Source organism: Lepisma saccharinum, unplaced genomic scaffold (genome assembly GCF_977018435.1).
Source record: "Lepisma saccharinum unplaced genomic scaffold, izLepSacc3.1 HAP1_SCAFFOLD_485, whole genome shotgun sequence".
Taxonomy (NCBI): Eukaryota; Metazoa; Arthropoda; class Insecta; order Zygentoma; family Lepismatidae; genus Lepisma; species Lepisma saccharinum.
The window spans coordinates 129,104-201,192 of record NW_028143173.1 but is presented as its reverse complement, the minus strand read 5'-3'; the positions used below and the strand labels follow the sequence as shown (position 1 = coordinate 201,192).

General features: G+C 34.4%; 6 pseudogenes; 4 read left to right on the top strand and 2 right to left on the bottom strand.

The window, feature by feature from the left end:
* Positions 1 to 23,129: 23,129 nt before the first annotated feature.
* LOC145982955 (NADH-ubiquinone oxidoreductase chain 4 pseudogene) lies at positions 23,130 to 25,788 on the top strand (annotated as a pseudogene).
* A 2,924-nt stretch (positions 25,789 to 28,712) lies between these two features.
* Positions 28,713 to 29,381, bottom strand: LOC145982954 (cytochrome c oxidase subunit 2 pseudogene; annotated as a pseudogene).
* A 4,987-nt stretch (positions 29,382 to 34,368) lies between these two features.
* LOC145982950 (NADH-ubiquinone oxidoreductase chain 1 pseudogene) lies at positions 34,369 to 36,083 on the top strand (annotated as a pseudogene).
* Positions 36,084 to 38,248: 2,165 nt separating this feature from the next.
* On the top strand, positions 38,249 to 39,589 carry LOC145982953 (NADH-ubiquinone oxidoreductase chain 4 pseudogene; annotated as a pseudogene).
* Positions 39,590 to 39,878: 289 nt separating this feature from the next.
* On the top strand, positions 39,879 to 41,075 carry LOC145982952 (NADH-ubiquinone oxidoreductase chain 5 pseudogene; annotated as a pseudogene).
* A 2,926-nt stretch (positions 41,076 to 44,001) lies between these two features.
* LOC145982951 (cytochrome c oxidase subunit 2 pseudogene) lies at positions 44,002 to 44,670 on the bottom strand (annotated as a pseudogene).
* Positions 44,671 to 72,089: the final 27,419 nt, after the last annotated feature.

The window sequence follows — 72,089 nt, the reverse complement described above, 5'->3', positions numbered from 1 at the left end:
TACAAATACATTACTTTGCGACTTGAAGTTGGTGAGTATAAGCAAAAATATGATCAAACTAAATGCAAACTATGTAATATAGAAGTTTAAAAAATTACTAGATAGTTGTAAGGTTTGTGAAAATGGGGGTTCTAATTTAAGTATCAAAAGAGAAGGTAGCATACAAAAATTATACATAGAAGTTAGGTTTATAGATACATATGCTTTTCTTGGTACAAAATTAGATAAAGGTATTAAAAATCAATTAGGTGTAAACTCGGCATTTTGCGCAACATGCAAGAAACATAGACCATTAAAAGGCACAATACCTCGTGTTGTGCGCAATAGTATTATCGCATATGATGATTGTTAGTTTTGCAATAAAGAGATATTTACTGTATGTAACTATACACGATTTGAATTGTGTAATAAAGTATATGAAGATCTAACACTAGAAGATAAAGTTTATCTACTAACAAAAGGGGAATATCCATATGAGTGGGTTCACACATACGATAAATTTAAATATACAACATTACCACCACAGGAATGCTTTGTTTCCAAATTAACCGGCGAAAAGATAAGTAATAAAAAATACCAATATTTAAAGCAAATGTGGAACCATTTTGACTTCAAAAATTTTGGTGAATTCCACGATTTATATCTTAGATTAGATACTCTCTTATTACATGATGTGTTTACAAATTTTAGAAAGATGTGCTATGAAAATTATAAGCTAGATCCAGCATATTACATAAGCGCGCCACACTTAGCAGAGGCTGCTGCTTTAAAAACAACTGGACAAGAACTTTAATTATACACAGATCAGGAAATGTATGATCTAATGGCAGAGGGTATTAGAGGTGGCATTAGTATGGTAAGCAACCCCCACGCAGTTTCAAATAATTGATACTTCTATGATAAAAAGGAGGATAAAGTTGTTAAACTATCTAAAAAGCAAGCTGAAGAGAAAGGGATATACAACTCTAAAAAACATGTTAGTTTTATAATGTATCTTGATGCAAATAATTTATATGGATGGGCTATGTCTAGAAAATTACCCGTTAAAAATCATAAGTGGATGACCGCAGAAGAAATAGACTATGTTAGGAATAATATTTTGAATATTAACGATGAAAGTGATACAGGATATTCATTAGTAGTTGATCTTAAAATACCTAAACACTTGCATGGCACATTTAATGATTACGCACCTGGACCAGAACATTTTTCACCAAAATTTGATGATTTGTCAGAGTTTCAAAAATATATGACTGAAAAAAATCTTGGATCCACACCATCAGACAAAAATAAAAAGCTTATGTGCACTTTGTAAGATAAAACACATTACATAGTTGATTATAGAATACTTAAAGAATATATTAGTCTTGGTGTTGAGTTAGTTAACATACATAGCGGAATTAAATATACACAAGTAGCGTGGTTAAAACCATATATTGAGAAAAATACAAAACTTACACAATTGGCTAAAAATGATTCTGAAAAGGAATTTTTCAAATTAATGAATAACAGCGTGTATGGTAAACAGATGGAGAATGTTAAAGTTAGAACCAATGTTGATATTGTAAAAACACCTAACAGATATCTCAAATTAGTAAACTATAAAATATATCAAAATAGAGCTATTATTAATGAAAACATAGTGCTAGTTAATGGGAGAAATATGAGAGTAAAGTTAAAAAAACCCATATTTGGTGGATTCTGCATACTGGAGCTGTCAAAATTATTAATGTATAGGTTTTACTATAGGTATTTAAAAAAGAAATATGATGATAACATAAAAATGTTACAAACTGATACAGATTCCTTTATAATATATATAGAAACTGAAGACTTTTATGAAGAAATGAAACAAAATATAGAATGGTTTGACACAAGTGGTTATCCAGACAATTTTCCAATAGACATACCTAAAGCCAATAACAAAATTAATGGGATATTTAAAGATGAGTTTAATGGTATACCAATTAGAGAGTTTATTGGATTGAGATCAAAGATGTATTCCTTTAAAAATGATATTACAGATAAAAAAGTGTGTAAGGGAATTAAAAAGTCTAGCATAGAAAAAATTAAGTTTGAATTGTATAAAAAATGTTTGTTTAACACGATACAGACGCAAGAAGAAATACATCGCATACACTCAAATAAGCTTCAGATGTACACAGTTAAAGAAACAAAGGTAGGGTTATCTCCATACGACGATAAAAAGTATTTGCTAAATAGATTTACAAGGTTAAGCTATGGTCATAAAAATATAATTCAAAATCAATATTCAGATCAGGTAAACCAACAGTAGCGTTATACCATTCCTTTAATTTGTTTTTGATATATTGTAGTAATCTGAATAGCATATAATATTTTTCTTATAAATATATCATGTTGTTACGATCAGACACCATAATGATTGACATTGTTGAATCAGTGTTGAAGAAACACAATATTCCTTACAAGCTCACTGAAAAATGCGACAAGTGGATTAATGAAGAAACAAATACAAATCATGTGTGTAGCGAAATTGCAGTTGACACCCTACCATTAACAGTTATTATTGCAGAAGCCGAAAAGTATTCAATTCAATATGATGGTCATGGTGGTTGTGATACATTCTATTTCGATACAGATACTCATTACTATTCTATAGGAACAACAAACTATGAAGTAAAAAGAAAGAATTACAAAAATCCATATATTAATCCAGTAAATTGTATTTTTTAATCGATAGTGATTCTAATTAAATAATTTTACATAAATAATACCGTCAGCTACTATACCCGAAACTATATTACAATATGAAGAAGATGGGAAAATAAAACAGTTAATAGTTCCACCAGGTGATTACAATGTGAAAACTCTTGACAAATATATCAATTCGCAATCTCCGATTAGCTCAAATAATATTAAAATTAAAAAACATGAGAGAGATGATATATTTGTAATTAGATCGCCATTTAGACTATTTCTAAAACAAGATAATTCAATTGGAGATATACTTGGATTTAATAATGTATTAGAGTTGTAATTATTTTTCATTACCTCTTAACCCCGGCAAATTACCGGGGTTTGTAAAATGGGTAGTTTCACAATTATTATAATTTAGCAGTGGTATTTTTCATTACCCCGTCTGGTAAACGGGTATTATAAAATGAGTTGTTTCACAATTTTGACATTTTCAGTAATTTCGAGTCTATTATCTTATAAAATTATAATTTTTACAATTTGATATTTTCAGCAATTTTGAGCCTATTTTTGGGCGTATTTTTTATGAAAATATTCATTTTATAAAATGAGTAGTTTCACAATTTTGACATTTTCAGTAATTTCGAGTCTATTATCTTATAAAATTATAATTTTTACAATTTGATATTTTCAGCAGTTTTGAGCCTATTTTTGGGCGTATTTTTTATGAAAATATTCATTTTATAAAAATCTGCGCTGATACCGGCGTTTTACTATACTACTCAAGGGGTAAGCCTCGTTTAGATTTGATTTTGTTTTGATTTCATTTTATTTATTTTTCTTTCCTTTTGTGCCACTTATGGCTAATTTGAGAGATAGGGATGAGTGATGATATGATGAAATTGATGAATGGACGCTCACACACATCCATGGCCACGCCGGGATTCGCACCCGGGACCGCTAAATCTCGTATAGAAATATTATTATACTCTTTTCTTTTTATTTATTCTAAAATTATTTGTTACTTTAATTACCACTCGTAATTGCTTCTCGCATTAAAGAAATAGTATTCCACATGATTGTCACTGTTTATTTCCTTATAATGCTCGCCTCCATGGCACTGTCGTACGCAGGATTTTGTTTTTTCGGGAGGAGCTGGAATTGTAAAGATGGATAACGTATAGGTGCTTTCTAGAGGGATGATATACACAAAACGATATTTCGTATATTTAGAACTATTTACACTCAAAAATTGCAATCGGAGTCATTTTATAGTGGGGTTGCATTTTCCAATCTGTTCTTTCCAAGTTACTCACTGCTTTTATTTCAAATTTGTTGGAATTTCTCAAAATTTCGGAGGGAGCTGTAACCCCATCAGCTTTCCCTCTGCGTACACCAGTGATCCATGGTGAAGTGGTATAGACAACGCGTTACGACGCCAGGGTGCTCAGGATCGAATCCCTGTGTTCTTTGTAAGTATAGTTTAATCAATTTCATCTTATTATCACGCATTCTCATTTTCGCGATTAGCCAAATATAGCAAATAAGAAAAGTAAAATAAATTAAATCTATCAATCAATTATTTGTTTTTAACTCTTTCATTTATATAATTCTCTTTAATATACGACATATTATTGTAATGACCGACTTATGATGCGTTGAGACTCTGGTAATTTAAGAGAACTGTTTTAACTTAGCGTAGTTCTACCAGATGCATAACTCGGGTACATTCATTTAGAATATTTATGATACAAAATATAATACATAATGGTATGTAGAACCATGATTACAATTGTCTAATACATCGTAGATAGTAGGAGACCGCGAGTAAGTGTGTTGCACGGCCGAGCTCACATGAGCAAGTCAGTCTATTTGCATGCTCGCATGCGCCGCAGACGGCCCGCAACAGAATGTTTCCATTCCCGAACATACTCCCCCCGCTTGAATGAACATATTCAACTCATCTCCGTCTTTACACATGGGGAGGAGCACAATTTTACTAGCACTTCTTCTAAAAAGTCCATCTTTAGTTTTCAGTCACTACACGCACTAGTCCATCGTTCCCAGGATGCACCGCTTCCACCTTAGCTAGTTTCCACTGTAGTGGGGGTACGTCGTCCTCCTTCAATAGTACAACTGTCCCTGGAGATAAGTTCTTGGTGGAGGAGGTCCACTTCTGGCGTTGTTGAAGATAATGTAGGTATTCTTTATTCCACTGCTTCCAAATGGATCTTCTCATCTTCTGTATCCACTGGTATCTGCTGAGTCTATTGTCAGGTATGAGGGTAAGGTCAGGTTCTGGGAAGGTGGTTATGGGTCTGCCAATGAGAAAATGCCCTGGAGTTAATATCTGGTAATCTGATTCGTCGGGTAAAATGCAAAAGTGGTCTTGATTTTAATATCGCTTCAATCTGGCAAAGTAAAGTACTTAACAGGTTAGTATGGTGCTTCCCATCACTATTCGTAGATGATGTTTTAGCGATTTAATCGCTGCTTCCCAGAGTCCACCGAAATTTGGCTCTCTTGGCGGTATGGATTTCCATTCAAAGTGCTCATTTGCAGCGTAGTCTTGAATGACATCTTGAAACTGTGTAGATTCAAACATATTGTATAGTTCCTGCAGTTCTTTGTGTGCACCTCAAAGCGTAATGGCGTTGTCACTGTAAATGGCTGCACATTTTCCTCTTCGGGATATAAATCTTTTCAATGCAGCTAAACATGCTTCGGTTGTTAAATCTGTAACAATTCAACGTGTACAGCCTTCGTTGAGAAACACACGAAAAGTGCAATGAAACATTTTCTCGTCGATTTGTCTCTTGGCGCTCCAGTCTTTATCTTTATAGGTCCCGCGTAGTCTACGCCACTGTACATGAATGGATAAGCTGCTCGAATTCTGTGCTCCGGTAAATGTCCCATCAGTTGTTTACTAGCTACTGATTTAAGTCTATGGCATTTAATACAATAGTGTAGGAAGTGCTTAATTATTTGTCTTCCACGGACTATCCAATATTTTTGTCTGATAGAGGAAAGTAGTAACTGTGTTCCAGCATGAAGTATTCTGTGATGTTCGTATTAAATTAACAGCCGTGTAAGATGGGCCTTAGGATGCAAGATTATATGATGTTTAGCCTCAAAAGCTAGATCGCTGTTTGTAAACGTCCGCCCACGCGAATAATGGAATCGGCGTCGAGAAATAGATACAGATCTTTTATTCCACTGTTTGGCGAAACTTCTCTCTTGTGTGTCAAGTCTTCTATTTCCTGCGCATAGAATAAGGCTTGCGTTACTTTAATGCAAGTATCCGTGGTTCGTTGCAAATCCTTGGCATACAGTTTCGAAGTACAAACATTATTAATTATCAATGAAAATATGACAAAGTGCAATAACTCTTATAATTCTCAAAAAGTTAGAGAATCTCGTAAGAATTTCATCTGATTTTTGGGTAGCTATCAATCGGGTTATTTTCACCTTCCTTCGTTCTGGTATTTCTATAGGTGGGTTCATTCCAAAACGAATCTCGTTGATGGCTGAATTCAGATCTGGATTTGATTGGCTTAAAAATACTTCTCCTTGTAACCAAAGTGAGATTGCCTTTAGTTTCAGGGGTTCGACACCTCTCGATAACATACCAGCATGATTATTCTTTGACTTTACGTGCCGCCAATCACACACCTGTATGTATTCTTGGATTTGAGCCACTCTATTTGCCACAAGGGGTTTCCAAGTCTCTGGGTCCTCTGCAATCCATGCTAAAACAATCTGCGAGTCTGTATATAAATATACCTCGTTTATTTGGAGATTCAATAAAGGTATTACTTTGTTAACTAATTTTACCAATATTAGTGCTGCGCACAGCTCAAGACCAGGTAAAGTTATTTTCTTAATCGGTGCAACGTTTCCCTTGCAGCACAATAACAGTGAATTAACTTCTCCTCCTGTAGTTACAGTTCTGACGTAAATGCACGAGCCGTACATTCTCTCTGACGCGTCTGAAAACCCGTGAATTTGAATATTTATTATCTTCCCTTTAGGTAAAATACATCGTGGAACCTTAATGTCTGAAATGTAGCATATTTGTGTTTATAAATACTTCCATTGGTTTAATATATCTGAAGGTTACTCGTCGTCCCAGGATACATTTAATTTCCATAGTTTCTGTAGAAATTGTTTAAACAGTGCAATAACAGGCCTAATTATTCCGAGCGGATCGAAGAGTTGCGCGATTTGCCTGGCAACCCTGCGTTTGCTTACAACTTCGTGAATGCTCAAATCGTAGCCGGACAAATTGTTTTCTTTCTTTGCACGTATCGTCGAAATGCTTTGTTTATCCTAAGGTATGCTAGAGCCAGCAGCCCTACTGTTTCTTTGTTGATAACTGGATGATTGTTTACACAACAAGCGTTTCTCTGCTTGATCCCTCGTAGGGGAAGTTGTAATGCATTTCTTCCTCCCGTCGGCTGGATTTCTGCGTGGATGGGAAATTGTAAGATGTTGTTACTTCGCCGGTGCGAGTGCAGCCAACTCAGCATTGCGTTCTGGCGCTAGCGCTGAATCTCCGGCCGTTAATATGCAAAAAGTGTCAGCGGTGGTATACCAATTGTCACCTAGAGTTTTTGTACTGTCGTCGTTAAACAGAATCGTGTCTTTAACTTCCCGTAGCTCTAAAGGTATAGTTTCTATTACTCTTGCAGAATTGGATATCCATTTTCGTAGCTTAAATCCTCCTGCCGATAATAATGCTGACAGTTTTTTACGTAGATTAATGGCTTGATTCTCGGCCTCTTGCCCGGATAGCAAGTCAGTCATATAAAAATCTCTCTGCAGTATTTCAGCAGCTTATGTATAGTTTTGCATTTCATCTGTTGCTAGTTGCTGTAGGCATTTAGTCGCTATATATGAACTACATGTCAAGCCATAGGTTACAGTGTTTAATGTTTAATTCGTAGATCATCAGTGGTTCGTCGTGAAATTTTCTCCATAATATGCACTGCAATTTTCTATCAGAAGGGTGCATATGAACCATCCTATACATCTTCTCGACATCAGATTTTAGAGCGATTATATGAGTTCTAAAACGAAGCAGTAACCCGAACAGATCCTCTTGTAGAACCGGTCCTGCATTTTGTAGACAATTGAATGATCGGCCACTGGTTGTTTTGACTGAAGCATCACATACTACTAGTAGTTGGGTCGTGGAGCTTCCAGTGTTCACAACCGGGTGATGGGGGGGATGAAATATCGGATGTCTTCCGTTGCTGGCGTTTCTCTCATTTCTTGCACGGCTTGCATGTGGTGTAATCTCTCGTACTCGTTCATAAATTCGACATATTGTTTCTTCCATTCCAGTTCTCTCTGTAGTCGGCGTTATAACTGTAAAAATCTGGAGTGTGCATGTTCCAAAGATTCCCCTAATGCTGATCTTTCTTCCGTCAAAGGTAAGCGTACTGTGTAAGTGCCATCTTGATTCCTTTCTGTAGTTTGGCGGAATTGTGCTTCCATTTTCTTATCTTTAGGCGACATGATTTCTTACGACAAATTTTCAACCGACCAGAAACGATGAAAGAGGGTTTCCAACGGCTCACCCTGTATAAAGAATGGTCTGCCCGGATGTGACGTTGTACCTGGAGTGTTGCACACTACAATCCAGCCAAACTGTGTGTTTTGTAACGTAGGATAAGGTCCAAGTTTCAACATCTTCTCTGGCAGTAGGATATCGAAAAATATACTTGCACAAATTAAAATGTTAATCTTTGCAGGAACATTGAAGTTTTCATCCGGCAGGTCAATATCTGTAGGTATCTCCCATGTCGAAGTATACATTTTTTTTCTGCAGGCAAAAGTTCAGTAATATTTTTCAACGCAATACATTGTGCTTCTACGGTAAATTCATTGAATTTTGATTTTAATTCCACATTCACAGGATAAGGTGAATTTACAGTGTTGGAACTTATTCCCTGTATCAACGTATTTTACCTCTGTCTTCGTAACCCAAGAAGTTGTACCGTAAAAAGAAAAAAGTCCCCTGTGCTTAGCACCACGCCATGAAGGCGTATAAGGGGTATGGGGGTAACGACGTTGTACCGTATCCATACTAATGAGGCTCACTTGAGACCCAGGGTCCAATAAGATGCGGCAAGGCAAGTATTTTCCATCTTTGTCCTTTGCCAGCACACAGGCAGTAGCCAGCAAAACATTTTGGTTCTTATTCTTTACTAAATACGATGAACTGGCTCACTCTTCGACATCAGAGTTGGAAGCACTGCTTGCTTTGTTCGCAGCTGATCGTCCTGGAGGGAGGGAAGGTACACTTCGCAACATCTTATTTGACCGCCCTGAAAAATTTCAAAGTCCGGAATTCGTAAATTTGGCAGCATAGCGCTTCAGAGCCAACTAAGAGTAGCCAACTTTGCAACATTTCTTCTTCCTGAATGAAAACGCTCGTGATTTTTTTTTTCATTCTTTCACATTCCATAAAATAAAGATACCCTAAAGCAGTAATAAAATATATGAGTAGACAAAAAATGTTAAGTAGAAATACGAATGTTGAAAATATTTCAAGATTCTTCGTTCTGAATTTGAAAATAGGAAAATGTATGTGCATTGTGAAACATTGAACAGGTTCTCATTCACCTGAAAAGAATTGCGGTCACATTTGAATGCAAGAAGGCAAATTTATGATGATTTTATGCGAAATGTTTAGTAAAGATACCTTGCACAACACCAAACGATTCTGCAAAGTGTGTCTTTTCCTTGGTTCTTGGCGAAAAATGGTTCGAAACTCCGGCACAATGTTGCTTCAACTGAGATGAACGTGTTTTACTGAGCTCTCTGTTAGCAATCTCCTGGAGTAGTTGGTTAGTTGACATCACTTTCGTTTTTTTACTGTTTTCGTCAAGATCTAAACATCGTAGGTTCAAATCCCACCCTTTCCATATTATTTTTTCCTTTTTATTTACCGAGTACGAAGTGTTCTAATAACGTAATATAATATTATATGATATTACTGTAAATATTTATGCGATGCATGCTCAGTGGCGGCGATTGGGTTTCAAAACTGATGGTGCAAGGTGGGGGGATGGCAAGGACAGTTTCTTTCCGTTGGTAGATAATGTTTAGCATAGTGCTGGGTCATCTGCCCCTCCACACTCCATAATCGTCGCCACTGTGCATGCCTCAAGTACTGCTTCTACTAATGTTTTTAATCTATCAGTGATTGGCAGGATTTTAGGAAATACTTTTCCTTTCATTCAGCTGTTATAAGTTAACACATATTAAGAACTTACATGTCAACTTTCTGCATCTGGAAATGCTGGACATAAATCACATAAATATCAACAGAAATGTCCAAGAAACGTAGATAAGCATTCTTGTCCAAAGCCGTTTACTTCCCGAAAAAGATTTTGCAAAGAAGCAGGTTTGAACCCATGACCTTCCATTCCATAAGCAAACGATCCCCCTACACCACACGGTTCACGTTATTTTATGCACTCGGTTCGGATCTCACTTTAAACTGTAGGTCCAGTCCCGATTAGCCTTACTATGCATAAAGTTGACTTAAAACACCAAATCAACCAATTTATCTCCTTTCAGAGTGGGCCTTCTATGATACTGTAGTCGGCCAGCATCCGAAAATACAGTTCTGCTTCGCGTATACCAGAGAGTAATTGCATTTAATATTGTGACTAATTTTACTTTAAAACTACAGATTAAAGCGATAATAGTGTCAAGAAAAAGAACCTCAAAGTAGATCTTCACACAAAGTATTTTAATCCATTGCCAAACATTTCAGTTAAGAATAATATTATGCTTTTCCATTGACTGTATTTTCGATTCATGGTGAGTTTGCTAAAAGGACCATGTCAAGAAATCTAAATATGTAAGTTTTACTAGTAAATGCATTTAAAATGCACGAAACAACAGGGGAGGAGAAAAATAAACATCAAAAATAAGTAAAAATTCAACAAAAACTGTTACAAATACTGACAAATAAACTAAAAGCAAAAAAAGGCCGAAAAATGAAAACAAATGTAAAATAGAAAGTGTTTTCCGGCTCTAACTGAAGGGAAACGGACGTGATATCAGGTTTAGCATTGTTTTTAAGGGTCAGAAAAGGAGATGATTTTTCATCAACTTCTGGAGGTATCTTACTTAAAATTTTCTTGCTGAGGGATCGTATCGTCCCATATCTCCACTTCATAATAAAGAAAAACATGAAGTTCATACGTATTTCGAAAATGTTTTCCATAGTTTGAAGTTCGTTAGTATTATCTTTCAAAGTTTCCATTGTTTAAATTTCACACAATTTTATATTTCATACGTTCCTCTCTCTTTTCATACATTCTTTGGAAAAAAGCTGAAGTTTCTTGTCAAGCGGGGTCTGGTTCAAATTACTCCTTTTCGCTCTCCTGTTACTACTTTAAACAAACAACAAAATACTTCGTAACTAAACGATTGCTTGTTCAAAACACGGAATTTTTACACAATTTACAAAGTATGACAAAACGCCAATAGACATGTTAATCACTTTTCCCTTTCAGCGTTTCTCGATTTTATCTGAATTCGTTTCCTCATGAAAATTGCCATGAGGAAATTATAGATACGACATTATCATTATGTGTGAATTGGTTTCTTCAAACTGATAGCTAATCATAACATGACCTACCTGGAGGAAAGGTAGCGTGCTTGATTCTTACGAGGCAGGTCGTAGGTTCGATTCACCACCTAGGCAGGATTTTTTTTCAGGAGTATATCGTTGGGTGTAAAGTTTATCCACCGTGCTAAGAAGTTAACATTGGTCTATGTATTTCACGAGGTGAAAGGAAATAGTAAGAGAAAGTTATTTCGATGATAGGAGGAAGTCACGTGCCACGTGGAATGCGCAGAATCAAGTTACATAGAGTTAAGTCTGTAATGGTGGTTTCGAATATTGCAAAGTTAGTGCGGAAAGTTTGCTATACGGATACTCGTACTTTCTGTTCAAATAAGACAAACATTTTAGATACAAAGCAGTGAGGAATTAACGATCATTATGAGGTTTTGAATTTTTTGATTGTCACTGACTATATAAATACTTATTAGTAGTTTCTTATCGAATCGGTCTTCGTCGCAATAACAATTTATTTATGTTAATTAGCGATTTACTATTAGTTTTAGACGCATGGTAAGATGGTGGTGAGGGGATTGACAACAGTCATTACGAAGGAACGGACATAAAATTACCAATCTTAGCAATTTGAACTCATTAAACGCTCTCCTTCGTTACAGTACTGCACTACATCACTACTTAACATAACTGTGTGTCTTTTTTTTAGTATATCGAAATCAAATAATCAATATTTTAGGTGTCAGTGAAGAACAAACAATACATAACTTAAATAACATTACATTTTGCATCCTGAATACATATATGGGATTTGTGAATTAATCATGATGTGTGTGTTAACACAACATATGAACAATAACTAAAAAGAAAAGTTTTAACTTTAAATCCTGGAAATCTCCAAGTTCTAAGGGGAAATATGCGCAGAAGGGACGTCCCTCAAGTGTGCATCGGATTCATTTTTTAAATATTCTAATATCAACGGTATCTGTTCGGCAAACAAAAAATGAAAAAAAGAAAGAGGAGAGGGTGGGATTTGAACCCGCGACCTTTCACGCTTGATGAAAGACAAGGATAGCAGTGCCTAACCAACTGCTCTACGTTAACTTTATGATTTAATACCATTAAAAACATGTTAACGTTGATGAAGACTCCCACCTTCCTGTGTTTCAAGCACATTTTCTCGACAAGTCGTGTAAAATATATGTTTTTGAGAACTGTTCGATATTATGCAAGGTATTGTAAATAAAATGTCGCATAAACTCCTCACAAATTTGCTTCTTTCTGCACAAACTTGATGGCAATTTCCTCCAGGTGGAGAAAAACTCTGTTCAGTGTTTCAAACCCCCCAAATTTCAAGTCGAGCAAGCAGAATCGTAAATATCCTTCAAGGTTCTTTTTCCAATGTATTATTTCTATTTGATTGTGTATTATAATAGCGGTTTATAGTTTCTAAGTTCATGGAAAGTGCTAAATTGAAAACCTATCACCGCAGCGTTTTTCGTCTAGTGGAAGGACCTACTCAAAGTTGGCTACTCTCACCTGGAGCGGAAGTGCAATGTTGCTAAGTTTACGATTTCGGGACTTAGAATTCTTTCGGGGCGGTCAAATAAGATGTTGCGAAGTGTACACTGCGCTCGCCACCCCTCTTTTCGTGCAAACTCGTGTGATGACGCAACTTACAGTACCAGCCTGCTTTACAATTTAACACTGAGTGATTAGCAAAACGTAAACAATTACTGCATATGTGGTTCTCATACAGGAATTTATATTTCTGTTTATTTGTCAATTTTAAAAATGACTGCATCTGAATAAAGGATGAAAAGGAGTGGCAGTAGATGCAGCTTTTTGTCGACGCACTAAAATACGTGTTAGATGCTTGTGGCGGTCTTGACCTGACGTTACTAACAGCTGGTGACCTTGAAAACGGCTTCGTCGATGTCGAAGGTTCATTTGCTTCGAATTTCTGTAGAGAGTTGCACTTAACTTCTAAAAATATAAGCAATTCTTCTATGGTACTGAATTGTATTGCTAGATTGTTTCTCAAAATTTCTTCTCGTACTCTTATCCAATTTGGCTGAAAGATACTGAACCAGAAAAATATCAATTAAGTCCGCGTCACCCTGAATGTTTCTTAATGCTTCTAGAGAACATCTAATCGTAGTCGTGACCTTTCTTAATTCTGTTATACTTTCCTTAGTGACGGAAGATACATTCAAAATTTCATTTACGTAAGCAGCGGCTATTAACTTTGAATTATTGTATTTGCACTGAATCCAATCCTTGTAATTAGCACATGTGAGTTGCAAATTCTCGATCGTTTGTAATACATCACCCTTTAACGAAAGCCGTAAATACTGCAATCTTTGTATGTCTGACAAGGTTCATTTCTTTCTATGAGGGCTACAAAAATATCTTGAAACGATTGAAACTGAGTGTAGTTTCCGTCAAACGTTGGTAAAGTTACATCTGTGAGCTTGATTGGAGATTTTGTTTCAGGCTTACATGTGTTATTCTTTCTCGTCGAGTCTTTGTGTATTATTGAAAGCATTTTAGCTTCTAACGTGAAGTAACGTTGCCCAAGTGACGCTCTCATCTCGTCGTGAGATTGCTCATCTTGTCCATTACATCCTCGAGTTTTGACTAAACACTGCCGAGTTGCTTATGCCTGGCTACAATTTCGTTTACATGACCACTTGCTTCGTCATAATTGGACACGTAGTTTTGAAGCAGAGTTAATTGTCCTTGTATTACACTGCGTTGCCTCACGAGCTTCTCAAGCGCTTCAATTTCTTCCGGCATTTTCTCAGGCAAGGTTAGGAATATGAACAAACAAGCATGAAAAAGTAAAATAAAAGGATTTAGTCACGTACATGGAATCTGCAGCCGTCGATCATTGTTCTGCTCTTGGCAACCCTGCGTCGACAGGATTGCGACTGGATCGTGAAGCCCGTCGATTATCCTAACTCGCTCTAATTTCCCCTCGCGCGGCGTGGCTGAATTGGCGGGAAAACGGCTTTGTTCTGTAACTTCACTCTACTCACACTGTCCTGTAACACTTCACTTCACTTTCACCAGTCCCGTCCTTTACCGATAACCGTAATTCATCCGGTTTTGCGGAGGACCAAATGTTGCGGTAATGACCGACTTATGATGCGTTGAGACTCTGGTAATTTAAGAGAATTGTTTTAAATTAGGCGTAGTTCTACCAGATGAATAACTCGGTACATCGATTTAGAATATTTATGATACTAAATATAATACATAATGGTATGTAGAACTGTAATTACAATTGTCTAATACATCGTAGATAGTAGAAGACCGTGCGTAACTGTGTTGCACAGCCGAGTTCACATGAGCAAGTCAGTCTATTCGCTTGCGCGCATGCGCCGCAGGCGGCCCGCAGCAGAATGCTTTCATTCCAGAACAATTATAATACGATTTATAAAATTATGAAATGGTAAATGAGAACACTGCAACTTACTTGTAACGAATCGATAAGAAAGAAAGTTTCAAACATGGATTTTCATAATACATTTGCACTTTTACTTTGCCCCCTTTTAAAAGTAGCGCGTTTTCAATTATGTTACTAATCATTAAAAGGATGCCTCAATACCATCCCGGAGGATAGCAATTCATATTTTCCCTCTCCTCAAAGTAAAAAAAAAAAAAAACCTTTGCGCTCTGAATCTCTCATATAAATGCTACGGGCAGTCTGTTTCAGCCGAGCTCAGTGCCTCTAAGGTGACGTCACGCGTTCGTGAAAGATCGGCAATCTTCGGATGGTTCTACCTACATTCCTTGAATCAACTGAAGTCGTTTGACCTTGAGCGGCGGCTATTAGCGTCACAAGCACTCGACACGGCGCGAACAATTACTACTTTCCGGATGGCTCTCGTTATTTCATTAATTAAAAAACACACGATACTTTGCCCAAGGATTAATTCGGAGCACTGTTCCCCTGCCAATTGCAATGTTATCATTTTTCTCTACTCGGCCGTTCCCTTGTAATTGTTGTTGAGTTGGAATTTTAAGTCCGCTTTATGCACAGTAAGGCTAATCGGGACTGGACCTACAGTTTAAAGTGGGATCCGAACCACTATGTGCCTCCACCTGGAATCGAATTCGGGACCCCTTTTAAAGTGGGATCCGAACCACTATATACGTACGTACCTCCACCGGATATCGAACCCGGGACTCCTTGATTACAGTTCCCTCGTAATAGAACAGTAAACAAATACAAATTGTACACTCACAGCACATTTCTGGATCCTCGTCGCTGTTATCGTGGCAGTTCTTAACAGAATCGCAGGCCCTATCATTTGGGATGCACTGCCCACTGTTGCATTGGAATTCTTCAGAGTTGCAGTAGTGGAGAACTACGAATACAAGTACAGCAGTAAGAAGTAAAATTTAACATGTAACTATTTACCTTTAAAAACAGAAACTGTAACCCAGTTAGTAGTTACTTTTTCGAGTAAAGCTAAATATAACTACTCACTTTTTTAATGTCAGAAAGTGTAACTCAGTTATGTTTTCGATTAAATCTAAATACAATTATTTACTTTTTAAAATCAGTAACTGGAACACGGTTACTTTTAGAGTAAAGCTAAACCGATTTACTTTTTAAAAATCGGAAACTCTAATTTCGTTCCTTTTTGGAGTAAACCTAAATATAACTATATAACTGCAACCAAGTTACTTTTCCGAGTATAGCTAAATATAAATCTTTATTTTTTTAAAATCAGTAACTGAGTTACTCTTTGGAGTAAACTAATGGCGAAATTAAAAGTTATTATTTTTCAGTACCTTTGAACCAAAATTCTCGCTGTAAAGAATGGATGAGTTGATGATGATGATTAACATTGTGGGGAACATGTTACAATTTTATCTACAGAAACTTTACCGGAACTTGTGACAAGTGTGTTTGTTTAGAACACATGGGACATAAAATCCTTATAATAAACCTGAAGGATAATTGAAGGGCTCGGGTGTAAAACATGGTAAGTGACATTTTGGTTATTTTTAGTTACAAAGTAAAATGTTCCATCCTTCAATTCTCGGGTGAAATTGCCATGTCATATAATTTTCATTGGACTCAGTGAAGCCTTCTGAAAGTGGTAAACGCAACAGGAAAACAATTTATCTACAGTAGCTATAGCTTCTAATAACGATTTTTCTTAATGAACTCAGAAACTACCATGTTTTACAGCCGAGCCATTCAATTAACAAAATGGTGATTTGTTAGGGAGAATACAGAATGTTAATCTTAATTTTGGGCATAGAGATTAACTTTAGATTTTAACATCTCTATAGTTTTAATATTTAAAAATATATGAGGTAAACTATAACGTAATTTATATTAATTTTTTGATAGTCATCGGTGAAAAAATATTGAAATTCATGCATAACATAATTTTACGACATATAGCTTATCCCTTTTAAAAGTTCCTACGCCATTAAACTACTCTCAAGGCATCATGGGAAGAGGTGTGGAAGGAGTGGAAAGAATCAATACATATAGGTTGGTCGATCAAGATAGTTGTTGATGGGAGATGACTTCACGTTGGTAAGTTGATTTTTTTTAAATAATAAATCGAAGTGCAGCAGCCAAGTTCATTGTCATGCAACAAGTTACCACATTTGCTGGCATGTAAGATGCACTTTTCCCTTTTAAAAATAGGTCTTAAAAAACATGGTGTCGACACTTAGGATAAAGGAAGAGGCCTAGTATTTAACAAGTTTGTGAATGGGTCAAAGCTTCATGGGATGCTGTGAAAAATATGGTTAAGTAGTGTGACATGAGTAATGCACTGGATGATACGGATGACAATTTGTTGTGTGAGTACTCATATTCTGATTTATAGGTGTAAGATGTAAAATTATGGTCGGGAAAGGATAAAAGAGGTTCTGAAAATATTTTCAAAAAGGTGAAAGAAAGGTGTTGATATAATGCCTTTGTTCAATGCTCTCTTTTTCTGCGCCTTCTGTATATAATGCGCGCGGACCGCAGAGAGAACGGTGGTTCTGCCGAATAGGTTTTGTTGAAGTTTGAGTTTTCTCTCGCGGGTTTTGCTACATTATCTTGGGAACTATTGGGGCTGCAATGATTATATTATACCATTTTACAACTCTAGTTCTGCTCTACAAAATGAGACTATAGGATTTTATGTACCTGATCAAGAAGAGTGAAAATCGTTTATTTGTCTGTCCAATTCTTTAACAAAACATGAAAGAAAAGGAAGGAACAAGGTGCTAAAGCATCAAAGAGGGGTAAAAAAGGTATAAATATGCTAATCTCACAAATCGTTGCAACATAGTGTGTTCATTTCAGTTGATTTCATGTCCTATGATACATATCGCAAACGATCGGTCTGAGAACAGCTATATTTATGCAAAGGTGCTACACCTTAAAATCCCTGATTTAGTAGATGTTTCTAGTGACATCATGTAGCTCTGGAGATGAATGTCTGGGTCTTGAAGTAGAAGATTAAGATTTATTCCTAGTTAGATTAGGTAAGTTAATTGTTGAAAGTAGACCTACATGTTACCTTATATGTGAAATACTGTAATTAATTATAATATTGATCTCTTTCCTCCACAATGTGTACACCAGTCCAGTGCCTCTTATACGCCGGCAAATACGGTATATGTTCTAATCAGCAAAACTAGTAATAGGCCAAATATTTCGCCATGCCAGAACTGTCGGATTACCAAATCGGCTTTGTTTTACTCACCACACATAAGAAATTGTTCGTCGCTGTTGTCGCCACAGTCGTTGGTGGAGTCGCACAGCCATCTCTTTGGTACGCATTTCCCATTGTTGCATGTGAACTGGGACTTTGTGCAACGTAGTCTTCCTTCTGAAAATTCACAGTTAACTTTTTAAACAAAGTACAGGGTTTCTATAAATTGGTTATAGAAAAGTAACCGTTAAATTGTGAAGAAAGAGTATTTGTAACAGAAATGTTTCATACATCAATGAATAAAGCATATCTTCAAGTTTTCTTTACAAATGTTCAATATGTGATCCTTTCATCACACGGCAAATGTCCCAGTGGTATTCGATTTCCTTCCAAACCGTTTGAAGCATGTCTGCATCGATGGTCGCAGCTGCCTGCGTTATCCGGACCTGCAGCTCGTCGACGTTGATGGGAAGAGGGGGAACGAACACACGTTACTTAATGTAACCCAAGATAGAGAAATCCATGCGGTTAAATCAGGCGAACGAGGTGGCCACGGAATCGTCCCACCACGACTAATCCAAGTCGGTACTTCACGATTGAGGTAGGCTCACTTCTTTATGAAAATGAGGAGGAAAATGAAATCAGCACTCATATTTTCACGCAATTTTGGCCTTAGATAATTCTCAAGCATGTCCAGGTATGATATGCCTTTGATAGTCAATGATGACTGGCGCAATACTAGAGAAGATAAGCAAACGCTCACGCCTCCAGTGGCGGCGTCTGAAACTATCAATTGGAAGCAAATGACGTGCGACAATAAACTTGAAGATACGCTGTATTCATTGATGTACAAACCATTTCTGTTACACATACACTTTCTTCACAATTAACGGTTACTTTTGTATAACTAATTTATAGAAACCCTACAGTACTATAAACTAGAGATGAATTAATAGGGGTTATATAGTTCCGTACATGTGGGCTTTAAAATGGTGTTTTAAGTCCACTTTATGCACAGTAAGGCTAATCGGGACTGGATCTAGAGTATAAAGTGGGATCCGAACCACTTGTGCCTCCATCGGGTATCGAACCTGGGACCCTTGATTATAAGGCGGCGACAAGACTGCGCCATCGGGGAGGCAGTACAAACTTAAAACATGTGTATCCACCACATGTCCCTTCAATGTTTGCCAATTCTTGTAAGGACACCCACGTGGACATGTTGTTGGCCACATTCCTCTTTACGCGTCGTCAAGATTCGAGGAAGATGAAGTCCGGGTTTCTTTAAGTTTGTCCTGAACTATAATTCATGTTTCTATATTATAAGAATAGGGGAGAGGGGTAATTTGAGGGAGCTCGACAAAAACCACGAACCTAGCTGTCAGATAGGGTTAAAATTTACACATTTCATAGATTAGAGTGTCTAGTTTTGTCTGCCCCGTTCTATGATTCTGTATCTATTTGTGTAGTTAATTGAAATATAGAATAGTGAACATATGACATGACCTGTATTTCTCACACGTGTGGGTAATGGCAGTCACTTCAATGCTCATGTGAAATACATCGAATACATAAATAAATAAAAAATATCATAATTAACAATTTTGACAATTTAGAATTACTTTTATTGACTGAAAAATATTTGAGTAGCATCTGCATTCATATATCTAGCATTGGATGAGAATCATTATGTGCTTAGATCTTAAAAGTTATTGTAATATATTTTAGCAGGAAATGTGAGAAATGCCGGTCACTGACTGTAATTACCCGCAAAAGTACATCTAAGTCCTGGTGATGTCATTGAATAGAAGTTTACTCTATGGTTAGCGGCACATGCATGGGATGAATCCTGTAGCAATCGTGTTACCTGGTTTCTAATAACTCACTAATTGCTTAATTGTAATGTACGCTTACCACCATTTTATATGCTCGAAAAATAGTAGGAAACTTCCCCTAAACGGAAAATGACTTCTTACCTCTTTCACTGCACACAAAGGAATGGCACTCAACAACGTATCAGTTAGGCGTTTCTAAATGTAGGAGGCAGTTCTTCTCCTAACCAACTGTTTTCCAGAAAACTACTTGACCGCCATTTCCCACTGACCGGCTCCCCTATATCGCATGTAGTGCATCGTTCAGATTAGAATCATACAGATTGGTAGCTAACCACTATCAATGTATGATATGACTCAGTTACATCATAACATGAGGCACACTAGTAGGATTGTTACAACGTCTTATAACTTGTCTCTATACGTGGTTTGCCATGAAACAATAAGAATTTTGAATCTTGTCTTAAACGTTAAAATCAGTTTATCTAGAGTGAGTGTAAAATTGCTTTTTTATTCATTTATATGTCTTTTCTTGGTTGTGTCCTAATTCCGAACAGTCCTAATTCCGAACAGTCCTAATTGCAAACAGTGCCTAAATTGTCCTAATTGCGAACACACGAGGGTGAGAAAATACTTCCATGTCCTAACTGCGAACACATGTAACTGAGAAACCTGATTTCAAAAAGAAATAAGGGTAGTGATCCAGAGAGACAGTTGGTTTGACAGGCAAGAATAGCCAACTTGATTGGCTTATTAGGTATTCTACTTCGAAATGCCCTCCATAATCAATTCACCTTTTCAGTTTAACTTCTATTCGTGTTTTAATTTCTGGAAAACCCCTCAGTCCGAACGAGATGTGGAATTGCTTCAAAAGGAGGCACCGAATTTATAATGAAGTGGAGAGATTAAACCACAAAATGAACAGTGACCTTGGTAGACCACATCCAAGAGAGTAATGGCTCATAATAAAGCTTAAAGACTGAGGCAGAAAAGTCTAATGGCATGATTCTTAGGATGGAAATAAATCTGAAAGGTGTAGATCGGAAGATTTTTTTTTTGTTTTTACAAAAGAGTGTCGAGAAGCACTAACAGGAGTGAGGGGATTGATGGTATACATAACTTTTTAAGTACAGTGTTATATGTTTTGAAATTTTAATTTGAAATTAATAATTATATTATTAAATGATGAAGCTCTTTTCAGTTAGAAAGTGTGCAGTATTTAGTCGTATATAGAAAATAGAAATAGACCACATTTTATTATTAAATTATTTATACTTCGGCCGGACCTTGTGACCGAGTTGTTAGCACATCGCGCTGCGACGACAAGGGTCCCGGGTTCGAATCCCGCTCGGGCTTGGTTGTTTGTGAATGTCCATTCATCAATTTCATCATTTCATCATTTTAAAACTCATCACCATCTTCGCAAATTAGCCAAGAGGCACAAAACGCGAAATAAAATAAACGAAATCAATCAATCAATCAATTTATACTTCGGCAACGACTTTCATCATGTAGAATTTTCTATGTTCCAACAAGGCACTAACCAGTTTCAAAGTGACTTAAAAAATCATTAAAGAGACACAGGAAGCGGGACACAAAGTTGTAGTTCCAAAGGCAGAAATTGTGTTCGCAATTAGAACACTGTCCTTCGAGGTTAATCCTGTTTAGGTAGCAAGTGTTCGCAATTAGGGCTGTTCGCAAATAGGACTGTTCGCAATTAAGACGACACCGTTTTTTTAACCGCAAAGAACATTTTCAACAAACCGTGTTTTCACCCTTCCTATCAACAAAACAAACTATATCCTGAAAACGTGCAAGTTTTTTCATCTTCTTAACATTTTAATGTAGATACACCTATCAAAATATAGATTAGAAAATATTTAACTTTAGTTTTAACTCACCACATACTTCCAGTGATTCGTCACTTTTGTCTCGGCAGTCGTTTACGAAATCACAGGTCCATGATACTGGTATACATCTTCCATTTGCACATCTGAAATCTGCGCACGGTTGCTTAACTACAAAATGCAAAAACAGCATTTGTAAATTCAAAATTATAGAGAGATTCAGCTAATAATACCCGTAGAGATATAACCTTGCATTTTATTTCATTGGTTATATTTGGTTATTCTGTAAGAATATTGATTATGAATTGCTTACTTTTATTATTTAAATAATATAAATATCGTCACATTGATAGGAAAACCTTTGTTAAAGCGATAACGTAACGAATACCCAGAGACTACATTGTTAAAATTTTATCTTCATATACCCAATAGTTTCAGTTGTCAATATAGGCAACTGAAACTCCAGTTAAGACACACCCAAATAAATTAGTCTGTGCACGCCCATGCGTACTAATTATATACTAAGTATGTTTTATGTTTATCTACATCATCAATAAATTGAAATATATGGGAATACAAATAATTAAACTATGTATACGAAATGCCATTATCGTGCTGCAGCCTCAGATCTTCAATAGTAAATGAAGCTTTATAATATCCATACGCTAGAAAAATCATAAAATACACACTAAGTTCTCACTGAATTGCGATCACCTACCTAATACTTTGTTGGTCCACCTTTGATTGGGCGTACGGTCTGGACAGGACGTTGCATGGATTCCAAGAGGTGCTGATATGTCTCCACGGGGATCTAACACCATATATTTCTGATGGCATTCCATAACGAGCTAACTGATGTCGGTGCAGGATGCATTGTTCGAAGAACTCTTTCCCCAACATCCCACAGATGTTCTTGGATTAAGATCAGGGGAATTGAGGGGCTAATTAATATGCTGCAATTCTATGGAATGTTCCTCCAGCCACCGTGTATTGTCGTCATGGAAAATGCTGTCCCCATGTGGATAGAAGTGTGGCATTGTGAGTTGTCCCCAACACCTCCCGATACACAGAGGATGTCACACGGCGGTCCATACAGACCAATGGTCCCAGTGTATGCCAGAAGAAGCAACCGCACACCATACAGCCGCCCCATCGCCTGTGCAGCACTCGCCATGCAGGAAGGGTTCTTAGCCATGTGCTGTTGGCGCCACACACGCCCGTCACAGTAGTGTAGCAAAAACCGTGATTTATCGGACCAACACACCCTTTTCCAAACGTCCACGGTCCAGTAAGCGCACAGTCAGCGTGCTCGTATACCAAAACGAGACGAAGTCGGCGGAGACGCTTCGTGAGGAGTGGACGACGAGTGCGTTGTCTGCTGTGAATGGTGGTTCAAGTTTCTATTGTTTTTGGTTGTTTTTTGTTTTTATTAATAGTGTGATCTGGTATTGGAGTGTGGGGGGCTGGTTATTTTACTGGATTAGATGTGATGTCTTATTCTCTAATTTTGCTTAGTATTTGGATTATTTTTTTAATAATAGTGGCTAGAGGTAGTATTATATCTATTTATTTTTATCCTTGCAGATTTATATTTTTGTTAATTATTTTATTATTATTATTAATATTAACTTTTATGAGAATAAATTTTTTTTTATTTTATTTGTTTTTTGAGGGATCATTAGTACCTACTTTATTTTTAATTTTAGGGTGGGGGTATCAACCAGAGCGAGTACAAGCGGGGGTATATTTACTTTTTTATACATTACTTGCTTCTTTACCTCTTTTGGTTGGTATTTTTATGTTAAATTATAAGATGGGTGGGTTATATATGTATATATTTAGATATATTAATATTAATATAAATTATTTTGTTTGATATATTAGAATGGTGTTTGCTTTTTTAGTAAAAATACCTATATTTTTGGTTCATTTGTGATTACCTAGGGCTCATGTTGAGGCTCCAGTTAGTGGTTCTATAATTTTGGCTGGGATTTTATTAAAGCTTGGTGGATATGGTATTTTGCGAATTATTTCTTGTATTGAGGGATTAGCCATTAAATATAATATTTTTTGATTTGGCATTAGAATTGTTGGAATTTGAATGATTAGTCTTGTTTGTATACGTCAAATTGATTTAAGGGCCTTGGTTGCATATTCATCTGTAGCACATATAGGTCTTGTTTTAATAGGAATTATAACTATGGGAGCATGAGGCATAAATGGTGGTCTTACTTTAATAGTAGCACACGGCCTTTGTTCTTCTGGGATATTTTGTTTAGTAAATATCACTTATGAGCGATTAGGTAGTCGTAGTATATTAATTAATAGGGGAATAATTAATTATATCCCTAGATTATCTTTGTGATGATTTATATTAAGAATTACTAATATGGCGGCCCCCCCTTCTATTAACTTGTTGGGTGAAATTAGTTTATTAAATAGAATTATTGGGTGATCCTATTTTAGTTTTGTGGGTGTTGTATTACTTTCTTTTTTAAGTGCTGGTTATACTTTATATTTATATTCTTATACTCAGCATGGAATATATTATTCTGGTGTATTTTCTTGTTGAAGAAGTAATATTCGTGAATATTTATTATTATTTTGTCATTTATTTCCATTAAATTTTTTAATTATTTTTTGTTCCCCAATATTTCATTGAATTTAAAATATTTAAGTAGTTTAAATAGAATAGTAAGTTGTGGACTTAGTGGTAACTAAAGGTTCTTAAATCAATGGTTTTTAATTTTTTTATTACAAGCATAATATCAATTATTTTATTTATTAGTAGAATAATTCTATTATTATTAGGAATAATATTTTTAATTAAGGATATTACAATTTTTATTGAGTGAAGTATTATTAATTTGAATAGTTCTAGTATTATTATAACAATATTATTCGATTGAATATCTTTAATTTTTATAGGGTTAGTTATATATATTTCTTCTATGGTTATTAATTATAGAGGTTCTTATATGGAGGGGGATCATAATATAAATCGATTTATTATTTTAGTTTTATTATTTGTTGGATCTATAGTGTTTTTAATTATTTCTCCCAATATTATTAGAATTATTTTAGGGTGGGATGGTTTAGGATTAGTTTCTTATTGTCTAGTAATTTATTATCAGAATGTTCGCTCCTATTCCGCTGGGATATTAACTGCTTTATCCAATCGAATTGGTGATGTATTTATTTTATTATCTATTGCTTGAATATTAAATTATGGTAGATGAAATTATATTTGTTATTTATGATTAGTTTCTGATTTTGATATAATATTAATTACTAGATTTATTATTATTGCTGGAATAACAAAGAGTGCACAAATTCCGTTTTCTGCATGGTTGCCGGCAGCTATAGCTGCACCAACCCCCGTTTCTGCATTGGTTCATTCTTCTACTTTGGTTACTGCTGGGGTTTATTTACTAATTCGTTTTGGAGATATACTGATATATACTATTTTTGGCAGGGTACTTTTATTATTGTCTGGACTAACCATATTTATAGCTGGGGTTGGTGCTAATTTTGAATATGATTTAAGGAAAATTATTGCTTTATCTACATTAAGACAACTTGGGTTAATAATACTAACATTATCCATGGGATTAAAGGAGTTATCATTTTTTCACTTGTTGACACACGCTATATTTAAGTCTTTATTGTTTTTATGTGCTGGGGTAGTAATTCATATTATAGGAGATATTCAGGATATTCGTTGTATGGGAGGTTTAATTAATAAAATACCAATAACTATTTCTTGTATAATAATTTCTAGTCTTGCATTATGTGGAATACCATTTTTGGCTGGATTTTATTCTAAGGATTTAATTTTGGAAATATTAAGTATATCTTCTTTTAATTTAGTAATATTTGTTTTATTATGAGTTTCTACGGGTATAACCATAGCTTATAGTTTTCGATTAAACTACTATTTAGCTGGTAAATCTTATAGAGGTATATCATTTCAATCCTTTTCTGATGATGGGGGGTGAGGTATATTTAAAGGGATGCTAGGTTTATTGTTGTTATCTGTTGTAGGTGGCTCTGGGTTAATATGATTAATTTTTCCTTCTGTTTTTGTTGTTATTATTCCTCTTAATTTAAAAATAGGGGCAGTTATTTGTATTTTACTGGGAGGATGAATTGGGCATAATATTACATCTTTTTTGTTCGAAGTTTATCCATTTTTTAATAATAAAATAGTATATTATTTATTAGGAGGGATATGATTTTTACCTTATTTATCCTCTGGTGGGTTAATTGGTAGTTCATTTATTACTGGGGGTATATATATTAAGGCTATTGATTATGGATGAAGTGAACTTATGGGGGGTCAGGGAATATATAAATATGTAAGGAGTGGTTCTTTAAATATTCAATTAATACATTCTAATTATTTTAATATTTATTTTATATTTTCATTTTTAATAGTAATTTTATTAATAATTTATGTGTGTTTATATAGCTTACTTATAATAAAGCATAATATTGAAGTTATTAGGAAGAATAATTAATTCTGTAAACATTTCTTGAACTTATTTAAAGTTCAGCTTTATCATGAAAAGATAATGTAACTTTATACTAAAGAAATAGTGTGAAGAGTATTAATGGAATTTCACCACTAAAGATGGAAGTTAGCAGCCCCCACTTAGTAATATACCCCTTAACTGAGGAAAATAGCCCTAATTTTATTATTAACATTAATATGCCGCCTTTCTTTGGCTTCAGTCAAGTAAGCAAGGGTAATATATACCAATTTATTCAGGTCGAAGCTGATTGCTTTTGCTTCTTGCTTAATAAAGTAAATTGAATAATTCAATACCTTTTGAATGCAACTCAAATGTTATTATTAACTATTACTCCAGCATGCTCATTCTAGTGATCCTTGGGTTCATTCATGATACAAGCCTAAGAGTAAGATTAGTAGGAATAGGAGTCTAACACATAATCAATATATTAATTTTGAATTAGTAATAATAACTGTTATTGGTAATAGTAATACAATTTCTACATCAAAAATTAGAAAAATTACTGCAATTAAAAAAAATTTTATGGAGAACGGAATTCGTGCTGAGGATTTTGGGTCAAATCCACATTCAAATGGTGATCTTTTTTCTCGGTCTGTAATTATTTTTTTTGATAGGAGTGTGGATAATATTATTACAATTGATGTAATTATGATAATTAATAATGAAGTACTTATGATTATATTAATTATTTACTTTATTTTATTATAATCTTTTTAATTGGAAGTTAAGTGTACTTTAAATATACTAAGTAAATTATCTACCTCATCAATAAATTGAAATATAAAGGAATAATCATACTACATCTACGAAATGTCAATATCATGCTGCTGCCTCAAATCCGAAGTGATGTGTTGGTGAAAAATGGCATGAAATATGTCGAGCTAAACACACTCCTAGGAATGTTGATCCAATAATAACATGTAGTCCGTGAAATCCTGTTGCTATAAAAAATGTGGATCCATATACTGCATCAGCAATAGTAAATGGGGACTCATAATATTCATATGCCTGAAGAATAGTAAAATATACCCCTAATATTAGTGTTAATATAAGTGCTTGTGTTGTATGTGAATGGTTTTTTTTTAATAATCTATGATGGGCTCATGTTACTGTTACTCCTGAGGCTAGCAGAATTGCTGTATTTAATAGAGGTACTTGTATTGGGTTAAATGGAGTAATCCCCCTTGGTGGTCACAATATTCCTAGTTCAATTGTTGGAGACAAACTTCTATGGAAAAATGCTCAAAAGAATGATACAAAAAATAGTACTTCTGAAATAATAAATAAAATTATACCTCATCGTAGTCCTATTATAACTTGATTTGTATGTAATCCTTGGTATGTCCCCTCTCGTGAGATATCTCGTCATCATTGAATTATTGTAAGGAGTATTGTTGTTACCCCCATTAATAATAGTATTATATTTTGTTGGTGAAATCATCTAATTATCCCTGTTGTTAGTATTATTGCTCTAAGGGCTCCTGTTGCTGGTCATGGACTTTGATCTACTAAGTGATATGGGTGATTTTGATTTGCTGACATTAGTTATTTTGATTCTCTAGAATAAATAGCGATTAGTAGGGCAAATACGTAAGATTGAATAAATGCTACGGCTGTTTCTATAATAATTAATATAATTTGTGCTAAAATTAGTATTGAAATTCCAATAATTTCTAATATTGTTCCTGCATTTCCAACTATTGATATTATTAAATGGCCAACTATTATGTTGGCTGCTAATCGTACTGATAGAGTTATTGGACGAATTAGGTTTCTAATTATTTCAATACCTACCATAATTGGTATTAATAGTGCTGGTACACCTTCCGGTACTAGGTGTACTAATATATGCTTTGTATTATTAATTCACCCAAATAATATAAATGATAATCATATTGGGAGAGCTAGGGTTAGGGTAAATACTAAGTGGCTTGATCTAGTAAATACATAGGGTAATAACCCTATTGAATTATTAAATAAGATTATTGAAAATATACTAATAAATATTAGAGTTCTTCCTTGGTGACTAATTATTCCTAAAAATGTTTTAAATTCTTCATGTAATTTTACTATTATTATATTATATAATATAGAGGTTCGTGATTGTATTAACCAAAATGGGGCTGGAATTATTAATAACCCTAAGAATGTTCTTATTCAGTTTAGTGATATATTTATAACTGATGATGTTGGGTCGAATGATGAAAATAATCTTGTTATCATTTTCAGTATTTAATTTTTGGATTATTTTCTATTTTAAAATTATTATTATTTAATAATTTATTATAATTATAATAGTTAACAATTAAAAATAAAAAATAAATTAATATAAATATTATAAATAGAATAATTCAGTTTAATGGGTATATTTGTGGAATAAAAAAGTATCTATAAGGATAATTTAGGTTTGACATTCCTATGTTATTATATTAACTAACTCTTTTCATTAGAAGTAGTTGTTATATTACTATTTTGTGGTTTAAGAGACCATTACTTACTTTTCAGTCATCTAATGATTCTTGTATAATTTTTATTAATCAATTAATAAAAGATTTGTGAATTGTAGTTTCAACAATAATCGGTATAAATCTATGATTAGACCCACAAATTTCTGAACACTGTCCAAAAAATAGACCAATTCGACTAATGTTTACCCCTGCCTGGTTAAGTCGTCCTGGAGTGGCGTCTATCTTAATTCCTATGGATGGTATGGCCCATGAATGCAATACATCTGCAGATGTAGTTAATACTCGAATATCTATATTAATTGGTAGTACTGTTCGATTATCTACATCTAATAATCGAAATGAGTTTAAAGATATTTCATTTGTTGGGGATATATATGAATCAAACTCTACCTTTATAAAGTCGGAGTATTCATAACTTCAGTATCACTGATGCCCAATAGTTTTAAGTGTTAAGGAAGGCTGATTAATTTCATCTAATAAATATAATAAACGTAAAGAGGGCAGGGCAATAAAAATTAGGGTAATTGCTGGTATGATTGTTCATATTGTTTCTAATGTTTGTCCTTCTAAAAGTATTCGATTTGTTAATTTGTTATTAAATAATGATGCTATTAAGTATCCTACTAATACTGTAATTATAATTAAAATTAATATTGTGTGGTCATGGAAAAATATTATTTGTTCTATTAATGGGGAGGATCTATCTTGTAGTCCTATTTGATTTCAGGTTGCCACTTTTAAGTAAGGGATACCCCTTATATTTGAAGCTTAAATTCAATGCACTTCTCTGCCACCTTAAAAATTAATTGTTAGTAAGTAGTATTGGAAGTTCTGAATATGTATGTTCAGAAGGAGGTGACATTTGATATCACTCAATTGATGATGCTTGTTGTAGATTAAATAATGTCGGTCGGGCGCTTGTCATACTTTCTCAGGTAATAAAAATTATAATAATTACTGCTGTAAATGATAGGATTGACCCTAATCTTGAAACAATATTTCATATTACATATGCATCTGGATAATCCGAATATCGTCGTGGTATTCCTCTTAATCCTAGAAAATGTTGTGGGAAGAATGTTAGGTTTACTCCAATAAATATTGAGATGAATTGAATTTTTAATCAATCTGGATTTATTATTACTCCTGTAAATAGTGGAAATCAATGTACTAGTCCTGCTATAATAGCAAATACTGCTCCTATAGACAGTACATAGTGGAAATGTGCTACAACATAATATGTATCATGTAGTACAATATCTAGGGATGAATTTGCTAATACTACTCCTGTTAATCCTCCTATTGTAAATAAGAAAATAAATCCAAGTGCTCATAATATTGATGGGGAATAATTAATTTGTGTCCCATGTAATGTTGCAATTCATCTAAATACCTTAATTCCTGTTGGTACAGCAATGATTATTGTAGCTGCAGTAAAATATGCTCGTGTATCAACATCTATTCCTACAGTAAATATATGATGTGCCCATACAATAAATCCTAGAAATCCAATTGCTATTATTGCATAGATTATTCCAAGAACTCCAAATGTTTCTTTTTTACCTCTTTCTTGAGTTACAATATGTGAAATTATTCCAAATCCTGGTAGAATTAGAATATATACTTCTGGGTGTCCAAAAAATCAGAATAGATGTTGATACAAGATTGGATCTCCACCCCCAGATGGATCAAAAAATGAGGTATTTAAATTTCGATCTGTTAATAATATAGTAATTGCTCCTGCTAGAACTGGTAGTGATAATAATAGTAGAACTGCAGTAATTACTACTGATCATACAAATAATGGTACTCGTTCTATAGATATTCCTATGGTTCGTATATTAATTACTGTTGTAATAAAGTTTACTGCCCCTAGAATAGAGGATACCCCCGCTAAGTGTAATGAAAAAATTGATAAATCAACAGAGGCTCCAGCATGTGCAATTCCTGCAGATAGTGGAGGATACACCGTTCAACCAGTTCCTGCACCACTTTCTACAATTCTTCCTGATAATAGTAGAGTTAATGATGGAGGTAGTAATCAAAATCTTATATTATTTAATCGTGGGAAGGCTATGTCTGGGGCTCCAATTATTAAAGGTACTAATCAGTTTCCAAACCCCCCAATTATAATGGGTATTACTATGAAAAAAATTATAATAAATGCGTGTGCAGTTACAATTACATTGTAGATTTGATCATCTCCAATTAAACTTCCTGGCTGGCCTAATTCTATGCGGATTAAGATACTTAATGATGTTCCAACTATTCCTGATCATACTCCGAAAATTAAATATATTGTACCAATATCTTTATGGTTAGTAGAAAATAATCATCGTTGCAAGAATGAGATGACTGAAGCTATATAGGTGATAAACTGTAAATTTATTTATGAGTTTTAAACTCTCTCATTAAATTTTGGCTTTATAGTTAAGGATAATAATTTTGAACTGCAATTTCAGGGTGATACGTTATATGTATTAAGGCCTAAAAGAATACCCTTTATTTATGACTTTGAAGGTCATTAGTTTAAAATTAACTTAAGACCTTATAAAGATCTTATAAAGATATATAAATTGGTTGAATTATAGGTAGCCCACACACTGCGAAAAAAATTGCAATTACCGATAATACTTGTTCTTTTAAATTTAATGGCTTGTTATTAATAATGTTTCATATATTAGTTTTATAATTTATTAAAATTGATGTAAGTGAGGTTCGTAAGTAATAGTATAGGGTTAGTAGTGATATACTAATTAGAATTATAATTATAACTAATTGTTTAAGGTTGGTTGTTTGAATAATAACTAGTCATTTTGGTAAAAACCCTAGTAGGGGTGGTAATCCACCAAGAGATAATATTGATATAAATAAAGATATCTTTTTGATGGGAGGAAGTTTCAATATGAACAGTTGATGGATGTAGTATGTTTTGTTTATTGAAAATAACATAATGGTGGAGGTGGTTATAAGGATATACAGTAGTAAGTATGTTAATCAGGTGTTATCTTCTGATGTTATTCTTAGGATAATTCATGATATGTGATTAATTGATGAAAAGGCTATAATTTTTCGTAATGAGGTTTGATTTAATCCTCCAATTGCTCCAATAATCGCCGATGTACTAATTGTTAAAATTAAAATTATATTTAAATTGTCAATTACATATCTAAGTAATGTTGATGGGGCAATTTTTTGAATAGTTGTTATTACTAGGCAGTTAATTCATGTTATTCCTTCTATAACTTCTGGTATTCAAATGTGAAATGGAGCAGCTCCTATTTTTATTAGTAAAGCTATAATTAGAAGTTGGGTTTGTATATTGAAATTTGCAGCATTAATTATAATTAGTGCTACGGCCAAAATTATTGATGATGCTAATGCTTGGATTAGGAAGTATTTAAGTGATGCTTCTGTATTTCGTTGATTATTTGGTGTGGAAATTAATGGAATAAAAGATATTAAATTAATTTCTAAGCCTATTCAGGCTCCATATCATGAGGTGGAAGAAATAGAAAGGAGGGTTCCTATTGTGAGGGTCAATAGGAATATTATTTTTTTGGGGGTTGTGAGCATTAAAAAGGGAAGGATTAATTATAAACCTTCATATGTGGGGTATGAGCCCTCTAGCTTAATTAGCTTACCTTTTTATTATATTTTGGTGTATGATGCACCATGGGGTTTGATACCATTGGAGAAAGTTTAATTCTTTCAGTTATAAAAATTCATTTTTATTAAAAATGAATTTAATAAGAACATGTTAAGTTTCATGTATACTTTACCCTATCATGGTAATCCTTTTTCAGACATCTTATTTATAAATAAATTATAATAGTGGGCTAATAATTTTATTTATTAGACTTTTATTGTTATGATCAATAAGTAGAACCCATTTATTAAATAATATAAAATACTTCAGAATTGATTTTAATTTTATCTAATTTTTCTTAAGTTTTTGTAGTCTAACTTAAAGTAATTGACTTAATTAACATGTCATTTTAACACTTATTGAGTTTAGAGAAAAAAGAAGTTAATATATCTATATAGAACACAATTTTGAGGGAAAAAAAAATTGTGTTCTATATAGTACGGGAAAGTGAGTAAAAATAAAAAGGGGAGGAAGTTTTCGTGAGATAATTTCTAATTATAATCTAATTTAATATAATACATAATATATAACAATAAAGAACCTCTCTTTATATTTTAAAATTAAAGTTTTATTCTAGCTTAAATCTCCTTAGTTAAATTTTACATATGTATTTATTAAAGAGAGGAAAAACTTCCGTCAATTTTTTATGGGTTGAAACGGCTTATTTTGATTTAGTTCGCAGTGTGTAGGTTTGTTTAATTTTAATGTAAATTAGATTACAGGATTTTGATTTTTAATATTTATTTTGTCCGGCTAAATTCGTGCCAGCTGCCGCGGTTAGACGTGGGGACATAGGTGGAGGGTTGTTGGCTTAATTGTAGTAATAATTGATTTTTGGTTGTTTATATTTTATTTACTAGGTGAAATTTTTAATATAATTTGTTCTTTATTTTTATTAATTCTATAAGGGTGATATATTAAACTAGGATTAGATACCCTATTATTATCATTGTGAATTTGGTTTGAGTAGTATCAGTTATGATCTTGAAACTCAAAGAATTTGGCGGTGCTTTATTCTATTTAGAGGAACCTGTTCCGTAATCGATATTCCGCGTTTTATTTGACCTATTATTGTAAAATATCAGTTTGTATACCGCCGTAGTTTGAATATTTAAATATATATGTTTTTTTTTCTATTGAAATATATTTCAGGTCAAGGTGCAGCTTATTAGTGGGTGGAGATGGGTTACATTATGTTGATTTGGATAATGGATTGTAATTATATTTGAAATTGGATTTAATTGTAATTTTGTTTTAGAATAACATTTTGATTTATTAGCTCTAGGGCATGCACACATCGCCCGTCGCTCTCATTTATATAGATGAGATAAGTCGTAACATAGTAGGTGTACCGGAAGGTGTGCCTAGTTTGAATGGTATCAAAATATTTCTGTTAGTTAGAATATTCATTTACATTGAGTAGTTAGTCGTGCAATTCGATATATTTTGATAGAAATTTTATTACTATTTGAATTTTGTTTATAAATTGGTTATATATGAAAAGGAATTTTATTGTGGTCGGTTATATGCTTAGTATATATAAATTAGTTTGTTATAGATTATTAGTACAGTGTTGGGATTTATTAAATATATGAAATAATTAATTTTTATTATAGGAGATGTTAATAATCGTACCTTTTGTATCAGGGAGGATTAAATTTTAATTGAATATTCTGTTTTCTCGAAAGGTGAGGAGCTAGTAAAATTAATTTTAAGGTAAAAGTGTTATATTTTTCTGTTAAAATTGTTACTTGTAATAAAATGTTATTCGACTTACTTTATATCTAGTTATTAGGGAAATATATTTAATATAGCTTTACATTTTAATATTTTTTATATTAATATATATATTATGATATTAATGCTTAGTTATGATTAGGGGGATGTGCTTCTGGTTAATATGTTGGTTATAACTTTATAATAAATTATTATATTTGTTGGTTTGGAGATTGCTAATTTTTGTAATTTTGTTATAATTTATTTGAAATTTTATTAAAAATTTAGCTTAGTTTTACTTTCTTACTTAATTATATGTTTTAATTGGTTTTATTTTGAAATTATGATTCTATTAGTATACTTATTTAATTAATTAAAGGAATTAGGCAAAATTTATTCTCGCCTGTTTATCAAAAACATCTTTTCATGGTTTTTATATGAAGTATAACCTGCCCAATGACACTTGTTTAATGGCCGCGGTATTTTGACCGTGCGAAGGTAGCATAATCATTAGTCTTTTAATTGAGGGCTAGAATGAATGGTTGGACGAGGAATAGACTGTCTTTAGTTAATTAATGTATAATTTTACTTTAAAGTGAAAAGGCTTTATTTTTTTAAGGGGACGATAAGACCCTATAGATCTTTATATTATTTTAATAATGGTTTGATTAGTAGTATAATTATATATATATTATTTAATAATATTTCGTTGGGGTGATGGGAAGATAATAATTAGCTCTTTTTTATTTAATATTCAATAATTTTTGTTATTTGGATCCATTTTTAGTGATTTAAAGAATAAGTTACCTTAGGGATAACAGCGTAATCTTTCTTGAGAGATCCTATCGACAGGAGGGGTTGCGACCTCGATGTTGGATTAAGATATCATTTGGGTGTAGCATTTCAAATTTGATGGTCTGTTCGACCTTTAATTTCTTACATGATCTGAGTTCAAACCGGCGTGAGCCAGGTTGGTTTCTATCTCTTAATATTAAAAGTGTTTTAGTACGAAAGGACCAAATACTTATATCATATATGTAATATTGATTAATAATAATTACTATTATGGCAGAGAAGTGCATTGAATTTAGAATTCAATAATGAAGATAAATTTCTTTTTATAGTGGATGATATTAGATTTATTTATTGGGGTTATTTCTTTTATTATTTTGGTTGTGTGTGTTTTAATTAGAGTTGCTTTTTTTACTTTATTTGAGCGTAGGGTATTAGGTTATATTCAAATTCGTAAGGGACCTAATCGGGTTGGAATTTGTGGTATTTTTCAGCCTTTTGCTGATGCAGTTAAGTTATTTACTAGGGAGCAAACATTACCTACTCTGAGAAATTATTACCCATATTACATGTCTCCAGTTTTTAGTTTATTCTTATCTTTGGTTGTTTGGGTTGTTTTTCCATATCACACCTTATTATTTAATTTTTATTTGGGGGTATTTTTCTTTTTATGTTGTATGAGAATAGGAGTATATAGAGTAATATCTGCTGGGTGATCATCTAACTCTAATTATGCATTGCTTGGTGGGCTTCGAGCAGTTGCTCAAACTATTTCTTATGAGGTTAGACTAGTATTAATTTTATTGTCTTTTATTTTTTTAATTGGTGGTTATAACCTACTTTTATTTAATGTTTTTCAGGGTTATTTATGATTTATTTTTATTGCTATACCATTGGCGTTAGCCTGGCTGAGTTCTTGTTTAGCTGAAACTAACCGAACTCCTTTTGATTTTGCTGAGGGGGAGTCTGAACTTGTTTCTGGGTTTAATATTGAATATAGTGCTGGTGGGTTTGCTCTAATTTTTATATCTGAATATGCTAGTATTTTATTTATAAGTGTTTTATTTAGAATTTTATTATTGGGGGGATATCATTTTTCTTATTTTTTTTATTTGAGGGTTATCTTTTTAGGATTTATTTATATTTGAGTTCGAGGTACATTACCGCGATTTCGTTATGATAAACTTATATATTTAGCTTGAAGGAGTTTTCTCCCGGTTTCTTTGAATTATTTGGTTTTTTTTGTTGGTTTTAGGGGCTTGATTGTATCAATTTATGTTTAGTTGCATAATAATTAGAATGTGAAGACTTCTAGAATATTCCTATTCTATTTTATGTTTTCAAGACATACACTTAAAATTTCAGTCAAGAAGTCATTTTTTTAAAATTTTATCTCATAGTAGTAGGGTTGCCGGGGATATGGTGAAGTATATAAAATATATAATTGTTAATATTTGGCCAGTAATAATATATGGAGTTTCTACGGGTCGGGCCCCAATTCAGGTCAATAGAATAAAGGTTGCAAATATTAATCAAAATAGTACTTGATTTAAGGGGTAAAATTGTAGTCCACGAAAATTTCTTTTATGATGTACTGGTATAATAAATAAAATTATAATAGATAATACTAGTGCTACTACTCCCCCAAGCTTATTTGGAATTGATCGTAGAATGGCATATGCGAATAGAAAGTATCATTCTGGTTGAATGTGTACAGGAGTTATTAGCGGATTTGCAGGAGTAAAATTTTCAGGATCTCCTAGGGTTGTTGGAAATATTAATGAAAGTTGTATTAATATTAAAATTATAAGTATAAACCCTAATATATCCTTTATGGAGAAGTATGGGTGAAATGGAATTTTATCCATGTTGCTATTGATAGATAGTGGATTATTAGACCCGGTTTGATGCAAAAAAAGTAAATGAACTATAGATATTGCTATTAAAATAAATGGTAATAAAAAATGGAAGGTGAAGAATCGAGTTAGTGTGGCACTATCTACTGCAAATCCACCCCAAATTCATTGAACTAATGTAGTTCCTAAATATGGAATTGCCGAGAGTAAGTTAGTAATTACTGTAGCCCCTCAAAATGATATTTGACCCCATGGTAGTACATATCCAACAAATGCTGTTGCTATTGTTGCTAATATAATTATAACTCCAATAGATCATGTGTGAAAATATAGGTAGGATCCATAATATATCCCTCGTCCAACATGTATATATATACAAATAAAAAATATGGAGGCTCCATTAGCATGAATAGTTCGTAATATTCATCCATAGTTTACATCTCGGCAGATGTGTATTACTCTAGAAAAGGCTAAGTCTGTTCTTGAAATATAATGTATTGCTAAAAAAAGGCCTGTTAAGATTTGGATTGAAAGACACATTCCTATAAGTGAACCAAAATTTCATCAGTATGAAATATTTAGTGGGGCTGGTAAGTCCACTAATGCATTATTTGCTAGTTTAAGTAGGGGGTGATAAATTCGTGCTGGCTTTGTCATTTGTAATTATTTAATTATTTTAAGAGGGCCATGTGAAAGTCTAGTAATTTTTACAATTGCAATTAATGTAATAAATAAATATACTACTGTTATAGTAGTTATTATTATAATGGATTCATTATATAACTTTATTCCTGGTAGGGGGGGTATATTTCTTCAGGTTGTGTAGGTATCCATATTTTGTAACATTGAGGGGGTTAACAATGGATCTATTATTATTAATATAAATAAACATAATAATATTAGGGCTACACCCAAAACCAATATTTTTATTCTTATTTTGAATATTTCATTTGGTGTAAGTCTTGTTGTATAGATAAATAGAACTAATATTCCTCCTAAAAATACTAGGAATAATACATAGGAAAGTCATGTGGATTTTAGGAATGTTGATATTGTTAGACATGCAGTAACAGTTTGTATAATTAATATAACCCCCATAGATAGTGGATGTTTTATATATAATATTATTAATGCTAATAATAACATAATGGTAATTAATATTAATTGTATTTTAATATCAAGGAGTAGTTTAATAAAAATATTGGCTTTGGGAGCTAATGATGATATAATTATATCTTCCTTGATGTTTTTAGAATTGTTAATTCATTTATGATTTACAAGACCATTGTTTTTATTAAACTATAAAAACTTATGTTAAGCATATTATTTATATTAACTATTTTATTTATTAGATTTTTATGTTTTATTTCTCAACGTAGGCATTTATTAGTAACTCTATTAAGACTTGAATTTATTGTATTATCCCTATATTTATATATAACTTACTATTTTATTAATAATCAGGAAGAAGCTTATTTTTGTTTATTATTTATTTCATTCTGTGTATGTGAGGGGGCTCTTGGTTTATCTATTATAGTATCAGTTACACGTACTCACGGTAATGACTATTTTAATTCTTTTGTATTGTTAAAATGTTAAAATATATTTTTTATTTTACATTTTTAATCCTTTTGAGATTTAATAGCTCTTTATGAATGGTGGTTCAAGTTTCTATTGTTTTTGGTTGTTTTTTGTTTTTATTAATAGTGTGATCTGGTATTGGAGTGTGGGGGGCTGGTTATTTTACTGGATTAGATGTGATGTCTTATTCTCTAATTTTGCTTAGTATTTGGATTATTTTTTTAATAATAGTGGCTAGAGGTAGTATTATATCTATTTATTTTTATCCTTGCAGATTTATATTTTTGTTAATTATTTTATTATTATTATTAATATTAACTTTTATGAGAATAAATTTTTTTTTATTTTATTTGTTTTTTGAGGGATCATTAGTACCTACTTTATTTTTAATTTTAGGGTGGGGGTATCAACCAGAGCGAGTACAAGCGGGGGTATATTTACTTTTTTATACATTACTTGCTTCTTTACCTCTTTTGGTTGGTATTTTTATGTTAAATTATAAGATGGGTGGGTTATATATGTATATATTTAGATATATTAATATTAATATAAATTATTTTGTTTGATATATTAGAATGGTGTTTGCTTTTTTAGTAAAAATACCTATATTTTTGGTTCATTTGTGATTACCTAGGGCTCATGTTGAGGCTCCAGTTAGTGGTTCTATAATTTTGGCTGGGATTTTATTAAAGCTTGGTGGATATGGTATTTTGCGAATTATTTCTTGTATTGAGGGATTAGCCATTAAATATAATATTTTTTGATTTGGCATTAGAATTGTTGGAATTTGAATGATTAGTCTTGTTTGTATACGTCAAATTGATTTAAGGGCCTTGGTTGCATATTCATCTGTAGCACATATAGGTCTTGTTTTAATAGGAATTATAACTATGGGAGCATGAGGCATAAATGGTGGTCTTACTTTAATAGTAGCACACGGCCTTTGTTCTTCTGGGATATTTTGTTTAGTAAATATCACTTATGAGCGATTAGGTAGTCGTAGTATATTAATTAATAGGGGAATAATTAATTATATCCCTAGATTATCTTTGTGATGATTTATATTAAGAATTACTAATATGGCGGCCCCCCCTTCTATTAACTTGTTGGGTGAAATTAGTTTATTAAATAGAATTATTGGGTGATCCTATTTTAGTTTTGTGGGTGTTGTATTACTTTCTTTTTTAAGTGCTGGTTATACTTTATATTTATATTCTTATACTCAGCATGGAATATATTATTCTGGTGTATTTTCTTGTTGAAGAAGTAATATTCGTGAATATTTATTATTATTTTGTCATTTATTTCCATTAAATTTTTTAATTATTTTTTGTTCCCCAATATTTCATTGAATTTAAAATATTTAAGTAGTTTAAATAGAATAGTAAGTTGTGGACTTAGTGGTAACTAAAGGTTCTTAAATCAATGGTTTTTAATTTTTTTATTACAAGCATAATATCAATTATTTTATTTATTAGTAGAATAATTCTATTATTATTAGGAATAATATTTTTAATTAAGGATATTACAATTTTTATTGAGTGAAGTATTATTAATTTGAATAGTTCTAGTATTATTATAACAATATTATTCGATTGAATATCTTTAATTTTTATAGGGTTAGTTATATATATTTCTTCTATGGTTATTAATTATAGAGGTTCTTATATGGAGGGGGATCATAATATAAATCGATTTATTATTTTAGTTTTATTATTTGTTGGATCTATAGTGTTTTTAATTATTTCTCCCAATATTATTAGAATTATTTTAGGGTGGGATGGTTTAGGATTAGTTTCTTATTGTCTAGTAATTTATTATCAGAATGTTCGCTCCTATTCCGCTGGGATATTAACTGCTTTATCCAATCGAATTGGTGATGTATTTATTTTATTATCTATTGCTTGAATATTAAATTATGGTAGATGAAATTATATTTGTTATTTATGATTAGTTTCTGATTTTGATATAATATTAATTACTAGATTTATTATTATTGCTGGAATAACAAAGAGTGCACAAATTCCGTTTTCTGCATGGTTGCCGGCAGCTATAGCTGCACCAACCCCCGTTTCTGCATTGGTTCATTCTTCTACTTTGGTTACTGCTGGGGTTTATTTACTAATTCGTTTTGGAGATATACTGATATATACTATTTTTGGCAGGGTACTTTTATTATTGTCTGGACTAACCATATTTATAGCTGGGGTTGGTGCTAATTTTGAATATGATTTAAGGAAAATTATTGCTTTATCTACATTAAGACAACTTGGGTTAATAATACTAACATTATCCATGGGATTAAAGGAGTTATCATTTTTTCACTTGTTGACACACGCTATATTTAAGTCTTTATTGTTTTTATGTGCTGGGGTAGTAATTCATATTATAGGAGATATTCAGGATATTCGTTGTATGGGAGGTTTAATTAATAAAATACCAATAACTATTTCTTGTATAATAATTTCTAGTCTTGCATTATGTGGAATACCATTTTTGGCTGGATTTTATTCTAAGGATTTAATTTTGGAAATATTAAGTATATCTTCTTTTAATTTAGTAATATTTGTTTTATTATGAGTTTCTACGGGTATAACCATAGCTTATAGTTTTCGATTAAACTACTATTTAGCTGGTAAATCTTATAGAGGTATATCATTTCAATCCTTTTCTGATGATGGGGGGTGAGGTATATTTAAAGGGATGCTAGGTTTATTGTTGTTATCTGTTGTAGGTGGCTCTGGGTTAATATGATTAATTTTTCCTTCTGTTTTTGTTGTTATTATTCCTCTTAATTTAAAAATAGGGGCAGTTATTTGTATTTTACTGGGAGGATGAATTGGGCATAATATTACATCTTTTTTGTTCGAAGTTTATCCATTTTTTTAATAATAAAATAGTATATTATTTATTAGGAGGGATATGATTTTTACCTTATTTATCCTCTGGTGGGTTAATTGGTAGTTCATTTATTACTGGGGGTATATATATCAAGGCTATTGATTATGGATGAAGTGAACTTATGGGGGGTCAGGGAATATATAAATATGTAAGGAGTGGTTCTTTAAATATTCAATTAATACATTCTAATTATTTTAATATTTATTTTATATTTTCATTTTTAATAGTATTTTATTAATATAATTTATGTGTGTTTATATAGCTTACTTATAATAAAGCATAATATTGAAGTTATTAGGAAGAATAATTAATTCTGTAAACATTTCTTGAACTTATTTAAAGTTCAGCTTTATCATGAAAAGATAATGTAACTTTATACTAAAGAAATAGTGTGAAGAGTATTAATGGAATTTCACCACTAAAGATGGAAGTTAGCAGCCCCCACTTAGTAATATACCCCTTAACTGAGGAAAATAGCCCTAATTTTATTATTAACATTAATATGCCGCCTTTCTTTGGCTCAGTCAAGTAAGCAAGGGTAATATATACCAATTTATTCAGGTCGAAGGCTGATTTGCTTTTGCTTCTTGCTTAATAAAGTAAATTGAATAATTCAATACCTTTTGAATGCAACTCAAATGTTATTATTAACTATTACTCCAGCATGCTCATCTAGTGATCCTTGGGTTCATTCATGATACAAGCCTAAGAGTAAGATTAGTAGGAATAGGAGTCTAACACATAATCAATATATTAATTTTGAATTAGTAATAATAACTGTTATTGGTAATAGTAATACAATTTCTACATCAAAAATTAGAAAAATTACTGCAATTAAAAAAAATTTTATGGAGAACGGAATTCGTGCTGAGGATTTTGGGTCAAATCCACATTCAAATGGTGATCTTTTTTCTCGGTCTGTAATTATTTTTTTTGATAGGAGTGTGGATAATATTATTACAATTGATGTAATTATGATAATTAATAATGAAGTACTTATGATTATATTAATTATTTACTTTATTTTATTATAATCTTTTTAATTGGAAGTTAAGTGTACTTTAAATATACTAAGTAAATTATCTACCTCATCAATAAATTGAAATATAAAGGAATAATCATACTACATCTACGAAATGTCAATATCATGCTGCTGCCTCAAATCCGAAGTGATGTGTTGGTGAAAAATGGCATGAAATATGTCGAGCTAAACACACTCCTAGGAATGTTGATCCAATAATAACATGTAGTCCGTGAAATCCTGTTGCTATAAAAAATGTGGATCCATATACTGCATCAGCAATAGTAAATGGGGACTCATAATATTCATATGCCTGAAGAATAGTAAAATATACCCCTAATATTAGTGTTAATATAAGTGCTTGTGTTGTATGTGAATGGTTTTTTTTTAATAATCTATGATGGGCTCATGTTACTGTTACTCCTGAGGCTAGCAGAATTGCTGTATTTAATAGAGGTACTTGTATTGGGTTAAATGGAGTAATCCCCCTTGGTGGTCACAATATTCCTAGTTCAATTGTTGGAGACAAACTTCTATGGAAAAATGCTCAAAAGAATGATACAAAAAATAGTACTTCTGAAATAATAAATAAAATTATACCTCATCGTAGTCCTATTATAACTTGATTTGTATGTAATCCTTGGTATGTCCCCTCTCGTGAGATATCTCGTCATCATTGAATTATTGTAAGGAGTATTGTTGTTACCCCCATTAATAATAGTATTATATTTTGTTGGTGAAATCATCTAATTATCCCTGTTGTTAGTATTATTGCTCTAAGGGCTCCTGTTGCTGGTCATGGACTTTGATCTACTAAGTGATATGGGTGATTTTGATTTGCTGACATTAGTTATTTTGATTCTCTAGAATAAATAGCGATTAGTAGGGCAAATACGTAAGATTGAATAAATGCTACGGCTGTTTCTATAATAATTAATATAATTTGTGCTAAAATTAGTATTGAAATTCCAATAATTTCTAATATTGTTCCTGCATTTCCAACTATTGATATTATTAAATGGCCAACTATTATGTTGGCTGCTAATCGTACTGATAGAGTTATTGGACGAATTAGGTTTCTAATTATTTCAATACCTACCATAATTGGTATTAATAGTGCTGGTACACCTTCCGGTACTAGGTGTACTAATATATGCTTTGTATTATTAATTCACCCAAATAATATAAATGATAATCATATTGGGAGAGCTAGGGTTAGGGTAAATACTAAGTGGCTTGATCTAGTAAATACATAGGGTAATAACCCTATTGAATTATTAAATAAGATTATTGAAAATATACTAATAAATATTAGAGTTCTTCCTTGGTGACTAATTATTCCTAAAAATGTTTTAAATTCTTCATGTAATTTTACTATTATTATATTATATAATATAGAGGTTCGTGATTGTATTAACCAAAATGGGGCTGGAATTATTAATAACCCTAAGAATGTTCTTATTCAGTTTAGTGATATATTTATAACTGATGATGTTGGGTCGAATGATGAAAATAATCTTGTTATCATTTTCAGTATTTAATTTTTGGATTATTTTCTATTTTAAAATTATTATTATTTAATAATTTATTATAATTATAATAGTTAACAATTAAAAATAAAAAATAAATTAATATAAATATTATAAATAGAATAATTCAGTTTAATGGGTATATTTGTGGAATAAAAAAGTATCTATAAGGATAATTTAGGTTTGACATTCCTATGTTATTATATTAACTAACTCTTTTCATTAGAAGTAGTTGTTATATTACTATTTTGTGGTTTAAGAGACCATTACTTACTTTTCAGTCATCTAATGATTCTTGTATAATTTTTATTAATCAATTAATAAAAGATTTGTGAATTGTAGTTTCAACAATAATCGGTATAAATCTATGATTAGACCCACAAATTTCTGAACACTGTCCAAAAAATAGACCAATTCGACTAATGTTTACCCCTGCCTGGTTAAGTCGTCCTGGAGTGGCGTCTATCTTAATTCCTATGGATGGTATGGCCCATGAATGCAATACATCTGCAGATGTAGTTAATACTCGAATATCTATATTAATTGGTAGTACTGTTCGATTATCTACATCTAATAATCGAAATGAGTTTAAAGATATTTCATTTGTTGGGGATATATATGAATCAAACTCTACCTTTATAAAGTCGGAGTATTCATAACTTCAGTATCACTGATGCCCAATAGTTTTAAGTGTTAAGGAAGGCTGATTAATTTCATCTAATAAATATAATAAACGTAAAGAGGGCAGGGCAATAAAAATTAGGGTAATTGCTGGTATGATTGTTCATATTGTTTCTAATGTTTGTCCTTCTAAAAGTATTCGATTTGTTAATTTGTTATTAAATAATGATGCTATTAAGTATCCTACTAATACTGTAATTATAATTAAAATTAATATTGTGTGGTCATGGAAAAATATTATTTGTTCTATTAATGGGGAGGATCTATCTTGTAGTCCTATTTGATTTCAGGTTGCCACTTTTAAGTAAGGGATACCCCTTATATTTGAAGCTTAAATTCAATGCACTTCTCTGCCACCTTAAAAATTAATTGTTAGTAAGTAGTATTGGAAGTTCTGAATATGTATGTTCAGAAGGAGGTGACATTTGATATCACTCAATTGATGATGCTTGTTGTAGATTAAATAATGTCGGTCGGGCGCTTGTCATACTTTCTCAGGTAATAAAAATTATAATAATTACTGCTGTAAATGATAGGATTGACCCTAATCTTGAAACAATATTTCATATTACATATGCATCTGGATAATCCGAATATCGTCGTGGTATTCCTCTTAATCCTAGAAAATGTTGTGGGAAGAATGTTAGGTTTACTCCAATAAATATTGAGATGAATTGAATTTTTAATCAATCTGGATTTATTATTACTCCTGTAAATAGTGGAAATCAATGTACTAGTCCTGCTATAATAGCAAATACTGCTCCTATAGACAGTACATAGTGGAAATGTGCTACAACATAATATGTATCATGTAGTACAATATCTAGGGATGAATTTGCTAATACTACTCCTGTTAATCCTCCTATTGTAAATAAGAAAATAAATCCAAGTGCTCATAATATTGATGGGGAATAATTAATTTGTGTCCCATGTAATGTTGCAATTCATCTAAATACCTTAATTCCTGTTGGTACAGCAATGATTATTGTAGCTGCAGTAAAATATGCTCGTGTATCAACATCTATTCCTACAGTAAATATATGATGTGCCCATACAATAAATCCTAGAAATCCAATTGCTATTATTGCATAGATTATTCCAAGAACTCCAAATGTTTCTTTTTTACCTCTTTCTTGAGTTACAATATGTGAAATTATTCCAAATCCTGGTAGAATTAGAATATATACTTCTGGGTGTCCAAAAAATCAGAATAGATGTTGATACAAGATTGGATCTCCACCCCCAGATGGATCAAAAAATGAGGTATTTAAATTTCGATCTGTTAATAATATAGTAATTGCTCCTGCTAGAACTGGTAGTGATAATAATAGTAGAACTGCAGTAATTACTACTGATCATACAAATAATGGTACTCGTTCTATAGATATTCCTATGGTTCGTATATTAATTACTGTTGTAATAAAGTTTACTGCCCCTAGAATAGAGGATACCCCCGCTAAGTGTAATGAAAAAATTGATAAATCAACAGAGGCTCCAGCATGTGCAATTCCTGCAGATAGTGGAGGATACACCGTTCAACCAGTTCCTGCACCACTTTCTACAATTCTTCCTGATAATAGTAGAGTTAATGATGGAGGTAGTAATCAAAATCTTATATTATTTAATCGTGGGAAGGCTATGTCTGGGGCTCCAATTATTAAAGGTACTAATCAGTTTCCAAACCCCCCAATTATAATGGGTATTACTATGAAAAAAATTATAATAAATGCGTGTGCAGTTACAATTACATTGTAGATTTGATCATCTCCAATTAAACTTCCTGGCTGGCCTAATTCTATGCGGATTAAGATACTTAATGATGTTCCAACTATTCCTGATCATACTCCGAAAATTAAATATATTGTACCAATATCTTTATGGTTAGTAGAAAATAATCATCGTTGCAAGAATGAGATGACTGAAGCTATATAGGTGATAAACTGTAAATTTATTTATGAGTTTTAAACTCTCTCATTAAATTTTGGCTTTATAGTTAAGGATAATAATTTTGAACTGCAATTTCAGGGTGATACGTTATATGTATTAAGGCCTAAAAGAATACCCTTTATTTATGACTTTGAATCTTGCGTCGGATATGGGTGTTGTGCATTTTTGTATTGGTCCCGTAATTCCCAAATGCTGGGATGCGTTCAGCTGTCACGAGCCGAGCATATTACGATCCCCTTTTGGAAATTTTGACACACCAGTGGCGGCGCGTACTAGTCGTGACCCACAGCACTTTTTAGGTTGCGCGTCACAATCGCGGCACCGACTCGGATGCGCGTTTTCAACCGTTGCACCGAGTCTACACTTTCGGTCGCAATTACTAGTAGCGGCGCGTTCTAATCGAAGCCCCAAGGTGGGTTATTAGATTGGACTTGATATTAGTTATGGGAAGAATAAAAGGCAAAACTCTCCGGAACTTAGTGAAAAGGCAACACCTATATCAGATGAGAGCTAAGAATCCGCGATCTATGGACATATGATACGAAAAGATCCAGAAGGAAGTCCGAGTCCAGATCCAGAAGGAATCCCTAGTCCAGATCCAGAAGAAAGTCTGAGTCCAAGAAGGAAGCTATAGTCCAGATCCAGAAGGAAGTACTAGTCCAAAAAGGAAGCTCACACAAATGTATAAGGGGAGAATAAGCGACCAATTGTGGATGTGAAAGTGACGATAAACAAATAAGAACTGGATTTCGAAACAAGAATAAAGCAATTGAAATCTATGTAAAAGTCCGATTACTTCTAAATGAATATATTCTCACGTGTTCTCAACTATAATCTTAATGTAAAAAGAAAGATACAATACAATTTATTAACTGTCTCCGCTGGAAGGCTCACTGTCTTTTTTACATTCTAAAAAGAACCCAACCCTGTAGATATTATCCGTGGTATAAAGAATTAGCACCCTAAGGAGGTAGCAAACACGATAATTCCATGTGATCAGAGGAGCTGCTCGGCCGTTCCTTGATGTTCGAAGGGGTGGTAGCAATTCAGTGAGCACTTAGTAAATATACATATTTGTGGACCTTGAAAGTCCCCTAGATAAGTCTCTCTCGCACGCTCTTGCCCATTTACGTACAGCACATCTCCTTGTCTTCATCACTCTTGTCCCCACACTCGATGATAGAGTTGCACTCCAATCCTGCCGGAATGCATTGTCCACTGTTGCACTTGAATTGCCTATCCGTGCAGTTGCGTTCCGCTGCAGGGAAAGATTGATTTAATTCATTTAAAGAAGTATGTTAGAAGTCCATAGTACACCTTTAGTATGCAGTAAATTTATATACATACTCGCACATATGTGCATACTATGACAATAAAGTTAATATGTTGTCATATTTAGATTTGAAATGGTTAGGCTAAGTTCAGAGTTCCACATTTGTGCAATAATTATAATAATAGTCTTGCTCATATGAATACTCCAAATTTATTCATACACTGCAACGAAATGTGTCTGAAATTACTATTTGAACTAATTTTAATAAATATGATGTTTAAAAAAGCCAATTTGTATATTAGGACAAAATTATCGAATTGTGTAATATTTTTCATTCATATTTACAACAGTTATTTTTTGACTGATAATATCAAAAACAATATCTTCATATGAGTTATTTCAAAGAACCAAGAGAGGAATCATTCAGGTTTATAATTATTTATTTTTAAATTGATTGCATCAAGGTTTATATACAAAAATCAAATCTTTAAAGTTGTTCTGTGTATAAATATGATGAAATTCTTGGTATTTTGTAACATGCAAAAAACTGAAATTGTAATTGCTAGCTAAGTATTTTGTTCTATACGTTGCAAAATAGATGATTCAGAACAAATATGTACATTTAGATCACATAGGGGAGAGCTGCCGAAATTGGTCCAGTTCGTACTATTTTGCTTCTGCATCAAAAACAAGACACAGAAAAAAGAACAAAATTTTCTGCAGTACTTATGTTCTCTGTATTTACACAACCTTTTACACGTTGTACAATTTGTATGTATAATATGGGATGTAGTTTTTTTACTTATGAAATGGGAACGTGTTATGTGCAGACAATAATGTTATGCTTTCTTTCTTTTTTTCAAATATGGAATATAAATGATTAAATTACAAATATGTGGTGCTCAGCCTTTCTCTCTCACTTTCGTTTTAGTAGTGTTTTATTTAAATATACTACTCTTGGCCTCTAACAGTCATAAATACGGATGTATTTATTTGGGAAAGAGAACGCGTGTTCATATTGTTGTTGGTTTGCTTCATTTTACTTCGCTTTTCTGCCACATTTTGGTTATCGTGAAAATGACGACGAGTGAGGATATGATGAAATTGATGAAGGGACCTCATATAAACATTCCAGGCCAGGATTGGAACCTGTGATGGGTGCGCATTCTTGTCCTATGTTTTGTACTCTGCAGTGAATAATGAAATAATTTGGAATGAAAAATCTCTCAGAACTCAAAAAGCCAAATGGACCGCTCACAAAAGGTATCCGTACGTATGAATGTCTACGGTATCTAGACACCTGCAGCACTCACTGCACACACCATTGTGGTATTTACTTCACGTTCGCCGCTTGTAACAGCACCTACCTGTGATTTTACTTTCTTTGCTACAATTTTTTGTGGACGTTTGTGGACTGTGGTGAAACCTGACTCATCCACGTTGAATATTCGGTCAGCTGTAAAACCAAACAAACCATACCTTCTACTACACTAGTTCAAACCGTAATCCACATTATTGTATGCTGCTATAGCCATTTGCAATTCCATCTCTGTTCACAGCCCATACTTTCCCCGGTCTAATTTGGGAAACACGTGGTGGTCCAACTTCGGCAATTATACCCCGTTAATAAAAATATGACGATGCACGAACAAACGCAACTAAACCATAGTTTTCCCACATGTAGTTAATGGCTAATGAATGGCACTTTTATAATATACTACAGGACATTTGATTACTTACCCCTAGTCTGCACAAGAACTTAAGATCCAAAGCACAATAATTGTAACACGAACAATGGAAACACAATAACAGCACTCCTACTTCGTCGAACATATCTAGTTGACTGACCATTCAGTCATTTGTACATGACACTGACGACAACCAGTTGTGCCAACTCACCTGTATCAAATACTTGTCTATAGGCAAAAACTAAGGTGGTCCAACTTAGGCAACGGTCAAATTTCGGCAACTCTCCCCTATATTAAGGAGGTTAAGCACTTAGCACTCAAATTATAAAAATAAAATCAATTGAAGATGACACATGCTAAAACTCTTTCTGGAACTAGTTTCTCTGGTACTAGTTGCATGCTATTTGTCTGTGAGCATTGAAAAATCTCATGATTGAATAAGGATAACTACAAATGTAGCAATTTGGGATGGCTTCGTAATTGTACAATTATTGATAATTTTAAAAGATTAGACTTTGCAATTTAATCATAAATAGCTTGCTTAAGCTATATAGAAGCTTTTTTGTTCTCATAACTAGATCTTGAAAAACTTGATATATGCTTTCATCTACATTAACAAGCAAGCTTATACGTGATTTTATACCTCAAATGGATGCTTTGAGGAATGTTACATACAGTGAGACATATATTTTCTACATTTGGACGTGATTTATTCAGCTTTGAAAATTAACAAGCAGAATTGTAGAAGACCTGGATGATTAAATTTATACTCAAGTACAATTCTTGCATATGAAAATATATGAAAAGGGTGTTTTCTTCTTCGAGAAGATAGTCTAAGACATATTTTCTTTATTTAAATTTCATTTATATGTTATTTATAAATAATTGTTTTCCCATGTATAATTTGATGTTGTTTTAACTTTTGTTTTTTGCTAGTTTATAACAATATATTTTACAAAAAAACTACTCATAACTGTTTCAGTAATGAATTCTTATTTCTTAGTTAATGTAAGACAGTAATTCCTTTTCAACGTTTAACCGTAGTTCCCTACTGTACTATACATTTATTTGAATTCTGTTGAACATCATTGACCAGGCCGCAATTCGAACCCTGGACCCCTGGCGTCGAAGCGCTGTATGATAACAACTCCACCACTGAGGCCGGCGTTGTTGACCATAATAATCATTGCTTTGATTTTTTCGTAATATCACGAAATTCACATCCTATTAAAAGGGTTTCCCATTGCTTACATTATGTATTTACATTAAATTACAATACGTTTGTAAATATATACGTGGATGTATAAAAAAAGGTTGCAACAAGCATTCTACGAATGCACGAAATAGGAGGTAAGTAATTGGTTTACCGGGAGATGCAACAGATGGCGTCATATACGCGTGGCGAGTTTCGACAACTTTACGTTTACCGTCAGTGGCACAGTAGCTGATGCAATGGCGAGACGCTTGCAGAATTGGTCTGCCGTGGAAGTGTGAAGTGTCATAAGTTTCTTGTGGGCGAGGAATATTCCGGCAGCGGATATTGTGAACGTTTACGCTGTTACGTGAGGGTGTCATCTTCATTCATGACAATTCAAGAGCCCACACGGCCCGCCAGACTCGACATTTGCTGCAACGTTTCAGGTGGAAAGAGTGGAACCACCCTCCATACAACCTGGTCTTGGCCTCCACCGACTATTTTCTTTTTCCCCAGTTGAAAGCGCACTTATCTGAAACACGGTTCTCGTCCGAAGATAACGTCCAGGCATTTACCACGAAATGGTTAAATGAGCAGGAACGTGATTTCTACCTAGATGGCATCAACAAATTGCTCCAGTGCTCTGATACATGTCTCAATCGCCTTGACGATTACGTGGAAAAGTTATGTGTGTGTAGGGTTATTAGAATACATCATCAATTCATACTGTGTTCTTTTCATTTGTTATTGTAACCTTTTTTCTGATCCATCCATGTATATATTTGAAACGAGAATATTAGTGTTCATTTGTGATACGTAGCTTGTACATATAATGACTGGTTAGAGAAGAGATCCAGTTTAAACAAAATTTAAAAACAAAATTCTTACTTGCAACAGACGGGAGATATATTCAATACTTTTATATGCATTTTTTACACTATCATATCAACATTTGTATTACTATGTAAGGTTTAGAGTTTATGTGCGTTGCATTTATTTTTTGTAAATTTTGATAAATTTCCAAATTCAACAATTTACCGTGCTCTGTAAAATGTGTAAAAGGTCAAACGCTTTTGTGCGCAGCGTAATAAATTACGTTCTGTGTTCCAACTCACTGGCTGAGCACGATTATCGGTCGACTTCCTGTGGTGCTGTCGAATTTCCAGGTTCGAATCCCTGCCTGAGTTATCCATATAATCATCACTCATCCTCATCGTCGTGAGTAGTGTATATTTATTCCTTCTGCACCATCTTTTTGGTCGTTTTCCATTTTCTTGGTCGAAATGCACCGCTACTTTTGTTTTTACAAGGGTTGTTTCTTGTCTACGTCTTTTTCTCTTACGATCTTATGTGATATAAGTTAAGCTATTCGCTTTTTTTACCTCTTGCAAATTTTCGCCATGTTTTTTTTAAGCTGACCTACTTTTTTATTTTTTTACGATCTCTTATGTGATAAACTAAACTACGTATGCATGTCTTTTCTAATTCGCGAGCATATTTTGATGAAAAGTGTAACCGTTCTCGAGATCCGGTCGCCATTTTGAATAGGAGACGATGCTAATGCAAAAAACTCGAGCTCTCTACGATCGTCCGTTCGAAAGTTACGAGCGATGAAAAAAATCGGCAATTGACCTCCCTCCCCCTTGAAGTTAGGAACACCAAATTTTGTGTACGCATCAAAATCGATGGTGGTAATTTTTCGATTTATTTTTTGCGTTATCTCTCACTGTTTTTTTTTAGATATTCGCAATTTTAGGTTTTTTAACACTGGACTTGGAAAAAATTTGTTAGGAGATCAAAGAGGGCATTGAGACGATGATAATGCAAAACCCGAGATCTCTACGACTATTTGTTTGGAATTTATGAATGATCAAAGTTTCGAGTGTCGGACCAACCCACCTCCCCCCTGAACTTAGGACCACCAAATTTTGTGTACATACTCTGCATCACCAAAATCAACAATGGGTATCCGGTACCAAACGGGGAGATTTTTCAATTTATTTTTTATTTATCTCTCACCGTTTTCAAGATATTCGCAATTTAATTTCTTTAACGCTGGACTTGGAAAAATTTCAGAGGGAGTTCCATGATGACGTACACCATTTTGAATTTCCAGTCGGAGAGGACACCGATACGATGCTAACGCAAGAAACCCCATGTCTCTGCGATCGTTCTCTAAAGTTATGACTTATAAATAAAATTTTTGACAGTTGACCAACCCTTGACCTCAGGACCACCAAATTTTTCACGCGTACTTTAGGTCGTCGAAATCGACAGGGCGTATTTGGGGGGGAGGATATTTCGAAGTATTTTCGCGATATCTCTCTCCGTTTCCGAGATATGTCCACTTTCGGTTGCGATTTTATGGTTTTTATAATTTTGAAAAAAAAATCTCAGAAGGTTCGAATTTTTGACAGGCGGCGACAGAGTCATCAGGCCACGACAGAGCAAAACGTTGACACTCTTCAATGTTGGAATTTTTTCTGTCAACATTTTTCAGTACGTCAACATTTTTTCTTTTCTTAGTGAAAGGGTTAGGTTACTTGCAACGACGAAGGCCTTCTAGCAACACAAACAGCATATGAAGGTGTATTAAACTAAAATATGTCTTTAACTATTATCATTTAAGAACCGCCATACATCTCCTTGTGGTAATTTTGGTAATGGCCAATTAGAAAATTGAGCCAAAAAATAACAACGGAGATGGTAATTAAAAGTTCGGAATAGGTACAGGTTTCTTCAATCTAGGGAAGGCTTGGGTTTGACATCTCTAAGGCGTATTTTGCATTTTCTTAAAAAAATATAAACATATTGAATATTTTACATGATCAGATTTTTACTTGATGTCCCTGAGAAATTCTATACAAATAACATACCTGAAAATTCTATCGTATTTGCGACCATAGTCCTTTAACATGTTCTCTACAAATTATTTCAAGTTGAAAGGTGTTTCCTAGTTATCTCGAAAAAAATTAAATTTTTAACATGGTTGGATTTTACTTGTTGTCACAGAGAAATTCTATATAAATAACATACCTGAAAATTATATCGTGTTTTGCGACCATAGTCCCTTAACTTGTTTTCTACAAATTATTTCAAGTTTAAAGATGTTTCCTAGTCTTTTCGACCACATTGAACTCTTTACATGATCGGATTTTACTTGTTGTTACTGAGAAATTCTATATAAATAACAAAAATGAAAATTCTATCGTATTTGTAACCATAGTCCTTTAACTTGTTTTCGACAAATTATTCAAGTTTAAAGATGTTTCTTAGTTTCTTCGACAACATTGAACGTTTTACATGATCAGATTTTACTTGTTGTCCCCGAGAAATTCTATATAAATAACATACTTGAAAATTCTATCGTATTGGCGACCATAGTTCGTTAACTTGTTTTCGACAAACTATTTCAAGTTTAAAGGTGTTTCTTAGTTTCTTCGACCACATTGAATTCTTTACATGAACGGATTTTACTTGTTTTCCCCGAGAAATTCTATATAAATAACATACCTGAAAAGTCTATCGTATTTGCTACCATAGTCCTTTGACATGTTTTAACAAATTATTTCAAGTTTAAAGGTGTTTCCTAGTTTTTCGACCACATTGAATTCTTTACATGATAGGAAATTTCTTGTTGTGCCTGAGAAATTTTATATAAATAACATACCTGAAAATTCTATCGTATTTCCGACCATAGTCCTTTCATTTGCTTTCGACAAATTATTTCACGTTTAAAGTTGTTTCCTAGTTTTTTCGATCACATTGAGTTTTTTTAGATGATCGGATTTTACTTGTTGTCACAGAGAAATTCTATATAAATAACATACCTGAAAATTCTTTCGTATTTGCGACCATAGTCCATTTATTTGTTTTCGACAAATTATTTCAGTTTTAAAGAGTCTTTTTACAAGGTGTTTCGGCTGTTTTCAAGGTGTATTTTGCATTATTTAATAAGAATAAAAACACATTGAATTTTTTACATGATCTCATTTTACTTGTTGTCCCCGAGAAATTCTATATAAGTAACATACCTGAAAATTATATCGTATTTCCGACCATAGCTCTTTAACTTGTTTTCGACAAATTATTTCAAGTTTAAGGGTGTTTCCTAATTTTTTCGATCACATTGAATTTGTTAGATGATCGGATTGTGTTTGTTGTCCCCGAGAAATTCTATATAAATAACATACCTTAAAATTCTACCGTATTTGCGACCATAGTCCTTTATGTTATTTTTGAAAAATTATTTGAAGTTCAAAGAGTCCTTTTAGAAGGTGTTTCGGGTGTTTCCAAGGTATATTTTGCATTTTTCATTGATTACCGAGGCTTGTCGCTTGTCGCGTTACGCTTCGGTCTGGAAGCTGCTTAAACGGCATAAACGGCAGGCGACTAACGACATGGAGATTTTATACCAAAGCGACAAGCGACATTAGACCATTCAATATAAGGCAAAACATTGACCGCGCATGCGCGAACAAAAGTACGAAGCGGCATGATGCACGGTATTAACAAAACTGGCAATCGGAGACACACAAACTTCAAGCGACACCTGCATCTGTTCGTGTCGCTTCTGTTCGAAAGGTTCAATTCATTACTGCGGGTTCGCTTCCAAGGGACACTTGGTGGTTGTCGCTTTCGTGTGAAATCTCCCTTACAAAGCCAAAAAGCTACAAATGACAGACGACAAGTGACAGGTGACAAGCGACACGGAGAATTCACACAGAAGCTGCAAGCGGCAAGCGACACTAGCACAGTTAGTTTAAATTCAAACATTCACAGCACATGAGCTAACAAGAGCACGAGGTGACAGGATGCACGGTATTGAGAAAACTGCCTAGTCAGAGCGACACGTCCAGCTTGTCCTGTCGCTTTGATACAAAAGGTTGCATTTATTTCTGAATACTGGTTTTCAAGTTAAGCGTGTCGCGTGCCGCTTGTTTTATTGAATTCTTCTCAGGAAAGGAAGAGATGCTTTTACAAATAGAGTTTCCCGCATAATTGTAATAATGAATGATCGACGTTTAAACTTGATGTTTGTTTCGCGAATGGAGCGAACAATAAAACGTTTTATAAATCTCATTCCTTGCAACAACCCAATCACAGTAAATTTTCATCCCCTGACCTCTACTGCCACGTCACCCATGAAGTCTGCTGGTGTTTCTTTGCACCTGGGCCACAAGTGTTTCGTTCTCGGGCCTTTTTTACCGGACACCCGGTCCATTCTTACTTCGTTAGTTCTCGCAGTGAAGTGGGAGGGGTAAGTTCCACTTAAAGCCTCCCCGATGGAGCTGTCGACCTCCGTGGAGGATTGGTTAGCACAGAGATCTACGACGCCACAGGTTCTGGGTTCGAGTCCCGGGTAAGGCATAGGTATTTGTGTTTGTCCAAATGAGAAAAACTGAAAATTGAGATTAACCGAGAAATGAAAATCTTGAGAATAAAGTGAATAACTTCCGCTTGGGAGTATTCCTTTAAACAAAATGGCGTAGTAGTAGCTTCGTCACCTTGTAATCAAGGGATACCGGTCCGATACCCGGTGGAGGTACTTAGTGGTTAGGATTCCACTTCAAACTGTAGGTCCAGTTCCGATTAGCCTTACTGTGCATAAAGTGGACTTAAAACACCAACTCAAACAATCGAGTTCCACCTGCACCAAAAGCAAGCATACAGTCAATAAGTTTAAATATCGTATGTCTTCATGTCGATAAAAATAACCCTTTTTACCACCTTGCTACCTCGATATCACAAACACTTCACCCTTGCAATACGCAACCACGATTAAGAAAGAGAATGAACCAACGTTCTCGAGGCAGATTTGGGAGGAGTATATTATTGGTAAATAAGCATATCGTACAGTCACGGACACTTCTGTGTTGTAGCAACATTATTGACGTTCAATGGGATCATTACTACCACGACTGTACAACCCTAAACTGATGTTGCGTTATATTTTCTTGCAATGTCGGCTGTAATAACTCTCATAACATGTCTCAATAAAACAAGTGGCTACACCAAAGTGAGGTAGAGGCGAACACACTATTATTCTGCACTGTTATCTCAAGAATCTGATATTAGCAACAGAGGGAGACATTTCTTAATCACAAGAAATGCTTTCAATTCACTACTTATAAAAAGTAGATGGTGTCGTCTAGGCAGAACAAACTGACTCGACTAGAAAAGCACGAGAAGCTAAATGTCTCGATCATTGCGATCATACGGTTTAGTTTTATTATTGTGTGTAGTTTTATCAACTAACCTTGAAAGAAACAGTTTGCATCGACGTACACACGAAACATTTCCAACCATTGACAGCACAAAACATGTCGCTACTAATACACAGAGACGTAGTGCAACAAGCCTACGAGCGCAAAATGAACAATCTCTATTTTATGGTGGTATTTTAAGACTTTAGATTTCAATGTCGTTGGAGGGAAAATGGATTGTGCACTTAAGCATATGCCGTGTTTCAGGATATCTTTTACGCGAAGTGAAGCATTACAGCCGTAATCCATTGTTAACAATAACTAAATTCCATCAGGTTTCCTCACTTTGTCCTACATTGCGCAAATCTTTGTAACATTTAATTACATCGATGAAACTTTTTTCTGTTATTTATTTTCCTAAATAAGCATTCAAACCAGAGACCTAAACGAATACGTACATGTGGGCATGTTAGAGATTTATCCTATAAAGAAATATACTTCGTAATAAAGGAGTTAGTTACTTAACACGAACAGTTTTTTTTCTCTTCGTCGGATACGGTGCACAGTTCACTTTTCCCTTCAACGGTTTCTCATGAGCAGACCTGTCATAAAAAACTGCAAATAGCTAAATATTGATTCGAAGTATTGAATTAATTAATAATAAAATCCTAGGTAGGTCACCCCGTGATAGTCAGACACAATACCACGTTCATTATTGCACTTCAGAAATTGCATTATAATATTAATTGTCAGAAAGGTGTGGAATATTTATTGATGATTATAATGTGAATCATGTAAAGGTAAAATAAAATTTATTAAATCATTGCACGAATGTAGCTGTTAGAGCCAACACTTCCTATCTCACTTAATGTCCTCTATTTTGGACAATTACTTGATTTAGGAATATTTGAAAAATACTGGCCAACGAAGAAGCTGCTATGCCTGCAGTCGTTTGTAGAAACCACAGAAAATCTCAGTCCGGATACGAGTGCATCAGCTTAATCTATGGCGTAAACTTGATCTGACATTTTGTAATTGTTATTCGGCCCAGATTTGAAAGCACCATTGGTGAGTGAGCGTGTCATCCGTTTCTGTTCCTCAAATCCTAACTTATGTTGACGGGATCTCATCTCACGTAAAAGTGTATAATTTTAAAGAGTGGGAAGTTGCATGAACGTTTACTATAACGTAGCTAAAAATTGCTGATTATAATGACAGAAATATGTTAATGTTGTAACAAAGTTATCGTTGAGAAATCACATCTTGTAACTTGGATATCTAAAAAAGTATTACAAGAAAGTTTGAACATTGTAATTTTTGACTTCATTGAAACGTGATGAAAAATGTGGGAAGATTTTTATTAGATACTTGTGTTTAGAGTCAAAAATACAATTAACACCTGTTATTGTAAAATATTCTGGCTGCGAATATGAGAGTTGTTGAAAGGTTCCCAATATAGTTATATCGTTCTTTGATTTATTGGGCTGCTTTAAATAGAATACGTGAAGGCAACGAGAGCAAATGAAATATTCATTCGAGAATTAGACTGCAACAATCACTAGCAGAGTTGTCTGTTTCCATTCGAATCGTTCCCGCAACAAAAGCAAGTTCCGAGCAACCCAGCTGACCGCTGGCGCCTAAGTGTCGAGAATCGTCTCAAGCGGACCTTCAGTGAGAACAAGGCAATGAATTCGGTTTCTAACTGACCCGTATACATACAAGACCAGGGACGTGACCGGCGTTGTAGGATTGGGACAAAATATTCTTTGTTCAATTTGGACCAAATTGTCTGTTTTTACCATTTATTTAGTAACAATTGATTTGCTCGCTCACACTCTAAACATTTGTTTTTATGACCCGAAACTCAAGATTATGCTTATTACTTCAAAATTGCTATTACAAAATTGTTAATTTGACTTCACGTAATGGAAGTTTTCAGTTTTCAATATAACGCAGGTGCATGCATAGCCATGGAGTCCAACAGCCTTATGAAGACCAAAGCCTATCAATGGGTTCTTCGTTGAGAGCATTGAGTCCCATCGCCGCTGTTATCAGACTTTTTCAATAGCAGCCAGATCGTCTTTATTAAGTTTTCCGAACTATATTCATTCTTTTGAGTCATCACCCAAATTTTGGAGCTCTGACCAAAGTTCGAACCCGGGACCGCGGATAATAAGCGGGAGACCTTTCATGGTAAGAGTATGATAATTACAATTGAATGAGAGCCCCGAAGCTAGATATTTTGGCGCCCTAGTAGTAGGGTGACCATAATATTTTGGCCCAAAAACGGGACATCCCAAGATCAGTTTACCTCCTCCCCTCCTGAAAAATCTGTTAGGCCTAATTATAAAATTATTGTTATAATTATACTATCGTTATTATTATTATTTGAAATATGAACTGTCGTTTTATAATCTCGGTGTGACTTACACGGTATTTCTGGTTCCTTCTGATCAACCTTTGATGTTAGCCCTACGCTAAAGTTGAGTAGTGCAAGAAGTATTTATCAGAACAATCAATCTTCTTGAGAGCAGCTATATTTTTTCATCAACCGTTTATAAATCTCCTTGAAAACCTTACCCCACACATCTGAAGCGAGATTTGCCATTTGAGTTTCTGGTTTGTGTCTTGTACCAAGTCCCTATTGAAACTGCATGTACGCTTCTTGGGCATGCTTATGCACTGCTCTACAAATAACGGAACACACGCAAAACAATACAACTTTTTTTTAGCATGAAATGTCTCAACTTTACACTTGGTTTTCAAGCTAACACCTAGACTTTTATAAAACGGGACAAATAGTGTTTTTAAATAATATCGAAGGGACGACCGGGACACGTCTCTCAGACGGGACTGTCCCGGTCAAAACGGGACGTACGGTCACCCTATATAAATGACAACATCAATAAGGACCTAATGAGTGAACTGTTGAAAAGAAGAGCGTGTCAAACAGCACGGTGTATTGAAATCGAGAGGTTAGGTTACGATGAAATGTTGCACGCAGAATGAAGCAACAACTGTGTACAATTTATCACCACCGAAACTTAAGTCTGGATGGTTATTTATATCTCGAGGGTAGCAGCTTTGATGACGTCAGTGTTCATTTAATGACGAGTAGATAAATGGTTACTACGAAGTCAACGGTTGTGAACTCGATTTACTTGTCGCCCGCCGTCCAATGTTCCGAATTCTGGACTGGTCATGCATGTGAGTGTCACTTCATCAACTTCATCCTCATCGTCGCGATTAGTCCGAAAAGTGAAGTAAAATAATAAAAATGAATAAAAGTTGAGTCAGGTCTAACGACCTGGGCGTTTCTGTGTGAGTTGAATCCATGCATCGTTGAACTCCTCCCTTAAGAGGCAGAACTACAAAGTAATCACCTAGGATCTTTCAAAAGTTCAATACCTGTTCAGGATAAGAAGACCGTTCTATATCATACTTTGGATGGAAAGTCAAAGCAATAACAATCCTTCTCATAGGCGTGCTCACGGAGGGCAAGGGAGACATTACAATATGTGTGTATTGTCCATCATGAGAAAAAATTACATAAGCACAAGAAGACCAATACAATTCACTAAAAAAAAATTAAAAAATTAAAAAAACAATTTCGTGGTTGGTCGACACGTGAGCGTCAAGTTAACATAGACAATGTGTTTACAGGATAACGGCACAGCTCCGAATGACGAAAGGAAATGCTCCACCCCAGTGGCGGCGATGGGAACCAAAACCGCGGGGGCAAAGACAATATTTCCCTTTGAAGATAAGGTTTAGCACAGTGCAAGGACAAAAGTGACGAAGAACAGGGGGTAAGTGCCCCCCTCGCCCCCCTAATCGCCACCACTGCTCCACCATATTATAACCCCCCTCCGGCCAGTGACCAAACAAAAGACTTTCGAATTTTACAACAGATATATAAGCACATAAATTTCAATGTTAGAGCAACGCTAACAAGTAGGCCAACGCCGGGTTAACAAACATGAAGCAATTTTTAATGTTTTGGTGGCTCCGTCACTCGGCCCTTGAATACGCGGACTATGCATTCGGTGATTTATTTACATACGAAATTTAATATTTTGAAACTTGTTTCGTTCTTGTTAAGTCGGCCCCCGTGGTTGAGTGGTTAGCACATCGCGCTACGACACCAGGGGCCCCGGGTTCAATCCCGGCCTTGACCTGGATGTTTGTGAGTGTCCATTCATTAATTTCATGATATAATCACTCATCCCCATCTTCGCAAATTAGCAAAAAGTGGCACAAGAAGCGAATTAAAATAAAGCAAATAAATCAATCAATCGTTCCTTATAATTCGACATTGAATTCAGCAATATCAATTTCCAACGATGTGGTTTGTCCTGCAATTATCAGGCAAGTTATATTCACGAAATCTATTGTTTCTAGATGTTACAGTCACCTAATGCTTCCAAATTAGTTTGTGTGAGATAATTTCTCCCCAATTTCTGTTATTAAAGCTTTTACGTTCCTGTGATTTGGCATAAGCAAGTGGACAAACTTAAAAAAAACTACGACAAAAAGTCACATTTTAAAATTAATATACGATAGGTAAAATGGCTTTTTCTAGCCTCGTTACAACACTGTATGGTATAACCAAATAATTTTGATTGTGAACTATAATAATGTCTTCAGCAATGTATGAACTTTGTTCGGCAACACATAACGAAGTGATTTTCGCATGGTTTTTTAGTAAGGCCGTATAAACAGCATTTGTATAAATTTTCAGAAGAATGATAAAAGGCCTCTGTCTGTACTATATGTCATTCGGTTTTCTCTAAATTTGCTCTGAAAGACCTCCAGGGACTGCACCTGCACCCTGGCGCTGACTCTAACTGACAGTCATCTTCAAACGAGCAAAGGGGCAATGTGTTTTCAAGCCGTTTATATTGATGGTGCACTGGTAATGCTGTCAACTTTTTATCAACGGTCCCGAATTCATGTCCGGTGGAGGCACATATTTGCTTGGATTCCGTCCAAACCCGATTAGGTTTGAACGAATTCTCTTCATTCCCGGGACTTAAATCAACTCTTTAATTATTTCCAACAGTATTCAGAAAACGTCACCCACCATTCACTTACTCTGTACGCATTTCTGTGCGGAATTTACTTCCAATTCCAAGTTTTCCTTTAGTGCACCGCCCTACGTAACGAAGTGGGTAGCACGCGACGAGTTCTTAGTTCGATTCCCGACCTGGAAATTTGGGTTCTTTGTGAGAGTCTCTTCTTCAATTTCATCACTCATTCTTTTCTTCGCTATTAGCCAGAAGTAGCAGAAAAGCGAAGTAAAATAAACTCAATCAATCAGTGAATCAAACTTTTCAAGGGCCTCTAATCAGGTAGTTCTCAACCTTTTTCAGTTCGGGAGCCACCCTGAAGAATATTACACTTCACGGGACCCACAAGTATGGGTGCCGGCAGAATTACTTGAAGGGGTGTGCACCCAGTTTATAATAGTACGTGTTTTTGCTAACATCGAGTAATTTACGAAGCCCTCTTTTACGCTTGCTTAAACAAATTTCACATACTTCATTCTAGAAAAGTGCCATACATATATAATTTTAAAAGCTGAAATTGAGAGATGGCGGTGAAAAGCAATGGTAGGGTGCGCATAACAGAAATGTAAAGCTTAGAATACGGACAACACGGGTTGAATTTAAAATATTGAAACAATATATACCAGTATTTTAAATGTAATAGTTTTGTAAGACAGCAAGTAAATTCTCACGCCCGACTTCGCGACCCACCAAACACCCTCTCGGGACCCAGCTGTGGGTCGCGCCCCATAGGTTGAGAAACGATACGATCCAATGCTTTATTCCCCCTAGCACTTGAGTCGGACAGAAACAAGTTTGGGAAGAATGCTTCTGCAAGCTGTGTCAGTGCATGGCGCCTCGAAGTCTGGAGAAGGGTCGGCGAAGGGTAGGAATGAAGGAAGGCAAAGATAACGTTTGCTTCCACAAATTAAACTTGCAATAGCATAATTTTACTTGCATTCTCTTATATTAAGTTTGCAGCTGCAGCAGCAGGCAAGTTGTCCATCACTATGTTTATAACTATGCCATATGCAATACAAAATTTAAGGATTGAAAGAAAATCGCTAAGGAGACCGAGGACAACGGTAGAATATAAAATAACGTACTAACGACAACAAAGGGGATAAGGTGAATACAACCTCTCGCCTCACAGAAAGCAAGTTCAAGATAAGTACAATCAATAAACGATTTTTCAAAGCCATATATTTTATCTTCGTATGGTTTTTATGGGTATGTCCAATGATATTTTATCACTAAAATACACACCCTTCTGTCTCCCTATTTTTCCTGTTGTATTTTCTGTTACAATGGAAATATTACGGGACGGTTTCCTTAACTTCATTTTTACCATGGACCCTGCAATACGTGCTCAAGACACTCGATCCAAATAATCTTTGCGATTAACTGAAAGTAAGCGAATGAAACATATCTAATCAAACCTATCATTATAAGCAATTTTATTGGCATACGTACATTCACTAAAGTTCCAACCAGCCACGTTGATACTTCCTTGCAACCTCACACGGTTAAGTGGTGAGGTTAACAGACTGCAGAGCCAGAGGTAAGCGGGTTCAACGCTGGTTAGGCACAGACGATTCATTTTGTTTGTGCGATTTTCATGCCATTACTTCATCATTCTACGATGAAAAGCAACGTAGAATAATATCCAAAATGAGACAGAAATAGAAGAAACTCCCCATTAAGGGTAAAATAGCCTATGCAATTTAAATTTAGTCATGGGCGGATTAACTGGGAAATGAGATACTCTCGCCCGAAACGTCTCAAAATATTATTATAAATTGGATGGCCGAGTGACATTAAGAAAGTATCAGCCCTTGTACCTCCATCGGAGTAGAGGTCGGTGATCCTCTATTACTAGGCAACAACATTCTTCTATATAGTTCACTTTGTTCACAGATAGGTTGATCGAGATTGGATCACGAGGAGGGGGGGGGTGCTGCCATGCCTACAATATCTTGTTATCAAATTTTTAACTGTAAATATTTTAATGAAAAATGAAAATAAATTACACTGTTCTCTAGGGATGTTACCTACCAATGTTTCTAAATTTCTTTTGTTTTTCAAAATGATTTAATGTAACGTGTATGGAAGGGAAATTCACTTAGTAGGCCTAGCAGTAACGCACAGTTCTTGTAGTAATAATAAAATATTACTAATTGCCAGAGCTTAACCGTGATCGATTGCGTCGCCATCGATGTGGCTACAGATGGGGACGAGTAATACAATTCGACAAGACGTGAATTTTGACGTGAACCAAGTTTCAGCACCGTTCAACGTGAAAGCTTTATGGGTTATTTTCAATGAACGCTGTTTCAAAGTACGCGAGCTATATTTCGGCATTTCTATTCGTAATGTCACTGATTGGGAATGATATTCTAAGAACGTGGATTTTCATGAATTATTAGGTAAGTGAGTGTGTGAAGAAACGCGTCTCCTCTGACTAAAAGCGGAAAGTTAGAGTACAGACCCGTGGTAGCAGAGTGCCAAAGATTTATTGGCCGGAGGAGGAGAGGGGGTTGCACGTAATTTTTAATATATCCCATAGGAAACTTCAAGTCCGTGCTTCGTATGTACATGGATACAATACGATATCCCCACCCTTTCCCTTGCAGGAATAATGCGGCGTCCTTCAAAAACCGCCCCTTCGCCCTCTGTGATGATTCAAACTGAAAATACTAATATCTAGGTATATTACCTTTAAATAAATGGTTCTCAACCTTTTTCAGTTCGGGACCCACCTTGAAGGATATTACACTTCACGGGACCCACAAGCATGCACGCCAGTAGAATTACTGGGTGTGCACCCAGCTTATAATCGAATTTTTGCTAACATCGAGTACTTTAAGAAGCCCTCTTTTACATTTCCGTAATGACATTACGTATACTTCCTTCAAGAAAAGTAAATATGTGATTTAAAAGACTAATTTACTCTAGTCTAACTAAACACGCATGATGAAATTGAGAGATGCCAGCAAAAAGCGATGGTAGAGCGCAAATAATAGACATGAAGAGCTTAGACATCGTACAACAAGAGTTGAATTTAAATTGTTAAACAATGTATCTTAGTAATTAAAATGTAATAAGTGTTTGAGACACAAAAAATAAATTTTCGAGCCCGACTTCGCGACACACCAAACGCCTTCTCGGGACCCAGGAGTGGGTCTCGCTCCATACGTTGAGAAACAACGCGTTTAAATACATTATTAGCCATTGGTATGAAGATATAAAACATTTTACCAAGAGTTTTACTTAACTACAAACATTTAAGTTTCCATACTTGTAATTGCGACAGTCAGTTAACAAACAACACCCTTAATCCACCATAATGCAATTATCATTTCTATTATTTTAACGGTTATCCCAACGTTAGCATTTTTCACATGTCCCTGCGCATTAACACTATGTTACACACGCATATCTCTAAGTTGGAGGACAGAAACAGACAGAATGACCGGAAGTATGGGCTTGCTTATTATTCACCCTGAAACCACAAAATCAAGTTGAGTGATTGATACTGATATGGTTGAATGCTCTGCCCAGACTTGAAGGCGCCAATGCAACAATCTCTTTTTATCTTCCCAGTTGTATCGTTTACGTGTCGGGAATCACTCGCCCAAATACAAAGTATTTCAGTTGGGCTGTGTGACTGAATGGTTAGCGTAACGTGCAAAAAAACTTGGTGTCCTAGTTTCGCATTCTGGATAGAACCTGGACATGAAATTTTGTGTGTTCCAACAAACTGTTTCATTATTCATCCTAACCTTCATATTATATGCGAGACTTGCCATATGAATCCTCAATTTGGGAAAGGCACAGCCATTTGCTGCTCTTTTCTTCTGATTGATTTGATTTGTTTTATTTCTCCCTTCTGTCCCTTTTGGCTAATCGCGAAGATTAGGATGAAATTGATGCGGGGGAAATAACAAATAAGCATGGGCAGTGCGGAACAAACAGACTGACTGTGAGTCTACATAGAAGCCAAAGCCCTGTTTGTCGTCCAGGCAGAGCGGGATTGATAACATTTGGGCTTGTTGACTATTCATTGTTTTGGGCAGTATCGACATTATTATCATTATTATTATTAACAGTTTTCTTATCATGATACTTCACTTCCACTAATTGCATGATCTGTATTAATAACACTTGTAATCTTTAAGATATAGACATCAGATTAAAAATTATTCTGTAAATTTCTCTTTTTTGAAAACAAAAGACTGCCTTTTGCAAAATGCATGTCACCATACCACAAAAATACCGCACACGCACTAAAGGGAAATAAATAAAAACTACTGGTAAATTTCAAGCCCATTTTGATATGTCGCACGACCTCCTTCCCATTTAAATTTCTGAAGTTGAATTCAAGATGGCGGACATCAGGATGGCTGCTGACCATGCGGGTGACGTCAATGTGGTTCTTCCTTGGCCAGTCAACGATTGGCCATTGCCATTTTCACGTTCCATGCCGCAGTGGCCTTGTACTGGGGGTGTTAAGTGACTTATTGAGCCACCCTGTATGTATATTTATACATATAAATTTAAATATAAAAATCCACGGTCGGTTTTATTTAATTTTTTGCTTTTGACGTCAGTCCACAATAAAACTTCAACTTACATTCTATTTTGTATAACCTTACTTGGTGCCTTGTACCCAGGATATCCTTCTTGTTATTTGTTGAGATAATACATTCAACTTAAGAAATCGTATTAATAAGTTGAGATAGGATTATTTGTGTGTAAAATATTTGTGCTCTACGTAAGAAAGTGAAAAAGAACTGTACTGTTTGATCGGGTGAGCAGGCTTTTTCGTTGCAGCTGTAGAGGATTAGCGAGCTAGCGACAAGTAGGTCAGTGGTACAAACATTTGAATGCTGGGGCAATAGAATGTAGTTTTGTAAAAAGTGGTACCATAAATCTTGCGCGAGAATGAGTGAAGAAGAATTTGCGAAATTTGAGTTCCATTTAGAAGATATTTTCTAATATATTTTCACGATATGCTGCGCAGTGTCAGAAAAAGAAAATATCAAGGATGGAAAAGTAAAAGTGCACAGGGTGTTCAAAAATTAACTGACGAAAATTAAAAGAGCATTAGCCTCACGACACTTTCCTTATTTACGAAGCAGAGTAGAGAAGAGGATAGGGAAGAGCAGCTTTAATATAGGGAAGAGGATATCTTTGGCTGCAAGTCGTTTCACTCTTCTAGCTTTAACTTTAGAAAGGTCCGACCATTAAAATTAAAATTTCAAGACAGCAGGGGATACATTATTTTCATTATTGTAATGGTTGTTTCTACATTCTTAATTTTTTGAGGACGCATTTGGAGGTGTTCATGCACCACTGGCAACCCCCGTGCGCACTACTATGCCCTCACATATCAATTTTAATTTGCTTCATATGTACAAGCTGTTTTTTGAAGGTGTGTTAATATCGGTTGTTTTATAGACCAAAAGAAAGTAAATTGTACACTGTTACCCTTATGTGTACTTATATAGGCTATATATACACTCTCTCCCATTATTAGAGTTTATCCGCCCTTGTGGCACTCTTTCTCATCCTATTACTGTGTTTTAGATATATATATATATATATATATATATATATATATATATATATTTGTTTACTGGGACTCCTTGTTGGCGTAGTGGTAACGTCGCCGCCTTGTTGTCAAAGGCTCCTGGGTTCGATAACCAGTTGAGGCATCACATGGTTAGGTTTCCAGTTTAAACTGTAGGTCTACTCCGGGTCCATACTGTATGTAAAGTGGACTTAAACACTTACTCGATCAATCTATATTTTTTTTTACTGAAAGGTGCTATTCGGAAACGAGCAAAGCGTTTTCATTACTTACGAAAAATTATCCAACTTTAACCAACAAATTATAATCGAAACGTTGTTTTATATATCTCGGCTATGACTGCCTGGAAAAGTTAAAGGACGCCACGATTGTTAAACGTCGGTCAACTCATTATATTAACACGATAAATTCTGGGTTCGAATTCCTACGTCAGTTTCATCTGTCTTACGTGGTAAATAAATAATCAATTAGAGCCAGAGATATATAAAGAGACAGTAAACATATCATTTTGGGGGAAGGGGTACTGACTGCATTTACGCACAGTATCGGCAGTATTAAAAAAAAAGTCGGTAATTGCTTTGGTAATATACTGCTGGACAAAAAAAACCGGACATTTGCATTTTTTGTGATAACGCAATGGGTCGATAAAAGCTCTGGTACAAGGGCTAACTAAATGTTGCAGAAACTGAATTAAGTACGAATGCATAAACAAAGTCCGAGCCTATGAATGGTGCATATGGTACTACATGATCTGCCGAACATTCTGTAATATACCTGCGAGCTGTTATTGCAATTCAGATGTCAAATATTAAAGTGTCCGGTTTTCATTGTCCAGCAGTATATATCAAAATTTAAATAAAAGCAATCGCTGTTATTCACTTTGTTGATTTCTGATTAAATATATTGTTTTATTATTTCGTTATTGTTAATTTTATCGGAAGATAAAATTCTTACACTCTGCAGAAGATAAATCATGTATTAATTTCCGAATAATAATTAATCACCATTATATATCATATGCATATCATTAACATTCTTCTGTTAAGCCTTGCATGTATCCTGCATGTATCCTGTCAAAATACTTCATCGCAACCAAAGCAGTGGCACAAAGGCCACGACTGTAGAAATGCAGGATCCAACGAACGTCTGTTTCAGGCGCCAAAACGTCTGGATTTCAGTCGCTGAGAGCTCGAGTTTCGGTTTCGGTTGTAAATGAGTGAACACTTAGGCTATATTCACAAGCAACAGTGGAGTGTGCATGGGGGCAATTGGTTGAGAATACAGTACTCCCAATATCGTTCAAGCTCGCTGTACAATTAACTTCAACTGCAAATAAAGATGGCGAAATGGTGTGAATGTTGTCTGCTATCGCAATTGTCCCCAATGGCGTAGTGGTAACGGTATCACATGTAATGATGCGGTCCGGCGTTCGATCACCATTAGAGCCTCAGTGGCTGTTTGCATTGGATGATATTCACCAACAACTTCCCCCTCAATTGTTTGCGCGAAATCACACCCATTGAAATGATTACGGCAAACGTTTCGGAGCGTGTTGTTAACACATTTTATACGCATTGCACCTACAGTGCCTGTGACAGTGATTAAAGGTGCAAATATAACGATTATATTCTAAATGTAGTAGTGCATTTTGTTTAGTCTCTTAACAATGACCAGACTATCTATCAGAATATATAAAACGATGCGTAGGGCCTCACATAAACTTCAATCGCGGCCAATTTGGAGGTGATTTGATGTGAACAAGAAAAATCATAGATTCAATATTAACATATTACTTTAAGGTTTAGAAAATGATAAAATATGTGTGTAAGACTGGTGCAATAATTGGTTCCCTTTTAATTAATGATTATAATTTTGCAATTATTATAATTATTATATAACTGCACTAATATAAACAACAAAGGAAGAAATGATTCATTAGAAAATAGTTTCTTGAATTTTAATGTTAAAAAATATCTATATATATTCATGTCACTGCTTGGGAATGGCCTACTAAAAGCTCGGATTTTCATGAATGACTAGCATGTGAGTCAATATGTGAAGAAAATCGTCTCCTCGAATTAATAGCGCGGAGTTAGAGTAGAACCCAGAGAACCCTGGTAGCAGCAGATTTTCCATTTATCCTTTAGGAAAATCAATTTGCTGCTTCTCATGTAGTACATGCATGTGAAATATTGAGTTCAGAGTGCTGAAAACATTTCTCCCCTACTTCTCTGTTGTTACTAGCGTTTTAGATGAGAGTATTTACGTTTTGAACGTAGTTTCCCCCTTTCGCTGTAAGTAGGGTTGCGAGATTTCTAAAATAAAAAAAGGGACATATAGACATGGATATAGTTAAATTTATTTTTATAACATTTTTAAACATTACAAAATCAATTGCAATTTAAAGCATTGTTAATGCCGAATTGTTAACATTTTGACAAAATGTATTAATATTTGAGTGAACACTTTGCGTCCTTTAAGAGGATCTTTGCTTAGAATAATCACTACTATAAGAACATACACAACATAAGAATATATAGAACCCATAATAATATTAATAGTGATAATAATAAAATCGTCTTTACTAGAGCGGGCGTGCTTCGGCCGTCTCTATCGCAAAGATAACAATGAGTCGAAGTGGTTGATAGATGAGAGAAAATAAATACAGACGCGCACAAATATTCTCGTAGGGAATAACGTTAGTGCCTCTACTCTTCAACCTTACAAGATATAAATGAATGTCACCATTAAAGAGAGTACTTTATGTTGGTTACCGAAGATACCGAAAATGTCGGTTCTCAGTATATCGATATTTTGAGGTCATATTTTCGAGTACAGATAACGGATCCCGTACATCGAGGGTTTCAGCAGCCGGCCTCCGTGGCGTAGTGGTTAGCACAGCGCGCTACGACGCCAGGGGTCCCTGGTTCGAATCCTGGCCAGGGCATGGGTGTTTGTGCGAGTCTCTTCACCAATTTCATTAGGCCATATCATCACTCATCGATGGCGCAGTGGTAGCGTCTTCGCCTTGTAATCAAGGGGTCCTGGGTTCGATACCCGGTGGAGGCACATAGTGGTTCGGATCCCACTTTAAACTGTAGGTCCAGTCACGATTACCCTTACTGTGCATAAAGTGGACTTCAAACACAAAATCAATCAATCACTCATCCTCAACTTTACAATTAAGAGGCAGAAAAGCGAAGTAAAATAAACCAAATTAATCAATAGTTTCAGCAGCACTAATTATACCCCGATTATGCAACCATTTCAGGATATTTTTGTTTAATTTTGCCTGCTTTACGGTGCATTATATACACCAGCAAGTTAACCTCAAGGAAATGAAGTAATTAGCTCACGAAGCGGATTACATAAAAAGTAACTCCATCGTAGATTCCAGCCGAGGCTACTCCCTTAATATCGTGCCACAGTAACCATCAGCCATGGAATCACTTCTTGGTGAACAAGGGCAATTACATTAACATATTATTATTAATAATATTAAATAGAATAGGATTATACACAGTGGCGGCGATTATGGGGGCGTGGGGGTAGTTGCCTCCTCCCAAAAAGCCCCCGCAACTGCGTCCTCTAACGAAATTCCCTGACACTCCACTCATCTCCACTTCAAAATCAATGGAATAAAGAAATGAGTATGTTAAGAATTGATGACCACAATTAGAGGCAAACCAGAAGAGTGATCATGTGAGAAGTCGACCCAGTCCTTGAAATAATTTGATTTCGATCAGTCAAGTATGAGTTTTTAAACATTTAACAACGTTTTAGATTATAATCTTTTTATTACATGAATGCGTGCGTTTCGTTGGTTCTCTTCCTACGCGCCCATTTGCCATTCCTTTCTCTCCAACGTAAAGTTTGGGGGACGGTCGAGATTCTAACCCGAGGCCACGTGATCAACAGCTTGACATGCCTTGCCCAGATGTCAGCTCGTTTTGCCCCGTCGCACGGTAAAACTAAAAAGGAGCTCCTCTCCTATCAGGAGAAAGAAAACCTCGCAAAGTAACACCCCGGAGACTTCCTGACGTGAGGTGATGATCATTACTAGGGCGAAAAGGGGATAAAACATCACCCTAGTTGTTGCAATCAATGGCAGAATTGCGATCCAGTCCCATGTCTTCATCTTTGCTTATGGGCGCGAGAAATCCCCCCTTCCTTTCCCTCCTCCAGCCTGAGAATTCATTTCAAGTGCTGGAGAGTAAACTTATACCTTGCAAGTGTCAGTCTTACAATATTACGAGTACAGAGTGAGTTTTAGATACCCTGGTTCAATATCTCGAACTACCGGTTACATCGAAATTGCAGAAAGTACCGGAAAATAACGAAGGTACCGTTTCGATATATCGATATTTCGTTGTTGCCAATACCTGAGATTCCTGTATTTTCAAGTAACGGTATATCAATAACTCCACCGTCTTTAGAAAGTATCACGTTTCTTATCATTCATATTTATTTTCTAATCACACACTTTTACATATGTATACATGTGGAGTCTGTGTGCCTGTGCATTGCTTCTTTTGGAAGAAAGTATTCAGGTACTGTTTCTAAATTCGTAAGCAACACAAAAGGAAAATCCAAAGTTAATAAACAACTATTTATACTCGGTAGTAGTAATGCACCCCTTTTGAAGTCGATAAATCAATTGATTGGAAAAGATCGATCAAAGATCAATTGATGATGTAGTTGTGTGGGCAAGCAAGTGTTATTGTTGTTCGCGATGACGTCATAAAATGGGCGGGGCGAATTTGTGTGGAT